The sequence below is a fragment of the Lolium rigidum genome, chromosome 6, assembly GCF_022539505.1.
Source record: "Lolium rigidum isolate FL_2022 chromosome 6, APGP_CSIRO_Lrig_0.1, whole genome shotgun sequence".
In the NCBI taxonomy this organism is placed as follows: Eukaryota; Viridiplantae; Streptophyta; class Magnoliopsida; order Poales; family Poaceae; genus Lolium; species Lolium rigidum.
In genome coordinates, this window is record NC_061513.1 from 73345240 (window position 1) to 73416298 (window position 71059).

Consider the following 71059-nt stretch of genomic DNA (forward strand, 5'->3'; position numbering starts at 1 on the left):
TACCATAGAGACTTTACTTGGCACAACAAAACATAAAACTAAGATAAGGAGAGGTTGCTACAGTAGTAAACAACTTCCAAGACACAAATATAAAACAAAGTACTGTAGCAAAATAACACATGGGTTATCTCCCAAGAAGTTCTTTCTTTATAGCCATTAAGATGGGCTCAGCAGCTTTAATGATGCACTCGCAAGAAATAGTAGTTGAAGCAAAAGAGAGCATCAAGAGGCAAATTCAAAACACATTTAAGTCTAACATGCTTCCTATGCATAGGAATCTTGTAAATAAACAAGTTCATGAAGAGCAAAGTAACAAGCATAGGAAGATAAAACAAGTATAGCTTCAAAAATTTCAGCACATAGAGAGGTGTTTTAGTAACATGAAAATTTCTACAACCATATTTTCCTCTCTCATAATAACTTTCAGTAGCAACATGAGCAAACTCAACAATATAACTATCACATAAAGCATTCTTATCATGAGTCTCATGCATAAAATTATTACTCTCCACATAGGCATAATCAATTTTATTAGTAATAGTGGGAGCAAATTCAACAAAGTAGCTATCATTATTATTCTCATCAAGTGTAGGAGGCATAGTATAATCACAATAAAATTTACTCTCCATAGTAGGTTGTACCAAAAGACCACTATCATTATAATCATCACATATGGGAGGCAAAGTATCATCAAAGAAAATTTTCTCCTTAATGCTTGGGGGACTAAAAAGATCATGAAAACCAGCTTCCCCAAGCTTAGAACTTTCTACATTATTATCAACAATGGTGTTCAAAGCGTTCATACTAATATTACTACCAAGCATGCAAATAAGATTCCATAGGTTTTTTAATTTTCGCATCAAACAATCCATGTTTTAAATCAGGAAATAGAATAAGAAGCTCATTGTTGTCCATTATGCCAAACTAGTGTAAACAAGAAACAAAAAGATGCAATTGCAGGATCTAAAGGAAATAGCTTCGAGCACAAACACAATGGCGCTGTAAAAGCATCGTTACTCGGAACCGGAGTATGAGTGCCTTTTTACCTTTCCTCCCCGACAACGGCGCCGTAAAAGTGCTTGATGTCTACGGGAGCTTCTATTCTTGTAGACAGGTGTTGGGCCTCCAAGAGCAGAGGTTTGTAGAACGAGCAGCAAGTTTCCCTTAAGTGGATCACCCAAGGTTTATCGAACTCAAGGAGGAAGAGGTCAAAGATATCCCTCTCATGCAACCCCGCAACCACAAAGCAAGAAGTCTCTTGTGTCCCCAACACACCTAGTAGGTGCACTAGTTCGGCGAAGAGATAGTGAAATACAGTGTGGTATGAATAAGTAGTAGCAACGGCACCGGAAAAGTGCTTTGCCCAGGACAAGAAACAAGCAGTAGTAACGCAGCAAGTAGTAACGCAAAGAAAACAAGTAAACAAGCAGCGATAGCAGTATTTAGGAACAAGGCCTAGGGATTAGACTTTCACTAGTGGACACTCTCAACATTGATCACATAACAGTAATAGATAAATGCATACTCTACACTTTTGTTGGATGATGAACACATTGCGTAGGATTACACGAACCCTCAATGCCGGAGTTAACAAGCTCCACAATAATGCTCATATTTTAGTAACCTTTAGTGTAAGATAGATCAAAAGACTAAACCAAGTACTAGCATAGCATGCACACTCGTCACCTTCATGCATATGTAGGAGGAATAGATCACATCAATATTATCATAGCAATAGTTAACTTCACAATCTACAAGAGATCATGATCATAGCATAAACCAAGTACTAACACGGTGCACACACTCGTCACCTTTGCACACGTGCGGGAGGAATAAAACTACTTTAATAACATTGCTAGAGTAGCACATAGATAAATTGTGATACAAACACATTGCAATCATAAAGAGATATAAATAAGCACCTCACTATGCCATTCAACAAGTGAATAAGTATTCTCGTGAAATATAGCCTAAGAGACCCACACGGTGCACACACCGTCACCTTTACACACGTGGGACAAGGAGTCTCCTGGAGATCACATAGGTAAAACTCACTTGACTAGCATAATGACATCTAGATTACAAGCATCATCATATGAATCTCAATCATGTAAGGCAGCTCATGAGATTATTGTATTGAAGTACATGGGAGAGAGATGAACCACATAGCTACCGGTACAGCCCCGAGCCTCGATGGAGAACTACTCCCTCCTCATGGGAGCAAGCAGCGGTGATGAAGATGGCGGTGGAGATGGCAGCGGTGTCGATGGAGAAGCCTTCCGGGGCACTTCCCCGCTCCGGCAGGGTGCCGGAACGGAGACTCCTGTCCCCCGGATCTTGGCTTCGCGATGGCGGCGGCTCCGGAAGGTTTTCCGTATCGTGGTTTTTTGTATCGTGGTTTTCGCGACGGAGGCTTTAAATAGGCGAAGAGGCGGCGCAGAGGGCCGAAGGGGTGGCCACACCATAGGCCGGCGCGGCCAGTGGCCCGTGCCGCGCCACCCTATCATCTCGGGCCCACAGGGCCCCCTCCGGCGGCTCTCGGGTGTTCTGGATGCTTCCGGTGAAAATAGGAACTCCGGGTCTTCGTTTCGTCCAATTCCGAGAATATTTCTTTACTAGGATTTCGAAACCAAAAACAGCAGTAAAACGTGAACCGGCACTTCGGCATCTTGTTAATAGGTTAGTTCTAGAAAATGCACGAATATGACATAAAGTGTGCATAAAACATGTAGGTATCATCAATAATATGGCATAGAACATAAGAAATTATCGATACGTCGGAGACGTATCAAAGGGTTCTCACCCGAAGGCGTTCTTGATGAAGTAAACCTGTCTACCCCTTCAGAGGAACGCACCAGAGCTCTGCGACAGGAAGTTAATTACATGGTGGCTCATTCTCTACACCGTCATTCGGAGAGCTTGGTGAATGCTTTCGAGCGCGTTGCGGTTCGCGTGGTGCAGGAAATCATGAAGCATCAGTACTCTCCGTCAGGACCTACCCTAGGGACTCACCAGGGAGAAATACCGTTCTGCACCGGACCGCCGCCGCCGTTCGCGCTTGCAGCTCCGCAGCTACGTGGTTCACCGGCGTACGTCGTCTACAAGGTTGGAGGCGATCCTGGCGATTGCCAATTCCTGTATGAGCCGCCTAAAGAGATCCCACATGGATACGTGTGCACATACGTGTCGGACTGCAATACCTTGGCGCGCACGAACCAGATTGCACCAGCAGGGATTTCTGGAGCAGACGCCGATAAACAGAGCATGGCTAGCTAAATATGCCACCGGAACGAGTCATGAAAGCTCGGTCCCCGCAGCTCATACCATGGAACAAATCAGCACCATCTTGAGAGACCAGTTCGGCATCCTGCCGAAGAGGAAAACAATCGGCTATTCCAAGCCGTACCCCGACGAGTATGATTTGATCCCACTGCCACCCAAATATCGGCTCCCTGAATTCTCAAAATTCAATGGATCAGAAGGGTCTAGCTCAATAGAGCATGTGAGCCGATATTTGGCACAGTTGGGCATGATTTCAACGATCGGACCCGTTACGTGTAAGGTTTTTTGCACAATCTCTCACGGATCAGCCTTTGGGGTTACACCTCGTTGCCACCAAACTCAGTCCGGACGTGGAAGCAACCGGAAGAGCAGTTTCATGTTCAATATCACTCGGGAGCTACCGAGGCCGGCATTGCCGATCTAACGCAAGTGCGGCGAAGCGGGAGAAACGGTGTCGGAATACATTCAACGTTTCAGATCGTCGAGAACCGATGCTATTCGGTTCGTTTAACGGAGAAAGAAGCAGTCGATCGAGCAGCATTGGGCCTCGCAACGCCGATCAAGGATCTGGCTTTCCAAGTAGAGTACAGTTCACTGTCGCACATGGTCCAGAAACTAACATCGTATGAGCAGCGCCACCCCGAACCGTACCGGGACAAGTTTAAGCGTCCGGTAGGCCTGGTCGAGACGGAAGAAGCCGAGGATTCTGCGAAGACCCGGAAGTAGCCGTGGCTGAATGGGCTCGGGGGGCAGCTCCCGTGTCCTGCAAATGGGTGAAACAACAAGGGCCTGCAAAAGGGTTTGACTTCGACGTGAGCAAAGCTGAGCAGATATTCGATTTATTGCTCAAGGAAAAACAGCTGAATTTACCCGAAGGCCATAAAATCCCTACGGCGCAAGAGATGAACGGGAGACCGTACTGCAAGTGGCATCACTCGTTCACCCATACCACCAATGACTGCAAAGAGTTTCGTCGGCAGATCCAAACGACGATAGAACAAGGCCGATTGATCTTTGGGCAGTTTGCCATGAAAGTGGACACACATCCGTTTCCTGGCGTCAACATGGTGGAACTCAATCATTCCGCGAGGCGTCGGCTAGATTTCTCGTTCGATGTTAACATGGCAGTGCCTGTATACCACCATGGCAAGGATAAAGAAGAAAGCAGTCACTCCCGCGGCAAGGAAAAGGAGGAGGCCGGCCCACGCGACCGGCCCCGATATGATGACAGACGGTACCTCACCGAGGAACAAGTGAGAAGCGTGCGATATCAACGACCACTCTCCACGCATCTCCTTAACAAATATGAGCGTCAGTATGACCGACGTCGGCGGTATGACAGAGATGACGAAAGATATCATCGGTCTGACGTAGACAATGGAAGAGATCGTCGGTATGATAGAGACGACGAAGGATATGAGCACCGCGCTAAGGGGAAGTCAAGAGAGCAGGAAGACATGGACAGACACTCGGGACCGTCCTTTCTTTAAGCATTGCTCGGGATTCAGGAATGAGCCGATTGCCCACAATCGACAACCGCCCGGAGTGTAGACAGCAGTAAGAAGGACGCAGGAGAAGTTTCAGTTTTCAAGCGTCTAGGGCCTCTCCCACCTCAGAACAGACGAGCTGAGTCATCTCAAGAGGAAGACTTTGAGGAGTCAGAAGATGAAGAAGAAGATAGATACCACCGGCCAAGGTGGTGCCCTGATGGACTCAGCCACTCCCAAAAGCGTAGGGTTCAGCGGCTACGTAGCTTGGAGCAAGCCGAGGCGCAATACCTGCACACGTTGAGGAAAGCGCGGCCCGATCTGGCCGTGAAAATTCAGCAAACTTTGGACGAGGAGAGTCGTCCACAGAAGAAAGAATGGCGCCCCAAGCAAGTAAAAGCCGATGCGAGTACATCGGCTGGCACAAATATGGTGTTCATACTTCCGTCGGAGTTTCGTGCTCCGAGAACCGAAGAAGTGCCGATAGCACGGCTTGATCGTGGTCCGCGACCAGCTATCTTTGAGAAGCCGCGAGAGAAGGGCTACAAACATATGAAGGCCCCGTACCTAAAAGGTTATATCAATGGGCAGCCTGTCGGCAAGATGTTGGTTGACACGGGAGCGGCGATCAATATAATGCCATATTCCATGCTACGGCATTTGGGACGCTCTAGCGCAGATCTGATCAAAACCAACGTCACACTAAACGACTTCAACGGCCAAGCATCGGAGACGCAAGGCGTTCCGAACGTGGAGCTAACCGTAGGCCAAAAACCATCCCTACATCATTCTTCATCGTCGACGGCAAAAGCACCTACGTTGTCCTCGCTAGGGAGGGATTGGATTCACGCCAATCGCCGCATTCCATCTACAATGCACCAGTGCTCGATACAATGGGATGGAGATGAAGTGGAAGTCGTGCATGCGGATGACTCGATCGAGGTCTCAATAGCCGGCATGAATATTTGGGATTCGGAAGACCAAGAGCCGCTCTCGGAGTCGGTTTGGACGGCTGTGATCGCATCGAAGTGACAAAAACGGGGTGAGGCTGGTCTTATCCACCGGCCCGACAGAGTAGCAAGAGCAACATCGATCGACGTACGTGGCAAGGCCGATCCCTGCGATCGGCCCCAAAAAATAGAAAGCGATGATCTCACCTCAAGCATGTCACGTGGTCGTAGTAGGGAGACTCCCTCCTGTAGGGGAGCACAAATAAGTTGTAAACCTTCATTGAGCAATACAATCAAAAAGGAGGCCGATTCCAGCAATCGGCCAAAATTATCCTCACCATACGTTCTGCCTGTGTTCAACATTGATCTAGCAGGCGACGGAAAGCTAGGATATGGGTTTACATCGGCTGATGAGCTAGAAGAGATTGACATTGGTCCTGGGGATAAGCCACGACCAACATTTATCAGCGAAAAGTTAGATCCGCATCTGAGGAGCCTGATGATAGCTTTGTTAAAAGAATACCCAGATTGTTTTGCCTGGGATTACACAGAGATGCCCGGGTTAGACAGGAGCATCATTGAGCATCGGCTCCCTCTTAAGAAAGGATTTCGGCCGTTCCAGCAGCGAGCACGACAGATGAAGGCCGAAATTTTAGAAGAAGTCAAGAAAGAGATCGAGAAAATGTTGAGCGCCGGGTTCATCAAGCCATGCAGGTATGCTGAGTGGATTTCTAGTATCGTACCTGTAGAGAAAAAGGACGGCCGATGGACAACAAGAAAGGCAGCTTGGGGGCGATCATTCAAAATCATCTCGGAGATACTATTCTGTCCACATGGGGAGTTATACAAAATTTCCAAAGTGATGGAATGGAATAAGCTATTGCGTGCCTGGAAGGTTTAAAACTGGGTGCTGCTAATAGCACTTTAAACCTCGTTATAGACTGATTGTGCTGTTGTTATCGAGGCTTTCGAGGATGACAACAGGGTCAGGTTTGAGCTATGTGATACGTCTCCGACGTATCGATAATTTCTTATGTTCTATGCCATATTATTGATGATACCTACATGTTTTATGCACACTTTATGTCATATTCGTGCATTTTCTCGGAACTAACCTATTAACAAGATGCCGAAGTGCCGCTTGATGTTTTCTCGCTGTTTTTGGTTTCGGAAATCCTAGTAAGGAAATATTCTCGGAATTGGACGAAATCAAAGCCCGGGGGCCTATTTTCTCACGAAGCTTCCGGAAGTCCGAAGGAGAGACGAAGAGGGGCCACGGAGGGGCCACACTATAGGGCGGCGCGGCCCCGTGGTGTGGGGCCCCCGTGCCGCCTCTTGACCTGCCCTTCCGCCTATAAAAAGTCTCCGTGACGAAACCCCCGAGATCGAGAGCCACGATACGGAAAACCTTACCGAGACGCCGCCGCCGCCGATCCCATCTCGGGGATCCAGGAGATCGCCTCCGGCACCCCGCCGGAGAGGGGATTCATCTCCCGGAGGACTCTACACCGCCATGGTCGCCTCCGGAGTGATGAGTGAGTAGTTCACCCCTGGACTATGGGTCCATAGCAGTAGCTAGATGGTTGTCTTCTCCTCATTGTGCTTCATTGTTGGATCTTGTGAGCTGCCTAACATGATCAAGATCATCTATCTCGTAATTCTATATGTTGTGTTTGTCGGGATCCGATGGATAAAGAATACCATGTCATGTTAATTATCAAGTTATTACATATGTGTTGTTTATGATCTTGCATGCTCTCCGTTTCTAGTAGAGGCTCGGCCAAGTTTTTACTTTTAACTCCAAGAGGGAGTATTTATGCTCGATAGTGGGTTCATGCCTCGCATTGACACCTGGGACAGTGATCAGAAAGTTCTAAGGTTGTGTTGTGCTGTTGCCACTAGGGATAAAACATTGGCGCTATGTCCGAGGATGTAGTTGTTGATTACATTACGCACCATACTTAATGCAATTGTCTGTTGCTAGCAACTTAATACTGGAGGGGGTTCGGATGATAACCTGAAGGTGGACTTTTTAGGCATAGATGCGGTTGGATGGCGGTCTATGTACTTTGTCGTAATGCCCAATTAAATCTCACTATACTTATCATGTCATGTATGTGCATTGTTATGCCCTCTCTATTTGTCAATTGCCCGACTGTAATTTGTTCACCCAACATGATTTTATCTTATGGGAGAGACACCTCTAGTGAACTGTGGACCCCGGTCCATTCTTTAATACTGAAATACAAATCTGCTGCAATACTTGTTTTTACTATTTTCTCTGCAAACAATCATCTTCCACACAATACGGTTAATCCTTTGTTACAGCAAGCCGGTGAGATTGACAACCTCACTCGTTTCGTTGGGGCAAAGTACTTTGGTTGTGTTGTGCAGGTTCCACGTTGGCGCCGGAATCTCCGGTGTTGCGCCGCACTACATCCTGCCGCCATCAACCTTCAACGTGCTTCTTGGCTCCTCCTGGTTCGATAAACCTTGGTTTCTTTCCGAGGGAAAACTTGTCTGCTGTGCGCATCATACCTTCCTCTTGGGGTTGCCCAACGAACGTGTGAAATACACGCCATCAAGCTCTTTTTCCGGCGCCGTTGCCGGGGAGATCAAGACACGCTGCAAGGGGAGTCTCCACTTCTCAATCTCTTTACTTTGTTTTTGTCTTGCTTTATTTTATTTACTACTTTGTTTGCTGCATTATATCAAAACACAAAAAAAAATTAGTTGCTAGTTTTACTTTATTTGCTATCTTGTTTGCTATATCAAAAACACAAAAAATTAGTTACTTGTTTTACTTTACTTAATATCATGCATGTTTTTATTTCACTAGTTAAGCATAATGGAAAACAACAAAAATATGAGAGACCTTTATGAACTTTATCTTGAATTAGGACATGATGTGTTTGAAGAGAGAATTAAAAAACCCATGGAACTTTATATGCATGCTAATGGGAATGTTATTACTATGGATGCTTTGAACACCATTGTTGCTAATACTATGGAAAATTCTAAGCTTGGGGAAGCTGGCTCGATGAGCATGATCTTTTTAGTCCCCCAAGGATTGAGGAGAAAATTTTCTTTTATGATTACAATATGCCTCCTATATATGATGATAGCCACTTTGTTGAATTTGCTCCCACTACAACTAATAAAATTGATTATGCTTACGTGGAGAGTAATAATTTTATGCATGAGACTCATGATAAGAATGCTTTATGTGATAGTTACATTGTTGAGTTTGCTCATGATGCTACTGAAAATTATTTCGAGAGAGGAAAATATGGTTGTAGAAATTTTCATGTTACTAAAATGCCTCTCTATGTGCTGAAATTTTTGAAGCTACACTTGTTTTATCTTCCTATGCTTGTTACTTTGCTCTTCATGAACTTATTTATTTACAAGATTCCTATGCATAGGAAGCATGTTAGGCTTAAATGTGTTTTGAATTTGCTTCTTGATGCTCTCTTTTGCTTCAAATACTATTTCTTGCGAGTGCATCATTAAAACTGCTGAGCCCATCTTAATGGCTATAAAGAAAGAACTTCTTGGGAGATAACCCATGTGTTATTTCGCTACAGTAATTTATTTTATATTTGAGTCTTGGAAGTTGTTTACTACTGTAGCAACCTCTCCTTATCTTATTTTTGAGTTTTGTTGTGCCAAGTAAAGTCTTTGATAGTAAAGTAAGTACTAGATTTGGATTACTGCGCAGTTCCAGATTTCTTTGCTGTCACGAATCTGGGTCTACCTCCCTGTAGGAAGCTCAGAAAATTAAGCCAATTTACGTGCATGATCCTCAGATATGTACGCAACTTTCATTCAATTTGAGAATTTTCATTTGAGCAAGTCTGGTGGCCTAATAAAATCCATCTTTACGGACTGTTCTGTTTTGACAGATTCTGTCTTTTATTTCGCATTGCCTCTTTTGCTATGTTGGATGAATTTCTTTGATCCATTAATGTCCAGTAGCTTTATGCAATGTCCAGAAGTGTTAAGAATGATTGTGTCACCTCTGAACATGTGAATTTTTATTATGCACTAACCCTCTAATGAGTTGTTTCGATTTTGGTGTGGAGGAAGTTTTCAAGGATCAAGAGAGGAGTATGATGCAATATGATTAAGGAGAGTGAAAGCTCTAAGCTTGGGGATGCCCCGGTGGTTCACCCCTGCATATATTAAGAAGACTCAAGCGTCTAAGCTTGGGGATGCCCAAGGCATCCCCTTCTTCATCGACAACATTATCAGGTTCCTCCCCGAAACTATATTTTTATTCGGCCACATCTTATGCACTTTGCTTGGAGCGTCGGTTTGTTTTTGTTTTTTGTTTTGTTTGAATAAAATGGATCCTAGCATTCACTTTATGGGAGAGAGACACGCTCCGCTGTTGCATATGGACAAATATGTCCTTAGGCTCTACTCATAGTATTCATGGCGAAGTTTCTCCTTCGTTAAATTGTTATATGGTTGGAATTGGAAAATGCTACATGTAGTAACTCTAAAATGTCTTGGATAATTTGATACTTGGCAATTGTTGTGCTCATGTTTAAGCTCTTGCATCATATACCTTGCACCCATTAATGAAGAAATACTTAGAGCTTGCTAATTTGGTTTGCATATTTGGTTTCTCTAGAGTCTAGATAACATCTAGTATTGAGTTTTGAACAACAAGGAAGACGGTATGGAGTCTTATAATGTTTACCATATGTCTTTTATGTGAGTTTTGCTGTACCTGTTCATCCTTGTGTTTGTTTCAAATAACCTTGCTAGCCTAAACCTTGTATCGAGAGGGAATACTTCTCATGCATCCAAAATCCTTGAGCCAACCACTATGCCATTTGTGTCCACCATACCTACCTACTACATGGTATTTACCCGCCATTCCAAAGTAAATTGCTTGAGTGCTACCTTTAAAATTCCATCATTCACCTTTGCAATATATAGCTCATGGGACAAATAGCTTAAAAACTATTGTGGTATTGAATATGTACTTATGCACTTTATCTCTTATTAAGTTGCTTGTTGAGCGATAACCATGTTTACGGGGACGCCATCAACTATTCTTTGTTGGATATCATGTGAGTTGCTATGCATGTCCGTCTTGTCCGAAGCAAGAGAGATCTACCACCTTCATGGTTGGAGCATGCATATTGTTAGAGAAGAACTTTGGGCCGCTAACTAAAGCCATGATTCATGGTGGAAGTTTCAGTTTGGACATATATCCTCAATCTCATATGAGAATAATAATTGTTGCCACATGCTTATGCATAAAAGAGGAGTCCATTATCTCGTTGTCCATGTTGTCCCGGTATGGATGTCTAAGTTGAGAATAATCAAAAGCGAGAAATCCAAAATGCGAGCTTTCTCCTTAGACCTTTGTACAGGCGGCATGGAGGTACCCCATTGTGACACTTGGTTAAAACATGTGCATTGCAAAGATCCGGTAGTCCAAGCTAATTAGGACAAGGTGCGGGCACTATTAGTATACTATGCATGAGACTTGCAACTTGTAAGATATAACTTTCATAACTCATATGCTTTATTACTACCGTTGACAAAATTGTTTCATGTTTTCAAAATAAAAGCTCTAGCACAAATATAGCAATCGATGCTTTCCTCTTTGAAGGACCATTCTCTTTACTTTTATGTTGAGTCGGTTCACCTATTTCTCTCCACCTCAAGAAGCAAACACTTGTGTGAACCGTGCATTGATTCCTACATACTTGCATATTGTACTTGTTATATTACTCTATGTTGACTATTATCCATGAGATATACATGTTACAAGTTGAAAGCAACCGCTGAAACTTAATCTTCCTTTGTGTTGCTTCAATACCTTTACTTTGATTTATTGCTTTATGAGTTAACTCTTATGCAAGACTTATTAATACCACCATGGCAAGGATAAAGAAGAAAGCAGTCACTCCCGCGGCAAGGAAAAGGAGGAGGCCGGCCCACGCGACCGGCCCCGATATGATGACAGACGGTACCTCACCGAGGAACAAGTGAGAAGCGTGCGATATCAACGACCACTCTCCACGCATCTCCTTAACAAATATGAGCGTCGGTATGACCGACGTCGGCGGTATGACGAGAGATGACGAAAGATATCATCGGTCTGACGTAGACAATGGAAGAGATCGTCGGTATGATAGAGACGACGAAGGATATGAGCACCGCGCTAAGGGGAAGTCAAGAGAGCAGGAAGACATGGACAGACACTGGGACTGTCCTTTCTTTAAGCATTGCTGGGATTCAGGAATGAGCCGATTGCCCACAATCGACAACTGCCCGGAGTGTAGACAGCAGAAGAAGGACGCAGGAGAAGTTTCAGTTTTCAAGCGTCTAGGGCCTCTCCCACCTCAGAACAGACGAGCTGAGTCATCTCAAGAGGAAGACTTTGAGGAGTCAGAAGATGAAGAAGAAGATAGATACCACCGGCCAAGGTGGTGCCCTGATGGACTCAGCCACTCCCAAAAGCGTAGGGTTCAGCGGCTACGTAGCTTGGAGCAAGCCGAGGCGCAATACCTGCACACGTTGAGGAAAGCGCGGCCCGATCTGGCCGTGAAAATTCAGCAAACTTTGGACGAGGAGAGTCGTCCACAGAAGAAAGAATGGCGCCCCAAGCAAGTAAAAGCCGATGCGAGTACATCGGCTGGCACAAATATGGGGTTCATACTTCCGTCGGAGTTTCGTGCTCCAGGAACCGAAGAAGTGCCGATAGCACAGTTTGACTGTGGTCCGCGACCAGTTATCTTTGAGAAGCCGCGAGAGAAGGGCTACAAACATATGAAGGCCCTGTACCTAAAAGGTTATATCAATGGGCAGCCTGTCGGCAAGATGTTGGTTGACACGGGAGCGGCAGTCAATATAATGCCATATTCCATGCTACGGCGTTTGGGACGCTCTAGCGCAGATCTGATCAAAACCAACGTCACACTAAACGACTTCAACGGCCAAGCATCAGAGACGCAAGGCGTTCTGAACGTGGAGCTAACCGTAGGCCGAAAAACCATCCCTACATCATTCTTCATCGTCGACAGCAAAAGCACCTACGTTGTCCTGCTAGGGAGGGATTGGATTCACGCCAACTGCTGCATTCCATCTACAATGCACCAGTGCCTGATACAATGGGATGGAGATGAAGTGGAAGTCGTGCATGCAGATGACTCGATCGAGGTCTCAATAGCCGGCATGAATATTTGGGATTCGGAAGACCAAGAGCCGCTCTCTGGAGTCAGTTTGGACGGCTGTGATCGCATCGAAGTGACAAAAAACGGGGTGAGGCTGGTCTTATCCACCGGCCTGACAGAGTAGCAAGAGCAACATCGATCGACGTACGTGGCAAGGCCGATCCCTGCGATCGGCCCCAAAAAATAGAAAGCGATGATCTCACCTCAAGCATGTCACGTGGTCGTAGTAGGGAGACTCCCTCCTGTAGGGGAGCACAAATAAGTTGTAAACCTTCATTGAGCAATACAATCAAAAAGGAGGCCGATTCCAGCAATCGGCCAAAATTATCCTCACCATACGTTCGCTCTGTGTTCAACATTGATCTAGCAGGGCGACGGAAAGCTAGGATATGGGTTTACATCGGGCGATGAGCTAGAAGAGATTGACATTGGTCCTGGGGATAAGCCACGACCAACATTTATCGGCGAAAAGTTAGATCCGCATCCGAGGAGCCCGATGATAGCTTTGTTAAAAGAATACCCAGATTGTTTTGCTCGGGATTACACGAGAGATGCCCGGGTTAGACAGGAGCATCATTGAGCATCGGCTCCCTCTTAAGAAAGGATTTCGGCCGTTCCAGCAGCGAGCACGACAGATGAAGGCCGAAATTTTAGAAGAAATCAAGAAAGAGATCGAGAAAATGTTGAGCGCCGGGTTCATCAAGCCATGCAGGTATGCTGAGTGGATTTCTAGTATCGTACCTGTAGAGAAAAAGGACGGCCGATGGACAACAAGAAAGGCAGCTTGGGGGCGATCATTCAAAATCATCTCGGAGATACTATTCCGTCCACATGGGGAGTTATACAAAATTTCCAAAGTGATGGAATGGAATAAGCTATTGCGTGCTGGAAGGTTTAAAGCTGGGTGCTTGCTAATAGCACTTTAAACCTCGTTATAGGCCGATTGTGCTTGTTGTTATCGAGGCTTTCGAGGATGACAACAGGGTCAGGTTTGAGCTATGTGATACGTCTCCGACGTATCGATAATTTCTTATGTTCTATGCCATATTATTGATGATACCTACATGTTTTATGCACACTTTATGTCATATTCGTGCATTTTCTGGAACTAACCTATTAACAAGATGCCGAAGTGCCAATTCTTTGTTTTACGCTGTTTTTGGTTTCAGAAATCCTAGTAAGGAAATATTCTCGGAATTGGACGAAATCAAAGCCCGGGGGCCTATTTTCTCACGAAGCTTCCGGAAGTCCGAAGGAGAGACGAAGAGGGGCCACGGAGGGGCCACACTATAGGGCGGCGCGGCCACGTGGTGTGGGGCCCCCGTGCCGCCTCTTGACCTGCCCTTCCGCCTATAAAAAGTCTCCGTGACGAAACCCCCGGTATCGAGAGCCACGATACGGAAAACCTTGCTGAGACGCCGCCGCCGCCGATCCCATCTCGGGGGATCCGGGAGATCGCCTCCGGCACCTCTGCCGGAGAGGGGATTCATCTCCCGGAGGACTCTACACCGCCATGGTCGCCTCCGGAGTGATGAGTGAGTAGTTCACCCCTGGACTATGGGTCCATAGCAGTAGCTAGATGGTTGTCTTCTCCTCATTGTGCTTCATTGTTGGATCTTGTGAGCTGCCTAACATGATCAAGATCATCTATCTGTAATTCTATATGTTGTGTTTGTCGGGATCCGATGGATAAAGAATACCATGTCATGTTAATTATCAAGTTATTACATATGTGTTGTTTATGATCTTGCACGCTCTCCGTTTCTAGTAGAGGCTCTGGCCAAGTTTTTACTTTTAACTCCAAGAGGGAGTATTTATGCTCGATAGTGGGTTCATGCACGCATTGACACCAGGACGGTGACGAGAAAGTTCTAAGGTTGTGTTGTCTTGTTGCCACTAGGGATAAAATATTGGCGCTATGTCCGAGGATGTAGTTGTTGATTACATTACGCACCATACTTAATGCAATTGTACTGTTGCTAGCAACTTAATGCTGGAGGGGTTCGGATGATAACCTGAAGGTGGACTTTTTAGGCATAGATGCGGTTGGATGGCGGTCTATGTACTTTGTCGTAATGCCCAATTAAATCTCACTATACTTATCATGTCATGTATGTGCATTGTTATGCCCTCTCTATTTGTCAATTGCCCGACTGTAATTTGTTCACCCAACATGCTTTTATCTTATGGGAGAGACACCTCTAGTGAACTGTGGACCCCGGTCCATTCTTTAATACTGAAATACAAATCTGCTGCAATACTTGTTTTTACTATTTTCTCTGCAAACAATCATCTTCCACACAATACGGTTAATCCTTTGTTACAGCAAGCCGGTGAGATTGACAACCTCACTTTGTTTCGTTGGGGCAAAGTACTTTGGTTGTGTTGTGCAGGTTCCACGTTGGCGCCGGAATCTCTGGTGTTGCGCCGCACTACATCCTGCCGCCATCAACCTTCAACGTGCTTCTTGGCTCCTCCTGGTTCGATAAACCTTGGTTTCTTTCTGAGGGAAAACTTGCTGCTGTGCGCATCATACCTTCCTCTTGGGGTTGCCCAACGAACGTGTGAAATACACGCCATCACTATGTTTCATTGCAAAGGACTTCAACAGGATGAAACCTATAGATCGACAAGTTATCCTATCCAAAGTTAGCAGATCTTGTAATACTGTAGCTCATGGTTTATGTCAATTTAGCCATAGTGTGTTGTGTGATGGGGTTTTACAAGGTGCGGTGCCGACCTACGTGTTGAAAGCGACCTTGAACGTTTGTAACCAAAACTTTGTTATCTGATTAATACACACCACATTTAAAAAAAATCCATGTGTTTTCCTATTCTTATATTTTAAAGTGATGTGAATCAAATAAGCCCTGAGGTTTTTACATAAAATTATAAGACAAATATGCATTTTCTGAATTTGAGCGAACCACAATGCCCCCACTTAGTCGACTAACAAATAAAGATGAAGATATCATATTGTAATCTTGATATGTATATTATCAGAGGCATGATCTATATTTAGTTCTTTACCTCACAAACTATATTATCACAAGGCATGAGCTATAATCATGTCCATTTATCTATCTATTAATCCAAATGATAAGGTATTGAAGCTTGTTTTAGAGGAGCCTAAAACACACTAGGATCATACAATCTTTTTTGTTTATTTATATATAATTATATATGCTTCAAGCCTTCAATTCATGTGTCTATTCATATTATGTTTTTGAGTAATTAGACTGAGTATGTGCATCTAATAGGCTGTGGTGGAAGCTACATATGCAAATACATCTACAATTCACATAGTATTTTGCCTAGTTTAATAGTCCGGACTAATCATTTAAGATTTCCACTCCAAGGACATGTTTACGTGGGTGCATTAGTGCTATCCACACAAAAAATATATACATACCAATCTATTACCGATTCAGTAGACTTTATTATCTTGATGTGCATCAACAAACCCTATTATATGGAAGCCTGCCAAACCTAGGTGATTTCTTTGAGTTTGGTAGTGGAAGCTCGTGGTCAAATAATTAAATAAACATATGCAATGTTTTTACTTGAAAATTTATTATGGAATAATATGTTATGACAAAAAGAAAACATATTTTGCCTTTCCATAACATTCTGAAGACCAAATAGGCTTGATGTATGATACGATAAATGTCAAAATTGTAAGTAGATGAAACTGATCATCAATTTATTTGTACATGTTTTTTTATGACTTACAAGAAACATGTTAAAAGGAATTCACAAAAATCTGGTAAGACCACTATTTGTTTCCAGTATGTTATAGATCACACACCTTGCATGTGCATGCTCGAGGTTAGATTAAAAGTAAAAAAAACTTGAACAAAATCAACATACATCTCAAATCTTAAGTGTGTAGAATCTCTTATATATGTTCCCTCGTGCTTGGTTGCATGTATAAGCTCCGGCCCATGAGTTATATGAAGAAGCCAAAAAATAGCATTGGGAAACACTCAAATTAGTTTTTTCTAGAGCGAGGCCTCAATCAACACAAAGAAGCAAGATTTCGGTCTTACATGTGTCATTTGACGCATCTCCATCTCCGCACTAATGCACACAACGTCCATACCTAATTATATATCTCCTAGGACTCAGTTCATTATTTTTTTCTCATGCAAGCAATTAAGAAGTAGGACCTTTATGAAGATCGCATATCTCGATAGTAGCACGCTCGCTTGGGGCTGGTTGCCGAACTGATGCATACAACCAATCACGTCCTAAAGGTACTTCTTATGCATATTTATCACTTTTGTCGTTGTCTATGCATCGAATGCAAGTGTTATTTACTTCAACATGCCTCTTACCAACCCAATGGAATCCAAAGAAGACCCACCTTAGCCTCTGCTACACATAGAGCCCCAAAAGTCTTCCCCTCACACTGCAATCGATACCAATTTTTATTGACGATGCGTGTTTGTCCTTTGACTGCGGGCAATATATATTGGAAAACCATTTATTGTCAATTACTATAAGACATCGATATTGGCATTCAACATATCAATGAAATTTTCGAGCTTTGGGTCATGCTTTAAGAGGTTCAACTTGATGACGACAAGCCAGATGGCATCCGAGGAACACTCACCTTGCTTACTTCAAAAGTTTGTTCCCACGGTCATGAAGCCGAGGGTTTGTAGCAATTGGGCCCCTCCAAAGTGCAAGTTCTTTGCATGACCTATTTTCCAGGACAATGTCTAGACAGTGGATAGACCGCAACGGATAAGTTGGCAAAGTTGTGGTCTTTGTCAACTTTTCAAAAGGGTTGGAAACTATGGCATACATTATGTCCAAGTGTCGATATTATTTGAGAGTTTGGAACAACATTGTGGCTTGGCCCTCCCATAGATCTGCTTGAACAAACTCCCGCAAAGCCCAAAAAAAAAAAACAGTGGTTCTCTATCGTAACGCCTTTGGTGTGCGGAGGAAAGACACGTCATCGCTCCTCATGCTTATCTCTTGGGAACTTTGGAACGAGCGAAACACAAAGGCCTCTCGAAACATCCACTCCATTGCGTCCCGCATAATTAGCAAGAATAAATCAACTAGGGCTTGGCCGACGCTAAACACTTGCCGTGAGAGTAAAACCTTACGTGTTTTATGTTTATCCTCTTTGGCTTCCTTGTCGTGAACTCTTCTTAATTCATGAGATAAGGCAAAACTTTTATCTCGATTCCAGGAAAAAAAAATGGGCATGATAACCAACTATTGAGTTTTCGCTATTCCTTCTGTACCAAGCAACTTTAAAATTTCTTCCTATGTGAGCGTTTTTTTTTTTGCCGAATCATGCCTATGTGATTGTTTTCCTAAATTAAATCCCTCCATTGCATTTCATATGAACCATCCATTTGCCCAAAACCTCTAGAAAGATCCGTTCGTTCTTCATGGGATGCAACATGGAGTGTTCAAAAGACGGATCCATCCAAAACCATGAAAGCCGACCTGTTCATTTGTTTGAAGTTGAACTAGACTAGATGTTGGTCCTTGTAGTGGAGGGTGGACAACGTGACGGCCGACGGGGATCCGTCGTGTAGCCGTGCATCAGCATCACATCCTTCCCTATCACGTCTCGTCGCCGTTCTCCCACACCAACCCATCGTCGCTAGCCGACGTCAACAGTTCCGCCTGGACGGCGAGTCGGCGACGGCGCGACGCGTTCACTGCGAGGGCATCAACCATTTTCCACATAAGCCCCCGAAGATCTACCAAATAGCCGCGCCAGTCCCCTACCCGACGCCTTTAAATGCGGGCGCGCATGGAGGGCCGGAGCAGAGCGCCACGAGTCGAGTAGTTGAGCAGTAGCCTGCGCTTCCCTAGACTCCCCGTCTCTCCTCTCCTCCGCCGCCTGCAACCGCTTCACGTGCCCTAGCCCGCAGCAGCTCCGCGCACAAAAATGGAGCCCAAGAAGTCCTCCGCGCAGAGCCTCCCCCAGCCCCGCGCCGCCACCAAGAAGTCGCCTCCCCGCGCCGCCGCCGATGCCGCCGCCGCCGGAGTCGAGTCGCCGTTGAGCAGCCTGTTCCAGCCGACGTCCCACGGGGTACCCGTTTTCCTCACGCCTTTTCCCTGTTCGTCGTTATGCCTATGCAGTTCGACGTGATCCTTTTGCTTAGCGTTGGGGCAATTTCGAGGGCGTATTGATTTGGCGACGATGCAGATGGTTTCCTCGTGCGCGGGGCGTTGCTAGATCGAAAATCATCAGATTCTCCCTTTTATCGGTCCCTGTTCACGCGATAATTTAGTTCCTTTTTTTATAATTTAGTTCCTTATTATGCGCCTTCCTTTTTAAGTGAATATGCGAGAATTTGCTACTAGATTTTTAGTCTACATACGCTTTCCTTTTCCAGAATTTCAAGTAGATATCGATTATCTTAGGGGATTCTTATTGTCACGTTGGTATATCTATTAATAATTCGAATTAATTTATTCGTGTTCCGTTTTTGTTTGTCTATCAAGGTAAACGGCAAAGAGCAGGACCTGTACGCCATCCTTTTCAAGGGCCAGAACGGGAGTGCTCAGGCTAGCATCACAGGTAGTTGTGCAACTTCCACGTCTCGTCTTTCCTTTATGCCGCTCTGACGCTATACCGTGAAACTGAAAGGGAATACTACGTCACGCCTCTTTATGGGCGAAATATTTCTTTGACGAAACAATATGCTAGTATTATTGCCGAGGAGGATCTAAAAAAATATCCAGTAACAGCTACCAACATAGAAACATTTAATCAGCTTTAATTAATAAGCAGATTACCTACCTTTTTTACTTTTCAGAAATAAAAGAGAAATAATTATGATTTTAGATATTTTTTTCATAGTATGGAGCCTTCATCTTTGGCTGCCATTTGCATGTATCTACACACTAAAACACGTATACATACATACGAATCTAGACAAACTTGCGACACTTATTTCCAAACGGAGGGAGTATCATACTGATGATTATCTTACTTGGCTTGGATTCCTCAGATTGATTTTTTTACCACCAACATAGAAACATTTAATAAGCTTTAATTAATCAGCAGATTACCTGCCTTTTTTTACTTTTCAGAAATAAAAGAGAAATAATTAAGATTTTAGGTATTTTTTTCATAGTATGGAGCCTTCATCTTTGGCTGCCATTTGCATAGACTGGCCATCTTCATCCAACCTGAAATTTCTATTTCCACTAATCATTGGTCGCTTTTTCATTAAGTATTACTCCCTCCGTTCAGAAATAAATGTCACAGATTTGTCTATATTCGCTTGTATCTACACACTAAAACACGTACATACGAATCTAGACAAACTTGCGACACTTATTTCCAAACGGAGGGAGTATCATATTGATGATTATATATCTTACTTCGCTTGGATCACTTGGGAATGCCACAAGAGCAAAATAACTAACAGATTGATTTTTGTACCACCAACATAGAAATATTTAATCAGCTTTAATTAATCAGCAGATTACCTACCTTTTTTACTTTTCAGAAATAAAAGAGAAATAATTCCAGTTCTAGAAAAAAAAATTGAAATTTTGGAGCCTTCCTATTTGGCTGCCATTTGCATAGACTGGTTATCTTCATCCAACCTGAAACTTCTGTTTCCACTAATAATTCATTGCTTTTTTCAATTTAGTAATATCATATGTTGATTATCTTACTTGGCTTGGATCACTTCGAGAGAAAAACAACTGACAGATTGATTTGAATACCAGATGGTAAACCCCAGTGGAGTCCTGCTAAAAGTCGAACGCCATACACCAAGGAAAACAAACACTCGCACACATATGACTCGGTTGGTACGTCATCTTGCTTTGGTTCTTCTGTGCACTATGGTGGCCGAGACTATTATGGCAGCTTTGCACCTAAGCAATCCTCGGAATACAATGATGTAAGAAATTGCTAAACCAAAAGCATAATTCATAACTACTTTAAATTTCCTTTTTTAATTGACACTTACTGCTATGTGCTACCAGTATTTTGAACACTTCTTTATTCATTTCAGTACAAGTCAGCTAACAAGGATCCAGTCACAGATTCTCACGGCGACTGGTGGCAAGGTACTATAGTGATATCCTATATTTCGATATATGTCATGACCTAAATTTTATGGTTAAATGATATCTATTTATTTTTGTTTCAGGATCATTTAACTACTAAGCAAGCTTGGTGTCCTCTCCCTTCTCGAACAAGGTAAACGGGAGGATCTTACTATTGGTTACAGTCCTGTTATTTACTTACATGTAATATATTACATTTTGTTGCCTTTGATTTGCTTTCTGGACTCCCAAATAAATATAAACAACTGATAGTTCATAGATACCCACTTGTTCTCACTTGGCCTCTGTAGGCTACCAGTTATCTTGTTCACTTAGCGGACATATTCTCCCATCATTTTTTGTTTCACTAGTCAGAATAGTTCTAGTAAATCACAAATTACTCTAAATATGGGTTGAGAAGTAGTTACTACTAATATCTGAAATTATGAGCCTAACTAACCTTTTCCTATAAAAGTCTATTTCCTATCTCTTCCTTTTCTACTTACAATATAATTTTACTGAAAACTAAGTCTAATTATTCATCGCTGTGTCAGTGTCAACTGTCAAGGCTTTGACGTTGATGCCTAATTTGGTTTCTAAGTAACTAGCTGTGAGATTGATGTACGAGGATGTAATTGTGGTGGACATAACAAAAATCAGTGGGCGAAAACTTTAGTTAACTCCCAACTTTTTACGTCCCCATCCCTATGTTAAGGATGAACAGTAAGTTACTCGTTTTAAATGCACTCCGACGGCCTAGAATCTTACCCAGTGAATTCACTTTAGATGAGAAAGTAACAGAAAAAGTGTGCTCACCTGTTGTGTAGATGTCCCATTAAGTTGAATCACTTGCTATGCCATTGCTTTGTCTTTGAGAAACATAATTACTCCAGAAGAGGATAAGGCTCAGGCTTCACTTATGCTGCTGCGTTAGTGTCAATTAAATTATTCTATAAAATTGTTTTATTGTAAAGGGAGTTACGTATCGAATTTCTATTTTCAATAAAGAAGCCTGTCAGTCCTAACTTTTAACTACTTCCTAAGAGTACCAATCATGATAACGTATCTGGAACCAAGTTATCAGATGTTGCGATTTTTTTTTTGTCTAGAAAGTTATCAGATGTATCATATGTAACTAATCTGCCATATGTCTCGAGCTCCTGGTAATTATTTAGCTGTGATTTTCTCACCGTACTTAATTATTTTGTTGGTTTACTGTTGGCAGGAAATCGAAGGGGAGATGTTGAAGCTGGTTTCCTTGATAGTATCGCTTACCTTACATAGTGGCGTCACATTCGCTCAACCTGTGGTGGCAGTATTTGGATGCATCATCACTCCTGGGCAGATGCAGTGTGTGCCTTTACCTTTTTCTTCCATAGTATGTTGTGCTTTTAGCTTTGGAAAAAATGTAATGAACTTACAAGTACCTCAAGAGTTAGGTCTCAGCCTGCATAAAGAGTCCCTACTCCATTCTGCCAAATATAGGCAGTCTGGTCTCTGGCTCTACATATGAAGCATGTTTGTCTTGTACTCTAGGATCCTCTCTCCAGACCAGAAGTGCTGGAGAAGCAGAGATCATTTACATTGTACCCGAACTGTACTCCTGGAATTTCATAGAAGTTTGGAAAGTGTTCTTCTCATTATGCATGATGAAATTCAGAAAGCTGCTTTATTTCAACAGAGGAAGTAGTAGTACAAAACATATTGTTATTCAGAAAAGATTCAAGAAAAGGTTCCACGTGACAAAGATCACAGCAGCTTCATATATGTCGGAAAGTTCCAAGAGTTTGACAGCCCTTCCAGTTCCAGAACATCTGCTCCTCATGGCAGGGTGTATGCTGCACAGGAAAAACAGAGGAAATGTTGATATGTTGGACAGTTCTAACTTCTAAGTACAAACATTGGACACTGAAGAGTGAGAGACACTTACGGCCGCATTTGTATCCCTTGGGGCGGTTGGCGATGGCGCAGCGCTTGGGGATGGTCATGGCGATGGCGGGCTTGACGCCGGCCTGGCGCGCGGTGTTGGACAGCATGACGGCGCAGAGACACTTGGGGTTGCGGCCAATGGCGCGTATCTGGGTGCAGCAGCTGGGCGGCACCGCGGCGCGCGGGTTCTGCGTGGCTGCTGCGCACGGGGCGAGCTTGAGCGCCATCTTGTCCACCGCCACGCGGCCGCACTCCCCGGCGCCGCTCGCCGTCCCCAGCCCGGCCACCAGAAGCATCGCGAGGAAGAAGAGGCACCTCACCGCCTTGGGTTCCATTTCGTTGCTGGTAGCTTCTCTCTGCTACGCACAGCACCACACACTCTAGCTTCTGTCTGCAATGCACCTCACTCTGATGATGATCGTCTCGACGTCTCGTAAGGGGTTTATATACAGCTCTCCGGCGTGGAGCGTGGATGGAGGCAATTGATGGCAGCTTGAAAGATTTCGCCCGGTACATGGTGTGGAAGGACGCGAGTGGAGGATGCACTGCCGTTCCGTTCCCTTCTCTTTCGGCCGCGCGCATGGCGCACACTGAGCTCTCCGTAATTCCATTTAGAGCATTACCTACTGCACTCCACTAAGCTGATGATATGCTTCTTGCAGTGTCTTGAGATGAGCCACGTATGGCATTGCGATGGAAAGATCCGGCTCCTTTGTCGGCTCACAATCATTACCGGTATGTCGGTGGTAGAAAGTAGAAACCCTCTGCCTGGCCGCAGTTCTTGAAAACGCGAGAACAGAGCCACACTGCCTTTTCTGATATTCAGGTACTTGAAACATTTCGATATGAAAAAGGTATATTCGAAACAGCAGTAGAAAGTGCAGGTTTTTTTTTAACTTTTAACAGGAAACCGTACGGATCCAACTGATGCAACTAACTCCTGATTTAGCAAGCTAACTGAACTCTCAGCTGTGATTTATTTGATCACCAGGTCTGCAAAGTGCAAACAGCAACACACATACTTCTTTTTTTCTCACTTTTCTCGCAAGAAGAAGAAGCGGTACATAGCTTAGCACTAATAATTCAAAATACAGTAAGAACGTGAGCACACATACACGACATAGCTATTCACAGAGACTGGTACAGTAGTCATGGGCAATTTTACGGGCAGCCTACAAACCTAGCTTTACAGATCAGTAGTAGTTGAGACATCGATCATCGTACTACGGTTCACGATTATCATCCCCTTGACCTCTGGGCCAAGATGATCTGTCAAGGCTTTCTTTGCTGCAGCAGCCCTGTTGCTGCCGTGAGATCGTCTGCCGGCAGCAAGCGAGGTCCTGTCCTTCTTAGACGGGCTCGATAGTTGCCCTGGCGAGAAGCTAGGAGTGGCGTACGCTGTCACGAATGGTGTGCCCGAGGCAGGCACTTGTTGGTAGGGTGGAACCACGGCCTTGCTGCAAGCAATCTTGAGATCTGCATCACCTGTTGACAAATGCTCCGAGTGTCTGTTCAGCTCATCGATGTTAAGTAGATCGTCAATGCGCGCAACAATGTTGGAAGCCAGACTCTCCAGAACCCTTGAGTAGCTCTCCAGGATTGATTTGCCCACATCCTGAAAATTGTTCAGCAAGCAATAAAGTCGAGTTTCAGTTAAAAACCTGTAAATGTGTAGAGAGTAAAGGGCGGGTTGCACAAACCTTGTTGTACTGAATTTTGCTCATATCCAGGCTTGTCTGCGTCAGAGCAGGAAACCTCTGCTTCAGGCATATCAACAGGCCCTCTGCTCGCTCGGCGAGCAGCTCCCTTTTCTCCGTGTCTATCATCATGTCCTTCACCATGCCCCAAGATGATCTCGCGCTGACGGTACGGCCTAAGCCATTCACCGGTTTTGCGGTAACCCTCCGGCGCCACACGTAGACTGATGCCTCGACACGGCTGGCAATTTCCAGTGCTTGGTACTCCGTCGAAAGGTCCAGGCTGTCGAGAAGGCACTCCGGCGAGAAGTGATCGGACGTTATGTAGCGGTAGATGACGTCGCCCAAAGTTGCTCTTCCATTCTACCATCCAAAATTATAGAAGCAAGCTGAGATCAAGAGACATTGCTGAATGTTACACACTGAGGCTAGATTGTGGTATACCTTTGGCAGGGTATCGAGGTACGATTCAGGGACATCCATCTCGGCTAAAGCATTGCTGTTGATCGCCATGGCAGCCTTCAGGATTTGACTTGCGCAGTCGCGCTTGTGCTGCAATTGCGTCCTCGTCTTGACACGGAGGCCCCCGGGTGGCACACGAGGCACCGGTAGCCACCATTTGTCATCACGGCGGTGGAAAGCTGCTCGAAACGAGGCGGAGCCATCGCAGTCCGGCGCGCAAATCCCTTGGTCGACATACCAGAATTCAGGGTCTCTGAAGCTGTCCAGGATTTCCTGTCAAACTTACTGTTATGAGAAGTTGCTGATTTTTTTAGACTACCTGTGCAGTGAATTTAGAGTTGCGAAAACTCACAAGGAGCATATGGTCTAGCTTCCGAAGAGCTGGCAAATTGATGTACAGATCGGACCGTGGCCTGCTTGTCATGATCTGAAATGTAGCATCCAGAAACTTGCAAGTCAGTTACTGAGAGGTGAAGACTGGACTTTCTCAGTGAGTCGAACAAATTATGCCAGTTGTTAATACGTAGTATGTTTCATGATAATTGAGTAAAGCACGGCTCGACTTCGATGTAATGTGCATCAAGCCAGCAGGCCATTACTGTTTCATGGGTCTTCCTAATACACTGATCCACTCTGTCAAAGAGCAAATGCATAGGTACTACTCCTAGTAGGATATCGGGCTAGTTTTTTCAATCAGCTCATTACATGGGCTCACGTACTGTACTAACTAGAACGATGCAATCATTCAGCAGACACACAATATGTACCGGCTAGCGATTTGGTTTGGTTTCAGTAACTAGTACTAGCATCATTCATCAGGATTTATTTCTTCAAAATATTCACACATGTTAATAGTATGTGATTATCTGTTGTTTACTACTTGCAAGGATTTGGGTTTCGATGAGAAAAAGATCTTGAAGGGGGGCCGGGATTACCTATTTACCAGTCAAATACCAAACAAAATTTTGAATTTCAAACTCAATAATATCTATTTTAATAGTATAATACTTGAAGGAGGAATCAAAAGTTTTGACAAATGAGTTGGGGCATGGGTTACATCGGAGGGACAAGGCATATGATTTAGGTTGGACCAACCAAACAGTCGAAATCCAAACAAATTTAAATAGGATGGGATATCTTGGACCATAAACTCATTTCCTGGAGCGGCTGGGAACTCCGGTTACTGGCCTGTAACCACGGTATTTCACTCTGTAAGCAAATCCGTGAGTACTTGTACTCCTCCCGCATACCTCGTATTGCACATTACTGCATTTCGACACATTTTTATGGACGGATGGAGCAATTAAAAGCGATAATTCTCTATTTTTATGGACGGATGGAGCAATTAAAAGCGATAATTCTCTATTTTTGCTAAGCTTGACAGAAATTTCATACTCTGCAAATACAAGAGAAATTCAGTAATGTGCAATACGAGGTATGCGGGAGGAGTACAAGTACTCACGGACTGCCCATAAAAAAAGTATAGATACATCTGAATTAAGACAAATCTTCGACTTTTTTATGGGCAGAGCCAGTATATCGCGAGCATCTGTTGTCTTGGAGTAATTAAGACAGCACGTGCATCTGTTTTGAACAAATTTCGCAAACCAGAAAATCATCAACCACCTAACATTTCTCTCCTTTTATATACTAGGTCTCATGGTTGCTAAATGCGTGCCTAAATAGCGATTTCTAGTGGCCCATGTGCAACTGAAGTCCACGTTATAAACTGTTCCGGTGCTGTGGGCGGTGTTCAATAATCAGATGTACATCCGCCGGACAGGCGAAGACATTTGATCCACCGTTTGAACTTTGGGCCCGTGAACCGAGCGCTACGGTTGAAAATGTAGGTAGGTTTGGTGGTACCTCGAGCCTGGCTCCGTCGGGGAACGACTGCCAGGAGGGGACGAGCTCGACGATGTGGTCGCTGACGCAGAGCAGCCACTCCATCTCCCGCCGCCACATGGCCTTCTTCTCCGGCGCGAGCGGCTCCAGCCTCCACAGCTGGCCGAAGATCGTAGCTGCGCAGCGGCCGACAGGAGAAGAGCATGTCACTAACAGCGAAACTTGTTTCAAAGTCATGACCAGTTAAGGGAGAAGGGAATTCTGACCGCAGAGGTTTGTGATGGCGTTGGAGACGGCGAGCGCCGTGCAGACGCCCTTGCCGCTCCCGGACATGTCCTCGCCGAGCAGCAGCTTCGCGAACCGGTCCTTCATCATCTCCATCTCTGCACCACGGATGCGCATTTACCGTTACACACGCTTCGCCAGTCGCCACTGACAAGTGATGAGAAGATGGCAGAAACTAGCTCGTCGTTGGTTACCTGGGGCAGCTCTGCGCCTCTGCTCGCGCTGCTTGGTGGCCAGCTCGGCGTCGGCGACGCAGCAGGCCGGCGTCTTCTTGGGCGCGAGCGCGACGGCGGGGGCGGGCCAGTAGTCGTCGGTGGAGGCGGCGTCGGAGCTGGAGCTGCTCCCGTCGGCCGAGTCCGTGAAGGCCTCGCTCCCGGCGGCCCCTCTCTCCTCCTCTGCTCTCCCCATCCGGCCGCGCGTACGTGCGTGTCAGATCTAACGAGCGCGCCCTTGTACCTCGTCGATGTTGCCGCACCCTTCCTCGGCCGGCGGCCGGGTTCAGCTCCGCACCCGACGATCGAGACGGGAAATGGCGCGCGCGCGCGTGGTGATTTGAGCGTTGCTGTGCGGGTCCTTTTTGGCGTTTTGGGAAGAAGAAGTGGCAATGGAAGGTTTAGGAAAGTGTGGCTGGTTGGTTGGTCGATGGGGAAGAGTGACCGTTGTTGGGTTTTGAGCTGGAGGAGGAGGGGTTTTACTTTGTAGACAGGGCAGAGTCGTTGGGATATGGAATGGAAGGGGCGGGAGCAGCAACGGTGGGTTGAGAGGGAAAGCGTGGGAACAATGAAGAGGCCGGATCCGCGTGATGGGTGCACGCTCCTCGTCCTGCCCCGCGCGCTCTTCACACTTTTGCTGTTGCGTGCACTAGATGTGTAGTCGAGTACTCAGCTTGAACTTTATACACAGAAATTATACAGAGGACAACTAGATTGGAGTAAGGATTATCATGTAGAAATGCATGACAAAAAAAAGAGTAGGAATGCTTGACATGAAACTTTTTTTTTTCATATTGGGGAAGCCCTAGCCTCTTGCATCAATCGATGCGTACATCCTTTATTTAGATTTTATTCAACATAGTTATGACAAGAGCATACATCACTATATTCGAAGCCACTACACAACACATAAAAATTCAACAATGGGTGAAGAATCATGCCGTCAGGGTCTTATACCTTAAAAGCATAAACAACGCCCCACCAGCTAAATACCGGGGGTCACCATATGGTCATGCACTCGCTTCAAAAGCCGTCGCCGCCATTAGTCGATGATCTATCTTCAAGGAAGAGATCCGCATAGCCCTTGCCAAGCATGTCGTCAACGCCGTCATGGCGCCATACAATGCCCCCAGCATGCGCGTGTCCATCACACCGCCTTCTTCACCGAGGCCTCACTGCGCCACACGGCCGAGACTCGCCGCCATCGATGTGGTAGATGCACACACACACATCCCACCACAAGCTGCTGCCATCTAGTTGCTTCTCCAAAAAGATGCCCCAGGAGGTGGAACGACGCAAAAGGTGTTGTCGTTGACTCCCACATGTGGGACACCTACCACCGCTAGCACATAGTACTCGACAAGCGGCGGAAAGACTAGGATCCTTGGCAACAAGGACTACAACTTCAGCCCGCCACCACAACCGCGGCAGGAGTTGTCGCGGCGGCCGCATACGTGTCCACCTCCATCGCCTCCGCCATGGGACGACTTCGTTACCAGTGTCTTCCACATGACCCAGATGGCGCAACAGGAGGGCAGGCAAACCGAGCTGCCGGAGGATCTGACCGAGGACGAGGCAACGAGGCTAGGCATCCTTATATCGGAGATGTTGATGCCTCGGTACACCATCGAGCCCATGCCAACAGCCTGTCAGAGGAAGATGCCTTCAACCTTGCGTTGCAGGACTAGGTGCCGCCTCGTCCGCCACATCTTCCCTCATGGGCACTAGCGGCCACTCTACCTCCACGTCCTCCACCGTCCGCACCGGCATTTGCTTCGCCGGTTCCCAACTGGCCATGAGCGATCCCGGACCTCGTCGACCTAACCCAAGTGCCTAACGGCGAGGCGTAGGATAGTGTTAGGGTTTTAGCGGGCCATGGACTTTTTATATTTTCATGTTTTTTTATTTTTAACGCTATGTAAATTGTTTTATAAATGAAAAAATTATGGAAACAGTAAAATGTGTCGTGCCACCAGGGACATCCCTAGACACAAACAGTCAATCACGCTCCGAAGGCCAATGTCGCGTCCATGATCCGACGCAAACGGACACGTGGACTTTTGTTGACTGAAATGCGTCGGACCCGCTAGAGATGGCCTACGGGAGGAGGCAACCTACTAGTAGTATTCTTCCCGTTGGGTGCATTTTTTCTACCTTTCATGTGTTTAGAAAAAGGACTCTCCATAGCACTGACCTACAAGTGTTTAGTTGCTAACTTGTGATGATGAGAGATTAATATCAGACACCGATCGTGAGCTTGTGATGATGAGTACTCCTTTCACGATCCATAACCTTTTCTTCTCCCCCACTCGTGACAACGAGACCCACGTACACCTTGCAGCTTTAGCTGAAATCTGGCGTTCTGTCCGTGCAAATAAAATCTTCCGGAGCAGCAAGTCAACAATCCGATTCTACAAATTTTGGTTTTACTACTAGCAACGGTCACGGATTTACAGTCCGTGACTCCTGTGCTGCCAGCTTCACTCGTCATCCACCGACTTCACTGCCACACCGCGACACAGTGTCAGTTGTTCTCAGATTAAACAAGCAGCTTTAGAAAAATCGAATTAAACACTATGAGTGTCAGCTTGTTGCTCCAACGTTCGGGACCCAATGTCAATGGGGGCGGCACCATCCCCACCTCAGTTCATAAACAAAACGGAGAAGGTTCTCAGGTATATATAGGATGGTCATGGTCCCGTGATTGCAGAAGCTCTTGTCGCGGCGTACTTTGTTCCCACGTCTGGCCTGTCAAGCAGCGCGCCACGGGCTTGGGCTCGAGCGCCCATGATTTCTTCCTCGGTGGCGCGCGTTCCGCCCGCCGCCCGGCGCGTGGCGCAGATTTCTCATTTCTTGGAGCAGCGACGCGCGCTTTGGGACGAATTGTTTTTGGCTGGTTCAGTGTTCCATTCGCATGCGTGTCGTCCCAACATTTGCAAGATCGGCTACAGATTCGGGCTTCACTTGGAAGTACTGGAGATGTCATGGCGTGCATGTTTTGTTACTCCTGTAATCCGGTCACCGATTAGCAGGTGCTTATTATGACTAAGGACATCTCCAACTAGACCAGTGCTAGGCCGTCCGAAACGGTCCGCGCGGACTAATAGACTAGCTGCGCACATTCCAGCGATGTTACCCATACGAATCGACTCATGCTGATCGATCCATCCGTTCACCACGGTCTCTCCCGCTAGTGATGCACAATTCTCTCAAAAAACCCTGCCATAGAAATTCGGCCGACGAAAAAGCCAGCGGAAGCGATAGATCTTGCCGCCACGCTCGCCCCGCCGGGTACCGTCCGCAAGAAGCCGGTGAAGCCGAAGAAGCTCGCCGAGGATTTCACGCTGGACGAGCGTCAGATCAAGACGGAGAAGCGCATACATGAAACAAAAAGAAGCAGTTCGAGTAATATCGATAAATATTACCGAAAACATTTCAAAATACTTAAAGAAGAAGAAGAACAATAAGGAGCTTCATGGCCAGCAATAGTTTGCCTCTTGCCTACGAACCGCGGCACAAGAGGCGTATCTCCCTGTAATCCACCACACTTGTTCATCCACCATAAGCAATACAATTAGACACCATAAGCAATACAATTAGACATGCATGACATAGGACTTTAGCTCCCGTGCAACCTAAACTTAGGTAAACCAAAATCTTTGGATCGATCTTTGAGTTCTTGTGTTCTAGCGAAGAAACCTTGAGCACGCTTCCACCCACTTCCGAACAAATAAAGGAGGGTGTGAACTATTCCTGATGTCCGTGTTTCCACACATGACAACTTATTCTCTCCGTCATGGATTTGGCGATTGCTTTTGTGTATAAGTACATTTGCTTCTGGGTACACCAAGATATTTTTAGAAATATATGAGCATGTTCAAATACATAAACTATTATCTTAAACTGAATAAACATTTCCTATTTTCCATATATCTGTCTTTAATATTTAAACCTTATTTACAGTTTACAATTTAATTAAATCAAAATTACTTTCAAAATTTTAAAAATATAAAAAGTGGCCGGCCCAGTTAAATGCTTCAGACGGCCCCATAGGCCATAGGCCTACAACAACGTTGATGGACTGAGCTCCTGTGCCAGTACATCACTCGTGCTAATTCCGGAAAAGCCCAGGAACATCGACCGTATTTCTGTGCGCGATTGCTCATAGCTCAAACCTACTCCCCTATCCAAAAGCCACGTTTCCTTGCCCAAAAGTATTGATTGGATGCTAATATGCTATCATGTCGTCCCCCTCAATCAATCAGTCCACTGATTCCCTCGCCACCATGGAAAATTGTGCTCGGTACCCGATGCCCTGCTTTTCATCGTCTTCCTTATCTTCTGGGGCCTGTCATATTTTTCGTCTCACCCTCTTCCTCTGTCCCCGACGACGCCACTCGAGCTGCCTCCTCTATCGATATCGTGCCGGTTGAGCGGCGTAGCACAGTAGCAGTATGAACGACTGGGCGCCGGCGATCATAGCCTCGGCTCTGTTCGCTTTCCTGTGCCCAGGAGTGATCCTGCAGATGCCCGGCCGGCAGCGGCCGATCGAATTCATGAACATGAAGACCAGCTTCCTGTCCATCGTCGTCCACACCGTCATCTACGGGCTGCTCCTCATGCTGTTCGTCGTCATCTTGCAGGCTCATCTCTATATCTAACCTTGTTGTATTTCCTTCATGATGCTTTTATCCTCTGTTTTCTTTTCTGCTCTGGTATGTGTGCTTGGTCTAGAACTAGGATGCTCGCAGGATGCATGATTCTGTTTCTTGCGAACTGCTTAGCTTCAATGTCTTGGACGGAACCGATCGTGTTTGTATCTGCCCCCATTGGGAAACCGTGTGCCTGTCTTCGTATCTCTATTCTCCTACCTGTCCGTCAGAGAATACAACAATATCATGTTCAGAAAGATAGAAACCAACGACATGTAATTACAACTCGCATCCAATTCAGAGATGATAACATATCTGAACTGAGAACAGGGATAGTCAGTATTTAGTCCATCGACAACAAATTAAAAAAAAATGCGATTCTGTAAGGACAAGTAAGGCAGAGGAAATGCATGACAGAAATATTTTGTTTTATTTGGATAATTCTTTCACGAAAACACGTAAGACTATTTTGCCTCTGCGACACTCACTGGCCAAGATGCATAGGACAACATGGAGTTCAAACTTCCCAGTTAATCCTGAAGAAAAATTGTAACCGCCAAGATAAGAAATGAATCAAGCAGAATATAACCGTCCGTGATAGGAGCCTGTTATAGTGGTGATCAATATTTAATAAGAATGCTAACGACGGAGCGAAGCGAGGCCTATCGGAGGAGGCTTAGGCAGAAGCGAAGCGAATAAGTACTCGTGATAATTTGGTTGATATTATGATAAAGTTAGTTTCTGTTGCCAATTAAAGCTTTGTTCGATCTTGGTTGGTATAACTGTTTAGTCTAAGTGGTTGTTGGTGCAAGAAAGTGTTTTTTTATTCAGAAAATTGTTGATGTTCATGTTACAAGATGAAGTTTGTTATAGTTGTGATCCAAATTCAATAAGATGACTAACTATGGAGCGAAGCGAGACCTATCGTCAGGAGGCTTGGGTCGAAGCGGAGGCGTTAACCCATAACATGCCCAATAGGGATGCATCATCATCGCCCCTTGTTATACCTTTTATAAGACACCGGTTAGAGTTGATTGCTTCAATAATACCAACGACATTCGTAAACAGTTTCATATAGTAAAGTTTGGTCGGTTGGCTCGTGTGGACTTTACCTCTCTTTGCTCTCGTTGTTGGAGAGGGTTTTCCACGTTAAAATATCTTGTGTGTCCTACCTAGTTTGGTTTGTTCGTTCTTCGTTGCTTGTCGTGTTTATAACATTCTCATATTCTAACTAAGCAAAATGCTCGCGCACGATTTTAGTTTTCTGCTTACGGGGCATCCATGTATGATCTCATGTTGAAGTTTTATCACGTCAACACCCGTAGCAAGACATGGTTTTCTAATAAATGGCAATTTGACTACAAACGAAAAGAACAAATGACCAAACTAAAAGTTTGATAACAGTGCAGGATAATAGGAGAAAATATCAGATGCATATCAAAATTATGCAAAGAAAAATAAGTTTATTTAAAAAATGGTTGTACCCTCATCCTCTACGTCACAATCATGCACACATCTCTATTTATTATATTATACGATAATATTTATATTTTTAAATGAATATGGAAGAGGAAGCCCTGTAATATTTTTTTTAATAATAAGAACCCAAACGATGTCCTTGGGGATTTGAATCTGAATGGTTGGGGTTGTACATCCACTTCCCCTTAACCTTTTACATCAATCAATCTAAAACCATTTTCTTGGCAACAAGTGTCTCTACACCTACAAGCTTAATGATGGGTGGCTATGATGAACCCTGTTTTTTTAGATAAAAGGCCTAGCAGCCCGACTTTAAATTAATAAAGCCCCAACAGATTTGACAAAGTTATTACAACCGCTGCGGCATACAGCTTAGCCCGACAAAGTGCACAAATCATAGAGGTCCTAGACGAAAGTACGAGGACAGACACCAGGGATACATCGCACCCTAGCCTTGACGCGAAGAACAGAACACAACAATAACAAAGTAAAAGGCCCCCGCCTCCCTTAAAACAGCATCGCTCCAGGAACATGACCCCTTCATGTTAGGGAGATGCCGCCAGTTTTGCCGCCGGCTTCCGTTGTTTGCTCTCGAGGCAGAGTAGAGCTCCCGCAGCTCATTGATCATCCAGCACAGACCCTCCTGATCCCTCCTCTTGGAGTTTATACTCCACAACTGCAAGAAAAGCATGGTTTTAAAAATAATGTCAGATGGATGATTAGGGATTTTCTTTTCGTTAGACATTTTGTTGCGAGTAAGCCACAGCGCCCACGATTGCTCGAGAAACAGCAGCCATAACAGTCTACGAGGAAGGCCTGCCAAACTCGGCAAGATGTGATGGAACTGTGCAAAACTAGCTGGTCTCCAAGCGCACCCAAGCAACTGGCGAAGTACACTCCAGGCAAACAGAGCCAAGGAGCAAGTAAAAAAGATATGGGCCGCATCTTCCGGGGCTCCGCACAGCGCACACATTCCATCAGATGGTCCCTGTCTCGTGGCTATTTGGCGGTTAGACGGTAATTTATCCAGGGCTGATTGCCAGGCAAAGATCTTTATTTTGAGAGGCACCGCCGCTTTCCACACATCCGTAGCATGAGCCACCGTCGCCCCATGCGATAGTTTTTCATACATGGAGCTCACCGAGAACCTCCCTGTCGAATCCAACGCCCAACTGACATTGTCCCTGTCTTGTGAGAGCTTAAACGCTCCCACCTCTGCACACAGCTGTAGCCACTGCGCCCTACCAACCGGATCTAACGAGCGTCGCAGTCTAATATGTATCACTGTCCCCGAGAGAACCTGAGCCACCGTTGCTTCCGAACAATCGCAGATGGCGAAGATGAGTGGGAACCTCTCCTTGAGAGTTGCCTCCCCACACCACCAATCCAACCAGAATCTGGTCCGACACCCGTCACCAACCGAAAATCTAGCACCCATGCTAAAGAACACTTTTGCTCTCATCTCACACCTACCATATAAAACCAGAACACTTATCCAAGACCATCAGCGCCCGCAAGCGCATGCTTCAGAAATTGCCATCACCGTTTTCCACGAACCAATCTTGAGGACAGAGGCCAATGCATTGACCTTACAAAGGAAATAAATAAGTATAATATACTCATCAAGGACATGTGAGCGGACCACTCGTGGACACCTAATACACACTAGATATTCTACCATACGAAGCTCTATCAAATATTAGTTAGATTTGTTCATACAAAAGCCATGTACAATGATATTTAAAGATACTAAAATTGGTGAAACAAGTATGTAATAGTACACCATCCATGCTAGTTTATTAGGCTAATACATATTTTGAGGAAAAATTTAACCATTAATTTTATCAACAAAATATGAGGTATATATATATCGCAAAAAATATATCATTGAAAACTTCTTTTGAACATGAATCCAATGGTATAAATTTTGTGGCATGTCTCTCATATTTTATTGATTAAATTGATGATCAAAAAATTCCTCAAAATGTGAGCCTAATAAACCGGACGGGAGTGAGTATAATACATATTAATTCACTTTATTATGTGGATGACTATGGCTTTCCTTTTAGTTTTCCTATCCTTACACCAAAACGGAATTTCAATTCAACAAAATATTTGTATTAATGTTCCCACCAAAATTTGAAAATTTAACATAGAACATAGTTTTGAAACGTGTAACAAAGAACATCATATTTTAATATTTGCTAACACATATATGTGGTAAATGCTACTACATACCCCCTATGTTCCATAATTATTATCATGATTTGGATGTATCTAGATACATTTTGCGCATAAATACATTCTACTTTGGGACAAGAATTATGGATGGAGAAAGTATAATACTATAAAACTTGCTAAAACTGTATGACGAAAAATGCATCAAAGAAAAGACAAGTTATAATTAAATGATAGAACTAGCTACAAATAAGTAAGAGAAAAATACTTGGTATAAATTGTCTAGGGTTGTTTGTTCTTTTCTTCGATAGATAGTATATATTAATATTACGGAGATACCAATTACACCCAACCTCTGCACCAACATAGTACCTACCTGCAATACGAATGCACACAGCCAAAAAAGAAGAATTACATAAAAGAAAAAGAAATCCCGCTACAATGATCAAAACCTAAAGCATAAGCACAAACACCACCAAGACAACACCAGAAGTCCAACCCCTCCAATAACGACGCCTCCAAGAAGGAAAACAGTGCACACATAGTGTCGTCGCCTGATCAAAGATCATATGTTTTCACCTTGGAGAAAGTCTATGCTCACAAAACAATGCTTTCAACAAGGTTATTGCCAGACACAACAAATTAAGGCTAGACCTTGGATTTTCATCCTACAAGGTAAAACTTTGAACTTCTCGAATGTTGCCTCCCCACTAGCCAAAGCCGTTGCTACGAGACTAGAACACCAAACAAGTTTCTCAACAGTGTAGAGACTCAAACCTCCATTACTAATCTCTCAATCTGTCCTTCATGTATCTAGGGTTGCTTGTTCTTATCCTCTCTCGAATACCATAGGCTTCATCTATATGAAACACAAATTGTAATTTACCGATACCATATCTCTAACGAATGTGTATCTAGAATCAGAGATACAATGTCAGGCCAAGGTCAGTTGACACCGAAGACTTTGGACCGATCTCCTATACTTATAGCCCCGGAAATTCATTTGACATCCATACACGGGTGCAATCTCCATCCCACTACTTTATCCAGACCAAACAAATGCGGCAACTGTAGGATAACGTTGCATAGAAAACAAAAAATTTCCTACCGCGAACACGCAATCCAAGCCAAGATGCAATCTAGAAGACGGTAGCAACGAGGGGGTATCGAGTCTCACCCTTGAAGAGATTCCAAAGCCTACAAGATGAGGCTCTTGTTGCTGCGGTAGACGTTCACTTGCCGCTTGCAAAAGCGCGTAGAAGATCTTGATCACGATCGGTTCCGGCGCCACGAACGGGCAGCACCTCCGTACTCGGTCACACGTTCGGTTGTTGATGAAGACGACGTCCACCTCCCCGTTCCAGCGGGCAGCGGAAGTAGTAGCTCCTCTTGAATCCGACAGCACGACGGCGTGGTGTCGGTGGTGGTGGAGAAGTCCGGCGGAGCTTCGCTAAGCGCGCGGGAGATGTGGAGGAGCGGGGCGGCTAGGGTTTGGGAGAGGGGTGGCCGGCCACTCAAGGGGGTCGGCCAGGCTGTCGTCTTGGGGTGGCCGGCCCCCTCCCTTGGCCCCTCATTATATAGGTGGATCCCAAGTGTTGGTGTCCAAGTCTTCGAATAAGACCCGAAACCAAAACCTTCCATAAGAGGGGAAACCTAGCCCAGCTAGGACTCCCACCCAAAGGGTGGGATTTCCACCTCCCATGTGGGGGTGGCCGGCCCCCTATGGTGGAGTCCACTTGGGACTCCTACCCCATCTAGGGCTGGCCGGCCATGGTGGTGGAGTCCCATGTGGACTCCACCTTCCTTGGTGGTTTCTTCCGGACTTTTCTAGAACCTTCTAGAACCTTCCATAGAACCTTCCGCGACATTTTATTCACATAAAATGACATCCTATATATGAATCTTATTCTCCGGACCATTCCGGAACTCCTCGTGATGTCCGGGATCATCATCCGGGACTTCGAACAAATATTTCGAACTCCATTCCATATTCAAGAACTACCATTTCAACATCCAACTTTAAGTGTGTCACCCTACGGTTCGAGAACTATGCGGACATGGTTGAGTACTCACTCCGACCAATAACCAATAGCGGGATCCGGAGATCCATAATGGCTCCCACATATTCAACGATGACTTTAGTGATCGAATGAACCATTCACATACATTACCAATTCCCTTTGTCTCGCGATATTTTACTTGTCCGAGGTTTGATCTTCGGTATCACTCTATACCTTGTTCAACCTCGTCTCCTGACAAGTACTCTTTACTCGTACCGTGGTATGTGGTCTCTTATGAACTCATTCATATGCTTGCAAGACATTAGACGACATTCCACCGAGAGGGCCCAGAGTATATCTATCCGTCATCGGGATGGACAAATCCCACTGTTGATCCATATGCCTCAACTCATACTTTCCGGATACTTAATCCCACCTTTATAGCCACCCATTTACGCAGGGGTGTTTGGTGTAATCAAAGTACCTTTCCGGTATAAGTGATTTACATGATCTCATGGTCATAAGGACTAGGTAACTATGTATCGAAAGCTTATAGCAAATAACTTAATGACGAGATCTTATGCTACGCTTAATTGGGTGTGTCCATTACATCATTCATACAATGATATAACCTTGTTATTAATAACATCCAATGTTCATGATTATGAAACTAATCATCCATTAATCAACAAGCTAGTTTAAGAGGCATACTAGGGACTCTCTTGTTGTCTACATATCACACATGTATCAAATGTTTCCGGTTAATACAATTATAGCATGATATATAAACATTTATCATAAACATAGAGATATAAATAATAACCACTTTTATTATTGCCTCTAGGGCATATCTCCTTCAGCTCTCCCACTTGCACTAGAGTCAATAATCTAGATTACATTGTAATGATACCTAACACCCATGGCATTCCGGTGTTGGTCATGCTTTGCCCTAGGGAGAGCTTTAGTCAACGGATCCGCTACATTCAGATCAGTGTGTACTTTGCAAATCTTTACTTCTCCATCTTCGATGTACTCGCGAATCGAGTGGTAACGCAGCTTGATATGCTTCAGCCTCTTGTGTGACCTTGGCTCTTGTGCATTGGCGATGGCACCCATGTTATCACAGTATATGACTAGTGGGTCCAATGCACTAGGAACCACACCGAGCTCTACAATGAACCTCTTCATCCATACCGCTTCCGATGAAGCCTCCGAAGCCGCTATGTACTCCGATTCTCGTTGAAGACTTCGCCACCGTGCACCGCTTCGAGCTTGCCCAGACTTATCGCAAGCACCATTCAATATAAACACGTACCCGCATTGTGACTTAGAGTCATCGGATCGTTGTTCCAACTTGCATCGATGTAACTTGTTACAACGAGCTCTTGGTCACCTCCATAACAAAGAAACATATCCTTAGTTCTTTTCAAGTACTTCGAGATATTCTTGACCGCTGTCCAGATGTTCCATTCCCGGATCACTTTGATATCCGCTAGTCAAACTAACAAGCATGTGCTATATCCGGTCTTGTACATAGCATGGCATACATAATAGAGCCTACTCGCCGAAGCATAGGGGATCCGATTCATCCTTTCTCTTTCTTCTGCCGTAGCCGGTCCTTGAGTCTTACTCAAGACCTTGCCCGGTAACATAGGTAAAAACCCTTTCTTACTTTCGTCCATTCTAAACTTCTTTAGAATCTTGTCCAGTATGTACTCGTGATAGCCCTATTAGGCGTCTTGATCTATCTCTATAAATCTTGATGCCTAATATATACGATGCTTCACCAAGGTCTTTCATTGAAAAACTCGTTATTCAAATAACCTTTTACACCGCTTAATAGTTCTATATCATTCCCGATCAATAATATGTCATCTACATACAATATCGGGAATGCTACGGAGCTCCCACTCACTTTCTTGTAAATACGAGCCTCTCCATGACATCGTATAAACCCGAAGTCTTTGATCACCTTATCAAAGCGTCGGTTCCAACTTCTCGATGCTTGCTTCAGTCCATAGATTGAACGCTGAAGTTTGCATACTTTGTCAGCATTTTTAGGATCGACAAAACCTTTGGGTTGTACCATATACAACTCTTCCTCAATGTCTCCATTAAGGAACGCCGTTTTGACATCCATCTCGCCAAATCTCATAATCGAAAAATGCAGCTATTGCTAACAAAATCCTCCCAGATTTTAGCTTCGCTACGGGTGAGAAAGTCTCATCGTAGTCAACTCCTTGAATTTGTCTGAAACCCTTTGCGACAAGTCGAGCTTTATAGACAGTAATATTACCATCAGCATCTGTTTTTCTCTTGAAGATCCATTTATTCTCGACAGCCTTTCGGCTATCGGTAAGTCTACCAAAGTCCATACTTTGTTATCATACATGGATCCCATTTCGGATTTCATGGCTTCTTGCCATTTGTTGGAATCTCGGGCTCATCATCGCTTCTTCATACGTCGCAGGGTCCTCATCATTGTTATCCACAATCATGACATTTAGACAAGGATCATACCAATCAGGAGTGGCACGTTCCCTTGTCGATCCGCGAGGTTCAGTAGTTTCCTCGTTCGAAGTTTCATGATCATTATCATTAGCTTCCTCTCGTTGCCGGTGTAGGCGGTACATGTACATCTTCCGCATCGCGCTACTCGATCAACGAGTATAGATTCATTAATCTCATCGAGTTCTACTTTTCTTCCAAGTCACTTCTTTAGTGAGAAATTCTTTCTCAAGAAAGGTTCCGTTCTTAGCAACAAAGATTTTGCCTTCGGATCCGTGATAGAAAGTGTACCCTATAGTTTCCTTAGGGTATCCTATGAAGACGCATTTCTCCGCTTTGGGTTCTAGCTTGTCCGGTTGTAACTTTTTACATAGGCTTCGCAACCCCAAACTTTAAGGAACGACAGCTTAGGTTTCTTATTAAACCATAATTCATACGGTGTCGTTTCTACGGATTTTGATGGTGCTCTATTTAAAGTGAATGCGGCTGTCTCTAATGCATAACTCCAAAATGATAACGGCAAATCAGTAAGAGACATCATAGAACGAACCATATCTAAGAGAGTTCGATTACGATGTTCGGACACACCGTTTCGTTGTGGTGTTCCCGGCGGTGTCAATTGTGAAAGTATTCCGCATTTCTTTAAATGCATGCCAAACTCATAACTCAGATATTCACCTCCACGATCAGATCGTAGAAATTTGATCTTCTTGTTACGTTGATTTTCTACTTCACTTTGGAATTCCTTAAACTTCTCAAAAGTTTCGGATTTATGTTTCATGAAATAGATATACCCATATCTACTCGGATCATCTCGTGAAGGTTAGAACATAACGATAACCACCTCGCGATGCTACACTCATTGGTCCGCACACATCGGTATGTATGATTTCCAATAAGTCGGTAGCTCGCTCCATCATACCGAAAATGGAGTCTTAGTCATTTTTCCCATTAGACATGCTTCGCATCTATCAAGTGATTCAAAGTCAAGTGATTCTAGTAATCCATCAGCATGGAGTTTCTTCATGCGTTTCACTCCAATATGACCAAGACGACGAGTGCCACATATAAGTAGAATTATCATTCAATTTAATTCGCTTAGCATCAATGTTATGTATATGCGTATCACTACTATCGAGATCTAATAGAAATAAGCCATTCTTTTGTGGTGCTCGACCATAAAAGATATTATTCATAAAAATAGAACAACCATTATTCTACGACTTGAATGAATAACCGTCTTGCATTAAACAAGATCCAGATATAATGTTCATGCTCAACGCAGGTACATAATAACAATTATTTAGGCTTAAAACTAATCCCGAAGGTAGATGTAGAGGAAGTGTGCCGACTGCGATCACATTGACCTTGGATCCGTTTCCAATGCGCATCGTCACTTCATCTTTCGGCAGTCTGTCGTTTATTCTTTAGTTCCTGTTTCGAGTTACAAATATGAGCAACCGAACCAAGTATCAAATACCCGAGTACTAGAACGAGAACTAGTGAGATAAACATCTATAACATGTATATCGTATATACCTTCTTTCTTCTTCTTGACAAGGCCGCTCTTCGGATCCGCCAAATACTTGGAGCAATTACGCTTCCAGTTGTCCCTTCTCCTTGCAGTAATAGCACTCAAGCATCGGGCTTAGGGCCGTTCTTAGGTTTCATAGGAGGCGTGGCAGCTTTCTTGCCACCCTTCTTGAATTTTCCCTTAGACTTGCCCTCGTTTCTTGAAACCGGTGGTCTTGTTGACCATCAACACTTGGTGCTCTTTCTTGATCTCAATCTCAGCAGCTTTTAGCATGCCAAAGAGTTCAGGTAACTCCTTGTTCATGTTCTCGCATATTGTAGTTCATCACAAAGTTCTTATAACTTGGTGGCAGTGATTGAAGGACACGATTAATCCCCGATCCGTTAGGAATCACTATTCCCAAGTCACCGAGTTTCTTCGCATGCCCGGTCATGGCGAGCATGTGCTCACTAATGGAGCTGCCTTCTTCCATCATACGAATCGAAGAAATGTTTCGATGCTTCATAGCATTCCACGGCCGCATGAGTCTCAAAAATAGCTTTCAGCTCATTCATCAACTCATGAGGATCGTGGTGCTCAAAACGTTTTTGAAGATCGGATTCCGGATCGCACAGGATGGCACACCGAACTTGAGAGTACCGAGTTTTCCGAGTCTCGTAAACAGCTTTTACTTCATCGGTTTCGGTTTCGCAGGAGGGTCACCTAGCGGTGCATCAAGCACATATTGCAGATTTCCGCCGGAGAGGAAGATCCTCACATGACGGAACCAGTCGGTGAAGTTGCTACCGTTGCTCTTAAGCTTTTCTTTCTCTAGGAACTCGGTTAAAATTGATTGAGGACGCCATCTCTACAACATATATTTGCAATAGTTTAGACTAAGTTTATGACAAATTGAGTTCAAATTTTAATTCAACATAATTAAAAATCTAGGTGAACTCCCACTCAAAACAATATCCCTCGCATTGTCTTAGTGATCACACGAACCAAATCCATTGCACCTTAAATCGATCATCACGAGAAAAGGTGTAATTTCAATGGCGAACACTCAAAGTGTTCATCATATCAATCATATGATTCATGCTCTACCTTTCGGTATCATGTGTTCCGAGACCATGTCTGTACATGCTAGGCTCGTCAAGGCCACCTTAGTATCCGCATGTGCAAAACTGTCTTGCACCCGTTGTATGTACTTATCGAATCTATCACACCCGATCATCACGAGATGCTTCGAAACGATAAGACTTGATAACGGTGCTACTAAGGATGAACACTTTATTATCTTGAGATTTTAGTGAGGGATCATCTTATAATGCTACCATCGCGATCAAAGCAAAATAAGATGCATAAAAGGATTAACATCACATGCAGTTCATATGTGATATGATATGGCCCTTTTGTCTTTGCGCCTTTGATCTTCATCTCCAAAGCACGGACATGATCTCCATCATCTTCGGGCATGATCTCCATCATCGTCGGCGAAGCACCAAGGTCAATGGCGCCGTCTTCATGATTGTCCTCCATGTGCTCACTAACGGAGCTGCCTTCTTCCATCATGCAGCTGAAGAAGTGCTTCGATGCTTCATAGCATTCCACGGCCGCATGAGTTTCAAAGATAGCTTTCATCTCATTGACCAACTCATGAGGATCGTGGTGCTCAAAACGTTTTTGAAGATCGGCTTCCAGACTGCACAGGATGGCACACTCAACTTGAGAGTACCGCGTTTTCCGAGTCTCGTAAACATTCTTTACTTCACCGGTTTCAGTTTCTGCAGGAGGGTCACCTAGCGGTGCATCAAGCACATATTGCAGGCTTCCACCATTGAGGAAAATCCTCACATGACGGAACCAGTCGGTGAAGTTGCTACCGTTGCTCTTAAGCTTTTCTTTCTCTAGGAACTGGTTAAAATTGATTGAGGACGCCATGATACGTCTCCAACGTATCCATAATTTCTGTCGTTCCATGCTTGTTTTATGACAATACTTACATGTTTTGCTTGCACTTTATAATGTTTTTATGCGTTTTCCGGAACTAACCTATTAACAAGATGCCACAGTGCCGGTTCTCGTTTTCTGCTGTTTTTGGTTCCGGAAAGGCTGTTCGGGCAATATTCTCGGAATTGGACGAAATCAACGCCAAACCTCCTATTTTCTCCGGAAGGCTCCGAACACCGAAGAAGAGTCGGAGAGGGGCCAGGGGGCCACCACACCACATGGCGGCGCGGGCCAGGCCTAGGCCGCGCCGGCCTAGGGTGTGGCGCCCCGAGTGCCCCCTGCGCCGCCTCTTCGCCTATAAAAGCCCTTTCGACCTAAAAACGCAGTACCAATTGACGAAACTCCGGAAAGACTCCGGGGCGCCGCCACCGTCGCGAAACTCCAATTCGGGGGACAGAACTCGTTCCGGCACCCTGCCGGGACGGGGAAGTGCCCCGGAAGCCATCTCCATCAACGCCATCGCCTCCATCATGCTCCGTGAGTAGTTCCCCCATGGACTACGGGTTCTAGCTGTAGCTATGTTGGTATACTCTCCCCCATGTACTTCAATACAATGGTCTCATGAGCTGCCTTACATGATTGAGATTCATCTGATGTAATCGGTGTTGTGTTTGTTGGGATCCGATGGATGATACATTATGATTAGTCTATCTATAAAGTTTGTGAAGTTATTGTTGCTGCAATCTTGTTATTCTTAATGCTTGTCACTAGGGCCCGAGTGGCATGATCTTAGATTTAAGCTCTATACTTATTGCTTAGATTGTATCTACAAGTTGTATGCACATGTCACTGTCCGAAACCAATGGCCCCGAAGTGACAGAAATCGGGACAACCGGAGGGGATGGTAGTGATGTGAGGATCACATGTTTTCACGGTGTGTTAATGCTTTACTCCGGTGCTCTATTAAAAGGAGTACCTTAATATCCAGTAGTTTCCCTTGAGGCCCGGCTGCCACCGGCTGGTAGGACAAAAGATGTTGTGCAAGTTTCTCATTGCGAGCACGTACGACTATATACGGAAAACATGCCTACATGATTAATGAATTGATGTTCTTTCTTAATGCTTTATCAATCCTATCAATGGCCCAACTGTAATTTGTTCACCCAACACTTGTTACTTGTTATTGGAGAGTTGCCACTAGTGTAGATAGCTTGGAACCCCGGTCCATCTTTCATCATCATATACTTGTTCTACATGTCAACTGTTTTCTGGTGCTATTGCTCTCATATCACTATTACTGCTGCTGTGTTACTATTACTATTGCTCTCATACCACTGGCTACTTTCACATCATCCCTGTTGCTAGTGCTTTTCCAGTGCAGCTGAATTGACAACTCGGTTGTTAAGGCTTATAAGTATTCTTTACCTCCCCTTGTGTCGAATCAATAAATTTGGGTTTTACTTCCCTCGAAGACTGTTGCGATCCCCTATACTTGTGGGTCATCAAGACTATTTTCTGGCGCCGTTGCCGGGGAGGCATAGCTCTACTCATAAGTTCACCTGGGGAGTACACTCTACCTCTCTCTACTTTTATTTTATTTTATTTTGTTTTGCTTAGTTTACTTTTGTCTAGTTTACTTGTGCTTAGTTTATTTCTGTCTACTATTAGTTTGCTTAGTTTACTTTTGCTTAGTTTATTTTTGTCTTGTTTTATTTGTCTCATATATCCAAAAATCCATAAAAATTTGAAAAACCAAAAAATTAAAAACTGCTATTATGGGAGAACCTACAACCTACTTGGAGCTTATAGAATGTTATAATTGTTATAGAGAATCAAGAACTGGTAAAATAATGAGTGCTATGATAGAAAAATTGAATACAATTGCTAAAATCTTGCTTGAACGCCATAATATAAACTGTTGCTCTCAACAGGATACTAAACATCTTAAATTTCAATGTGGCTTTAGTGAGGAATTTTTAATTAAGAACTATAATCGGAATTGCTATATTCATTATGGGTTCGAGGAGGTAGAACAATTTGTCTTATTTATGGGAGCCTCCGAGATAGAATCCTTCATGGTTGAGAATTATGAAACTTGTGTTGTTTGTAAGGGCCTTAAAGATTATGTCTCTACTATCCTTAATTCTTGCATAGAATGCTACAGTAGGAATCCTTATATCCTTGATTATAAAGAGAGACACATTAATGCACAAGAATGCACTCACAATTTGCAGGAACTCGATGGAAGAAGGAATTGATGAACCCGAAAGCTCATTGGATGAAAAAGAGGAGGAAATTGATGAACTTGAAAGCTCATTGGATGAAAAAGAAGAGGAGAGCGACGAACAAAAGGAGGAAGAATGGATTAGCTACCCATGCCAACCTTCTAATGAGAGTAACTCTTTATCTCTTACATTATTTGATTGTCCTCCATGCTTACCGGAAGAGGTTGAATGTTATGTTCCTGTGGATTCTCTTGAAATAGTACCTATGAGTAATACTTGTGAGAATGATTATGCTACTGTTATATATGATAATCCATGCTACTTTGATAAATCTTATGATAATGCTTTGTTTGTGCCCGATGTCGAAATGCATGGTACTAAAGAATTTTGCTTGGCAAATGTTTATGATAAAGCTTTAGATGATGGTCCTATGTTACTTGATAATATTAATTGTACTACTAATGAAAATGGGATTGGAGAGTTCTTGACTTATTCTATGAGTCCCATATCTATTGAGATTGATCAACTACCTTGTTATATTATTAATAAAAGTAAGTTTGAAAGTTTTAATTCCACTATTCTTGAACTTGATAAAAATTATGTGTTTGGAAATCATGAAAAGTATGCTGCATGTGATAGTTATATTGTTGAGTTTGTTCATGAAGCTACTGAAAATTATTATGAGAGAGGAAAATATGGTGGTGGAAATTTTCATGGTACTAAACACCTCTCTATATGCTGAAATTTTTGAAGTTATCCTTGTTTTATCCTCTTATGCTTGTCACTTTGTTCTTCATGAATTTATTTGTGTACAAGATTCCTTTGCATAGGAAGCATGTTAGACTTAAATGTGTTTTGGATTTGCCTCTTGATGCTCTCTTTTGCTTCCAATACTATTTCTTGCGAGTGCATCATCGAAACTGCTGAGCCCATCTTAATGGCTATAAAGAAAAGAACTTCTTGGGAGATAACCCATGTGTTATTTTGCTACAGTACTTTGTTTTATATTTGTGTCTTGGAAGTTGTTTACTACTGTAGCAACCTCTCCTTATCTTAGTTTTGTGTTTTGTTGTGCCAAGTGAAGCCTCTAATCGAAGGTTGATACTAGATTTGGATTACTGCGCAGAAACAGATTTCTTTGCTGTCACGAATCTGGGCAAAATTCTCTGTAGGTAACTCAGAAAATTATGCCAATTTACGTGAGTGATCCTCAGATATGTACGCAACTTTCATTAGTTTTGAGTTTTCTGATTTGAGCAACGGAAGTATTTTATTAAAATTCGTCTTTACTGGCTGTTCTGTTTTGGCAGATTCTGTCTCTGTTTTTGCATTGTCTCTTGTGGACTTTAAGCGAGGTTTTCTAGACGTAGAGGGCTGTAGCTAATGTTTTATTGAGTTCTTGCAATGTGCCAATACAGGACCAAGGTGGATTCAAATTTTTTTTGAGTACTAACCCCTCTAATGAAGTTTATGAGAAGTTTGTTGTGAAGGAAGTTTTCAAGGGTCAAGAGAGGAGGATGATATATGATCAAGAAGAGTGAAAAGTCTAAGCTTGGGGATGCCCCCGTGGTTCATCCCTGCATATTTCAAGAAGACTCAAGCGTCTAAGCTTGGGGATGCCCAAGGCATCCCCTTCTTCATCAACTTATCGAGTTCCTCCCCGAAACTATATTTTTATTCGGTCACATCATATGTGCTTTACTTGGAGCGTCTGTGTGTTTATTTTCGTTTTGTTTTGTTTGAATAAGATCGGATCCTAGCTATCCTTGTTTGGGAGAGAGACACGCTCCGCTTTTTCATATGAACACATGTGTTCTTCGTTTTACTTTTAATGTTCAATGATAAAAGTTGGAAGCTACAATACTTATTGGTTATTTGGTTGGGAAAAGAAAATGCCTCATATGTTGTGGATAATTTGACACTTGGCAATTGTTTTGAGCTCTCAAATAGATCATTATTAAGTTTTTTCATGTAGTCTAAGCCTATTAGTGGAGAACTACTGTAGAGCTTGTTGAAATTGGTTTGCATAATTGATCTCTCTTAAGGTCTAGATATTTTCCGGTAAAAGTGTTTGAGCAACAAGGAAGACGAGTGTAGAGTATTATAATGCTTGCGATATGTTCTTATGTAAGTTTTGTTGTATCGGTTCATACTTGTGTTTGCTTCAAACAACCTTGCTAGCCTAAGCCTTGTATCGAGAGGGATTACTTCTCATGCATCCAAAACACTTGAGCCAACCACTATGCCATTTGTGTCCACCATACCTACCTACTATGTGGTATTTCCTGCCATTCCAAAGTAAATTGCTTGAGTGCTACCTTTAAACAATTCAAAATTTATCACCTCTGATTTGTGTCAATGTTTTATAGCTCATGAGGAAGTATGTGGTGTTTATCTTTCATTCTTGTTGGGCAACTTTCACCAATGGACTAGTGGCTTCATCCGCTTATCCAATAATTTTGCAAAAAGAGCTGGCAATGGGATTCCCAGTCCCAAATTAATTAACCTAAATAGACACTCCTCCATGGTATGTGATTGTTGGACGGCACCCGTAGGATTCGGTTAGCCATGGCTTGTGTAAGCAAAGGTTGGGAGGAGTGTCATCATAATGAAACTAAAATAAAAGGGCACTCCTTCATGGTATGAGATTGTTGGCAGGCACCCGAGGATTCGGTTAGCCATGGTTTGTGAAAGAAAGGTTGGAAGGAGTGCCACCCAAAAATAAAAATAATTCATGGGAGCCGCTCTTTGAAGGTTTGTTTGGCAAGGGGGTTAGTGTACCCATTACCATTCGTTGACAACAACAAACACCTCTCAAAATTTTACTTTTTATGCTCTCTTTATGTTTTCAAAACCAAAGCTCTAGCACAAATATAGCAATCGATGCTTTCCTCTTTGAAGGACCATTCTTTTACTTTTATGTTGAGTCAGTTACCTACTTCCTCCCACCTTAGAAGCAAACACTTGTGTTAACTGTGCATTGATTCTTACATACTTGCATATTTGCATTCATCATATTACTTTGTGTTGACAATATCCATGAGATATGCATGTTGAAAGTTGAAAGCATCCGCTGAAACTTATATCTTCCTTTGTGTTGCTTCGATGCCTTTACTTTGAATCTATTGCTTTATGAGTTAACTCTTATGCAAGAATTTTGATGCTTGTCTTGAAAGTACTCTTCATGAAAAGTTTTGCTATATGTTATCTACTTTTTAGCAACTATAGATCATTGCCTTGAGTCACTTCATTCATTTCATATGCTTTGTAATAGTATGATCAAGGTTATGTAAGTAGCATGTCACTACAGAAATTATTCTTTTTATCGTTTACCTGCTCGGGACGAGCGAGAACTAAGCTTGGGGATGCTTGATACGTCTCCAACGTATCCATAATTTCTGTCGTTCCATGCTTGTTTTATGACAATACTTACATGTTTTGCTTGCACTTTATAATGTTTTTATGCGTTTTCCGGAACTAACCTATTAACAAGATGCCACGGTGCAGTTCTCGTTTTCTGCTTGTTTTTGGTTCCGGAAAGGCTGTTCGGGCAATATTCTCGGAATTGGACGAAATCAACGCCAAACCTCCTATTTTCTCCGGAAGGCTCCGAACACCGAAGAAGAGTCGGAGAGGGGCCGAGGGGCCACCACACCACATGGCGGCGCGGGCCGGGCCTAGGCCGCGCCGGCCTAGGGTGTGGCGCCCCTGAGTGCCCCCTGCGCCGCCTCTTCGCCTATAAAAGCCCTTTCGACCTAAAAACGCAGTACCAATTGACGAAACTCCGAGAAAGACTCCGGGGCGCCGCCACCGTCGCGAAACTCCAATTCGGGGGACAGAACTCGTTCCGGCACCTGCCGGGACGGGGAAGTGCCCCCGGAAGCCATCTCCATCAACGTCATCGCCTCCATCATGCTCCGTGAGTAGTTCCCCCATGGACTACGGGTTCTAGCTGTAGCTAGTTGGTATACTCTCCCCCATGTACTTCAATACAATGGTCTCATGAGCTGCCTTACATGATTGAGATTCATCTGATGTAATCGGTGTTGTGTTTGTTGGGATCCGATGGATGATACATTATGATTAGTCTATCTATAAAGTTTGTGAAGTTATTGTTGCTTGCAATCTTGTTATTCTTAATGCTTGTCACTAGGGCCCGAGTGGCATGATCTTAGATTTAAGCTCTATACTTATTGCTTAGATTGTATCTACAAGTTGTATGCACATGTCATCGTCCGAAACCAATGGCCCCGAAGTGACGAAATCGGGACAACCGGAGGGGATGGTAGTGATGTGAGGATCACATGTTTTCACGGTGTGTTAATGCTTTGCTCCGGTGCTCTATTAAAAGGAGTACCTTAATATCCAAGTAGTTTCCCTTGAGGCCCGGCTGCCACCGGCTGGTAGGACAAAAGATGTTGTGCAAGTTTCTCATTGCGAGCACGTACGACTATATACGGAAAACATGCCTACATGATTAATGAATTGATGTTCTTTCTTAATGCTTTATCAATCCTATCAATTGCCCAACTGTAATTTGTTCACCCAACACTTGTTACTTGTTATTGGAGAGTTGCCACTAGTGTAGATAGCTTGGAACCCCGGTCCATCTTTCATCATCATATACTTGTTCTACATGTCAAGCTGTTTTACTGGTGCTATTGCTCTCATATCACTATTACTGCTGCTGTGTTACTATTACTATTGCTCTCATACCACTGCTACTTTCACATCACCCCTGTTGCTAGTGCTTTTCCAGGTGCAGCTGAATTGACAACTCAGTTGTTAAGGCTTATAAGTATTCTTTACCTCCCCTTGTGTCGAATCAATAAATTTGGGTTTTACTTCCCTCGAAGACTGTTGCGATCCCCTATACTTGTGGGTCATCACGCCATATCTACAACATATATTTGCAATAGTTTAGACTAATGTTTATGACAAATTGAGTTCAAATTTTAATTCAACAAAATTAAAAATCTAGGTGAACTCCCACTCAAAACAATATCCCTCGCATTGTCTTAGTGATCACACGAACCAAATCCACTACATCAAGTCCGATCATCACGAGACAAGATGTAATTTCAATGGCGAACACTCAAAGTGTTCATCATATCAATCATATGATTCATGCTCTACCTTTCGGTATCACGTGTTCCGAGACCATGTCTGTACATGCTAGGCTCGTCAAGGCCACCTTAGTATCCGCATGTGCAAAGCGGCTTGCACCCGTTGTATGCACTTGTTGATTCTATCACACCCGATCATCACGAGATGCTTCGAAACGACAAGTCTTGGCAACGGTGCTACTAAGGATGAACACTTTATTATCTTGATATTTTAGTGAGAGGGATCATCTTATAATGCTACCGTCGCGATCTAAGCAAAATAAGATGCATAAAAGGATTAACATCACATGCGGTTCATATGTGATATGATATGGCCCCTTTGTCTTTGCGCCTTTGATCTTCATCTCCAAAGCACGGACATGATCTCCATCATCAACGGGCATGATCTCCATCATCGTCGGCGTAGAGTCAAGGTCAATGGCGCCGTCTTCATGATTGTTCTCCCATGTAGCAACTATTACAACTTCTTTGAAATACTACTCAACATGAAATTTAAAGACAACCATAAGGCTCCTGCCGGTTGCCACAATACAATAATGATCATCTCATACATATTCATCATCACATTATGGCCATATCACATCACCAAACCCTGCAAAAACAAGTTAGACGCTCTCTAATTTGGTTTGCATATTTTACGTGGTTTAGGGTTTTCGATATAGATCTAATCTACCTACGAACATGAACCACAACGTTGATACTAATGTTGTCAATAGAAGAGTAAATTGAATCTTTACTATAGTAGGAGAGACGAGACACCCGCAAAGCCTCTTATGCAATACAAGTTGCATGTCGAACGAGGAACAAGTCTCATGAACGCGGTCATGTAAAGTTAGTCCGAGCCGCTTCATCCCACTATGCCATAAAGATGCAAAGTACTCAACTAAAGATAACAAGAGCATCAACGCCCACAAACCATTGTGTTCTACTCGTGCAACCATCTATGCATAGACACGGCTCCGATACCACTCGTAGGATAACGTTGCATAGAAAACAAAAATTTTCCTACCGCGAACACGCAATCCAAGCCAAGATGCAATCTAGAAGACGGTAGCAACGAGGGGTATCGAGTCTCACCCTTGAAGAGATTCCAAAGCCTACAAGATGAGGCTCTTGTTGCTGCGGTAGACGTTCACTTGCCGCTTGCAAAAGCGCGTAGAAGATCTTGATCACGATCGGTTCCGGCGCCACGAACGGGCAGCACCTCCGTACTCGGTCACACGTTCGGTTGTTGATGAAGACGACGTCCACCTCCCCGTTCCAGCGGGCAGAGGAAGTAGTAGCTCCTCTTGAATCCGATAGCATGACGGCGTGGTGTCGGTGGTGGTGGAGAAGTCCGGTGGAGCTTCGCTAAGCGTGCGGGGAGTGGAGGAGCGGGGCGGCTAGGGTTTGGGGAGAGGGGGTGGCCGGCCACTCAAGGGGGTCGGCCAGGCTGTCGTCTTGGGGTGGCCGGCCCCCTCCCTTGGCCCCTCATTATATAGGTGGATCCCAAGTGTTGGTGTCCAAGTCTTCGAATAAGACCCGAAACCAAAACCTTCCATAAGAGGGGAAACCTAGCCCAACTAGGACTCCCACCCAAAGGGTGGGATTTCCACCTCCCATGTGGGGGTGGCCGGCCCCTATGGTGGAGTCCACTTGGGACTCCACCCCATCTAGGGCTGGCCGGCCATGGTGGTGGAGTCCCATGTGGACTCCACCTTCCTTGGTGGTTTCTTCCGGACTTTTCTAGAACCTTCTAGAACCTTCCATAGAACCTTCCGCGACATTTTATTCACATAAAATGACATCCTATATACGAATCTTATTCTCCGGACCATTCCGGAACTCCTCGTGATGTCCGGGATCATATCCGGGACTTCGAACAAATATTTCAACTCCATTCCATATTCAAGAACTACCATTTCAACATCCAACTTTAAGTGTGTCACCCTACGGTTCGAGAACTATGCGGACATGGTTGAGTACTCACTCCGACCAATAACCAATAGCGGGATCTGGAGATCCATAATGGCTCCCACATATTCAACGAAGACTTTAGTGATCGAATGAACCATTCACATACATTACCAATTCCCTTTGTCTCGCGATATTTTACTTGTCCGAGGTTTGATCTTCGGTATCTCTCTATACCTTGTTCAACCTCGTCTCCTGACACGTACTCTTTACTCGTACCGTGGTATGTGGTCTCTTATGAACTCATTCATATGCTTGCAAGACATTAGACGACATTCCACCGAGAGGGCCCAGAGTATATCTATCCGTCATCGGGATGGACAAATCCCACTGTTGATCCATATGCCTCAACTCATACTTTCCGGATACTTAATCCCACCTTTATAGCCACCCATTTACGCAGTGGTGTTTGGTGTAATCAAAGTACCTTTCGGGTATAAGTGATTTACATGATCTCATGGTTATAAGGACTAGGTAACTATGTATCGAAAGCTTATAGCAAATAACTTAATGACGAGATCTTATGCTACGCTTAATTGGGTGTGTCCATTACATCATTCATATAATGATATAACCTTGTTATTAATAACATCCAATGTTCATGATTATGAAACTAATCATCCATTAATCAACAAGCTAGTTTAAGAGGCATACTAGGGACTTCTTGTTGTCTACATATCACACATGTACAAATGTTTCGGTTAATACAATTATAGCATGACATATAAACATTTATCATAAACATAGAGATATAAATAATAACCACTTTTATTATTGCCTCTAGGGCATATCTCCTTCAACAACTTGTAGCGCTTGCCTCTCCATTATTTAGATCGATCAATTGCTATAGAAAAGGATTTCTCGGTAGCATTGAAAAATCTCTTCCCATCTTGCTAAGACTAGTCATGGTGGGGAGTAACATATAGTAGTGTCATGCATATGACACTACTCTATGTTACTACCTTCATAATGCATAGTAACTTAGATGCAGTATCATGTATAAGTGTATTAATTAGCTTGTAGACTCATTGTATCTTGAAAAATGTGATATTATGGTAAGATCAACTCCAATAGTATAGCCGGTTGTTGGCTATAAACAAGGTGTCATGTCATCTATAGCTAACACATAGCCAACAAGTACAACAGTTGGCTATAAAGTTGCATAAGAGCAAGTACAATAGAGTCCAGTCAGCTGACCATAAGAATTTAAATAATATATTTTAGATGAGTTGGAGGAGAGAGAAGAGGTGAGAGAATGGAGGTGAGCTATTATGCAATAGCCAGCTCTTGCACATGCTCCTAGGCACTTTGTGAGTGAAATATGGGTCATATGTTAGTAAAGTACTTCATTTTTGTAGGCAGCTATTGTACATGTTAGCTATATGCTGACTATAAATGACATTAAATTTTCTTATAGCCAGCCCGTTGGCTATACTATTGGAATTGCTCTAAGAGTCCACTTACATTCTCTCTCCTCTTCTCTCTCCTCCAACTAGACACAAATATAATATTTTAATCCTTATAGCCAGCTGATTAGGACTTACTCCCTCCGTCCCGAGGCTTAGGGCGTAAAAATATCAGCGCAGTTATTTAGGCAGCCATCGGTGGAGAGAAAAGTCGGCATGTTTCCCTTCTTGCCCCTGCTTACGGCAGCGCCCAAGCTGCAGTCCACGCGCGGGCTGCGCCACTGCATCTTCGCTGCGGACGGCAGGGCAGGGGCATACAGAACACCAAGTTGCCTCCACCGCTCGCTGGAACAGCAGCATCCACCGTCGCCTCGCCCCTAGTCCCCAACACCTCCCACGTTTATCCGCTGGCCCTCAAGCAGAAAGCAGGCCGGCGTTGGGCGCATGTGCGTCCGCAAGGGGGAAGCAGGCCGGCGTTGGGCGCATGTCCGTCTGCAATGGGGAGGCCGGAGCTCCTGGGCGGCGGACCGGAGGGGAGGGTGGCCGAAGCTCGCCGGGAGGCGACCATTCCAGGAGGCAGACTGGAGCTCGTCGGGCGGCGGGCCGGAAGGAGAGGGAGGCCGGAGCTCGCCGTTCGGCGGCCTTGCAGGAGGGAGGCCAGAGCTCGCTGGACTGCGAGCCGGTGGGGAGGTGGCTTGCACGCATCTGGGCAGAGCTAACAGAGGCCTAATGCGGAGGGGAAGAGGAATAGAGGGGAAATCGGAGAGGGATAATTTCGGTAGATTGGCGTTAAAAGGAACCCCGCGCCTTAAGCCTTGAGGAAAAATCCTAAAAAAAAATTACGCCTTATGCCATGGGACGGAGGGAGTATTGTACTTGCTCTAACATAGCTAGTTAGCACAACCATCTCTTGATTCATTTAATATAATGTCATGTCATCAATTTGCATAGTTGGCAATGCATGTAACTCTATGTTACTAAATAGCAGTTCATTTCATGTCTCACGTCTGAATCCTGACCCTTCTATTAAACAAATGATTTATTGGTTTAATAATACCAGCCAAGAATGTAATTAGCATAGACGCACTCATCAATCTGGAGGCACTAACGAATCTTGTAAACGGATACATCTCAGTAACTAAGAATCGCCTGTTACACTAACCAAAGAACCAACAGCTCTTGGGTCACGCTGTTTACTTGACAATAATACTATTGCATCTCAGATGGGGAGGTGGAAGAGGGGAGAGAGGTGAGAGCCTGAGAGGGGGAAAGCACTACCTTATCAGAGAAGGTCACTTTGGTGAGGGTCATGATCTCGGCACCGAATCGCACGGCCAGGACCGTGAGTACCGCGAAGATAGAGGGAGGCGGGAGGGACATCGAACGGCCAAGCATGACCCCGACGGATGATGGCCATGGCGATGATACGGGAGTACGTGAAGGTAGTGCGTCGATGTAGGTCGCGGAAGGGTACAGTGGGTCGAGGTAAGCAAAGCCGGATGGCCCTGGATCTCCCCCTTGAGATCTCCCTCCGACCGATGCCACAACTGTCTGGAAGAAAGTGGTGGTTCAGGTTTGATTCATGCCGCTCCTTCTCTTTTGCCGAAGGGCGAGGGAGGCGGAACGGCGGGAAGCAGCGACAACACACAGCGCTGTGCCCATGGACTGGTCGTGCTGACGTTGACGATGGGAGGAAGGGGCACTCTTTGGGTTGCCGATGTGATGGGAGGAGTGGGCAGGTATGCATAACGATCGAAGACACGATCTACTGGACCGGTTTGACCTAACACTTATTTTTTTCCTTTTGGTTTTGTTTTAACGAGGAGCGGTTCAACGGGAAAGCAATCGATTTTCTTTCTGTGTGGCGTGGGGCGGACGTACCAACCATCCCACCACCTCTAGCCATTTAATATAGTAGAAACTACCAACCGACACTCCTCCCGCGCACTATTCACTGGTCGTGGCCGCCGGCGACAAGGGGGAGGAGGTCGGCGAGGATATCGCTGTAGGTCAGTGGCGGAGCCACATGTAGACCTGTGTAGTCATATGACCACACAGATTTTTGTCAGATTTTTGTCAAATTCTTTGTCTGCTAGTAACAATCATGTCAAAAAATATAAAAAATACATGCATTTGACATCACAGATTTAGAATGACAACACAGGCTTTAAGTTCTGGCTCCGCCACTGCTGTAGGTGTGAGGAGAGGAATAAGACGCCACCAGACAAGACAAATAGTGATAGCTCACGTGCTATATCGGTATCTCACTTTTCTGTTACTCCCTGCTGTGTAACTTAATTTACAGCCTGGAGTATCTCTCAGCGAGTCAGCGTGCAATATATGTTTATGTTTTCTTCTTCTATGAAGAAGCATTCAGTTTGCACTGGATAGTATAAGCAGTACGGTCTCCCAGCTGGAGTGCTGGTATGGTATAGATATCACCTTGTGGGACATTGCCATCTAGCACTGGAGATTGACTTTATGTTTGTAACTTCAAACTTTATCATGACAATCTTGGCTGAAAGGTTCTTTTCTGGTTCGTAGTGGAAAACAAGTCAGTTCAATTTATTATGTGATGGCCTGCTGCTGCTCTCTCATCAAATTTTCTAAACATTACATTTTTATACGGGTGTGACTATCGGATTCTCAATCCACTGAGAACTAAGATGATGTCATCAAATATCAGATGCAACTCACGTTGCAACTGATGACTAGCATAAATCACGAAGCAAATCTAACGGTCCTAATAATTTTTCTTAGTTGCATTCCCACTTGCAACTAAAAAAAACACCTAGTTACAATTTCACTTGCAACTAAAAAAAACCCGGTTGAAACTTAACTTGCAACTCGTATGCACGTATCACGATGCAAATTAAACGGTGTAGAATTTAACTGAGCACGAAATACTTTTCAGCTAGCCGAGAACTAGCAAATTCCTTTTGTATTCAAGTCTACAAATAACAAAGAGTAGATATCACAAAACCACAACTATTGGGGCATAGTTTAAGAAAACCACAACTTCTAGTGCAAATGAAAGTACAATTGTACAATGCGATTTTGGATAAAACAAAGACACAAAAGATGCATCATATGTTTTCTCCTCGAAATGAATATTCGTACTCCTGCAAAAAAAAAAGAGCGCATTGCTGGAGCGCCGATGTCTATTTTGCCTTGACGACAGTCACGGGGCAAGATGCATTCGACAAGACGTAGTTCGTCACACTTCCCAGAAGAATCCTGCATACAAATAAGAAGCGCAATGTAAAAAAACGGAGCCAAGTAATGGTTGTAGCTTTGCACACCATTCCAATTCACAAACATGCATGCACGTCCTGATGTTTTGGTTCTATCAGGTTGACACAAGCAGGGAATGGTTTCTGATGAACGACACTTCTGATTCTGAATGGATAAATTTCAGAAAGCAGTTTAGCTCAGAGGTAATGACAAACCTCTGGATCTGGCCGAGACCGCGGCTGCCCATGACGAGCGATTCGAGGCTGAGCTCCCCCGCCGCCTCGCACACCTTCTCCCTCGGATCGCCCCAGTACAACTTGAGCACCACGGATAGCTGATCGATCGGGTGAGTAAGATGCACAACATCACATCAACCTGAGAAAAGGAAGGCAAGAAAATGACACAGGAGCGCACCTCCTTCTCCCGGGCCACCGTCTCGAGCATGTCGAACACCTCGGCGTCGGCGGGTATGTCGTAGCGCTGCCGTACCGCCGTGTCCTTGAGCTCCTCGAGCGGGATCAGCGCTGCAACCGATATGATCGGCAGGGCAGGGGACAAGACAGGTCAGTGGATGCAACAAGGTGCGCGCGCGATGATGAATAGGGGGATGGTGCGTGCAGTGTCTTGGATCTTACGGGATCCGGAGTGAGACCAGAGGACGTGCTTGGCCTCGTCGCGGCCGCGGTGCTGGATGTGGAGGAGGACGAGGGTATCGCCCTTGCGGAGGAGGTTGTCGGCCGCCCAACACAGCGCCTTCTTGCTGCTCGCCGAGAAGTCCATGGCCACGCCGATCTTGCGCTCGCCCATCGCGTCTCGCGTCCCGACGATCCGATCAAGCTAGCTAGCGGCGATCTTGTTTCGCTCTCGTTGGGTCTCTGTCCTTCCTGGCTCCCTCCCCGTACGACTGCGATCCCCTGATCGCGGCTTCGCCTTGTGGTGGTGTGAGCATGGCGTGAGCCGAGAGACGCGCCGGTGCGCGCGGGGTTTCGGCACGTTCATACTCCATTTGCGTCGGGTCACTTGGCATTTGGCACGAGAACTGCGCGCCGTGAGGCGGGCGCGATCGCGAATTTTGTAAGGAGCAAAACGCACCGCTAGAGGAGATGAGTTGTTGAGTCACATCTCCATTTTTATCTAAACCACAGTGTACCAAAACTGAAGTATTCTAGTGCATGGGCAATGAATATTGCAGTTTCTTGACACGGTAGTACTCCTTTTTGAGAATGTTCGGCACTTTATTGATCAACTAACATCAATACAAAGTTCATCCCTAATCAAGTCTGGGATAACATTTACATAAAAATTACTAGAATTTGCTTCACAACTCCGAGCTAAGACATGTGCCGGTACATTCAAACGTCGACCAAACGTCGACCAAAGTGACACGGTAGTACTCCTCAGTCTTGGCAAAAACTGCAGTGCGTTTGGGAAGTGGTTTTACCGCCCCTCAGATAACCGTCCCTTTGACCGGTTGTTACGTTGCATGCGATCCCTTTTGATCGATCTATGCCATCTACGGAGTAACAAATACAGATTTTGTTTATGTGGAAGAACAAGTTGCTATTTTTCTAAATGCCGTTTCATCATAGCAGTGAGACCATAAGCCGATATTTTCTTATTGTGTTGAATGCACTTATCATAAGCAGACATTGGAGAGCTAGCTCGCCAAGGAGGAAAGTCAAACATATCTTTACCAGGAGGTGAAAGCTAACTTGAAAATATAATGCAGGTGAACCAAACGGAATAGATTTGCACTGGATCTGGGCTGGATTCATGCATGCAACCATGCACCAGAAGTACGGAGAGGCTGCGGAGTGCCAAAAACCTGATTTTTTGGTGTCCGTTGAGAATCGAAGGGAATCCTCTGCAAGAATATGCTGCCTTACATGACATCAATGATGCAATCAAGTTGAAAATAATATCATGCCATAGATCTCAGCAAGAATAGAGCAGAACGGACATTCTTTTCTATGTGATGAGATTGCTTTCTGCATGACTGAAGAAGAAGACTTCTCCGTAGGCGCCATAGGAGAATATGATGAGAGGAAGCAATGTGTTCTGCTAGGGGCACGAACTGACGTTCTCCGTTCAGGGAAAAAGAGGTCGGGCTGAAGTTTCTAATACATAAAAAAAACGCAGTTTTGGTTACACTTTGGTTTCCAAAACCACCATATACCAAAACGCCTTAAAGCATTCTTTACTCTAGAATTTTTAGATACTGAAGTATTCTTAGAATACTTCAAAAAACAGGGCTTTCAAACGGTGCCTAAACTTTCAAAATGTTATAAACTGGTCACGAAACTCTGTTTCATGAGTGAACTAGTCAACCGTCACAAGTTACACTGACTTGCGTGGTGATTTTTTCATTGCAAGCACACAACACCTACCTTACGTGGGAGATTTCTTCAAACACAGAGCACGCCGGCCATTGGAACAATGGGGAGGCGCGGTGGGGGTGAGCTTGGGTGCAGGCTGGCGCGCGTGAGGGAGAGCTACGCGGCGGCCGCGTGAGGCGACAGGTTAGAGTTTCACGTGAGCAAGGGTGGGCTATACTGAGGTGGCAAATGACATTTTTCTTTCATTTAAAAACATCTTTAAGCCCGTCTAATAACATAACGGTGTAAAAAAACTGTTTTTAGAGCAGGGCAGACAAAAAAAGAGTGTTCAAGTAGATGCCTAATCATACGTTGTGCCCAAATTAAATTTGCATGCCAAAAATGCCCAATCACGTGCTACATATTTGCAGCACGTACTCCTGCGTGCTGCAAAATCCCACCGCTGAGCATCACCAACCGCCAAACATAAGCATCTTGCCTGCGACTACTGCCTCCGGCACCGCGACGAGTCTCTTCGTTGGAGCTTGCTAGTAGGTCCCATAGTTTCCGCGCCGAATCCCCAAGTCCACATGACTAATCGCGACCCGCCGCCACGATAAATTGAGTTACCTCCGTCGCCACTCTCCACTAGTTCCCCACCGTCGACGCAGCTCGTGAGTGTCGATTCAAGCGGCCTTGAGCATTGATTCGAGCGGCCATGACCCGCCGGCCTATGTGAGCATCGATTCGGTGGCCGGTATTTACCCGTGAACCACCGCCGGTTGGGAGCAAGTAGACCCTTGGATGGTGATTCTTTCCTTGCAAGCACACAACACCTAGGTGAGACATTTCTTCAAACACATAGCACGCCATCGATTGGAACGATGGAGATGCGGTAGGGGTGAGCTTGGGTGGTTGTCCGAGTAAGGCCTCGACCAGTGGCATACGAGCTCGTAACTTGGTCAGCGCACGCTGACGTGTGTGGGAGAGCTTTGGGGCAGCCGCGTGAGGCAACGAGTTAGAGTTGCCCGCGGGCGAGGGGTGGGCTATACTGAGGTGCCAATTGACTTTTTTATTCATTTAAAACATCTTCAATCGCGCATCCAATAATGAAACGGTCTAAAAAATACTGGTTTTGGGGCGTGGGAGAACCAAAAACGTGTTCAAGTAGATGCCCAATCATAGTTTGTGCGCAAAATTTGTTTGTACATGCAAAAAATGCCCAATGTCGTGCTACATATTTGCGGCACATACTGTCGCGTGCTGCAAATCCCACCGCAGAGCAGCATCAACCGTCCGGCATAAGCTTCTTCTCTGTACCCGTCGCGTCCCGCACCATTTTTCCGACTGTCTTCGACAACACAATCACGACGAGTCTCTTCGTCGGTGCTTTCCAGTAGGCCCCATAACTTCCCCGTCGAATCCCCAAGTCAACACACGCACACGCACACGCACACGCACACACAGCTCTGCTCCCCCACGCCGCGTGCCGACCAGCTCCTGATCTCTGCAGGCCTCGACCTTAGCCCACAACGACCTCCCGCAACCAATGAGAACCACCTGGTACTCAAGGTGTTTGACAAAGTTTGTGCAACGTATGCCGCGGCCCACACGCTAACTAATTCATCAACTTGTTGCTATGCAGATGAGTTCTTCTTACAACCCAATTCATTTGTGATGTAGTAAAAATCAAGTACTTCCTCCGTCCTAGTCCTGAAGTCACATTTTTTAAATATTATTGCCCAAGGCACAAGTTGATTAGATCTAGTTTCTCTCCACCTCTAATTAAATTCTCACGGAAAAATCATCCAGATTTAAAACCATTAATTGTCAGAATACCAAAAAAAGGAAATACTCCCCTTATTTTGCTCTGCATGCACCGGTTCATGCATGCAACAAAATTAATTGAACCTCTCTCTCCCTCACGCATGCGCCGGTTACTCTCCCTCTCTTCCAAGTGCTATTTGCTCCCACATTAAATAGAATTATGCCTAGGAGACGAGGGTTACGAGACAAATAGTTTTTGGGATTGTGCCTTGAGAATTAGAACGGAGAGAGTACTATTTTTTCGATATATTTGTGATGTGTTTGGTCTAGCTTGTTTCTTGCATATATATTGAAGAAGGCGAATATGTTTGTCAAGCCCTAATTTAGGGCATATGGAAAATTGTAGCCCCCTGCCAGTGTATTCAAAAATGTTGTGGCCAGTTTGCTCCCCAAAAGCTGCTATTTTGGTGCTTAAAAACCAAAAGGTGGTGCATATTATTGGGCATCTGTTGGAGATGCTCCAAGTTGGAGATGCTCCAAGGATAACACAAGCTTTCGCTGGCATATTCGTGCCCTAGGCACCGCCTCACCATGCAGTATGTTGCCAACTCCGGCGAGATTGAGAGATCTGACGGTCTCCTTGGGGTGCAGACATGCACGCCCTTGGCAAAGCTCACCGGAGCGTGTAGCCGTGTGCGACGTGCCCGACACCATGTTCAACCTACCCAAGGTGCATCACACTCGACCTCCTCATGCCCGAGCTCGCCGACGACACCCTCTCCCGCCAACATATGGTGTGGCATCCCCAATGTGTAACCTCAGGCGCCGCCCATAATTCCTGTCGCAACTCACCCGTTCACTCACAAAACAAAGTTGAGTGACCAGTTTATTACTTTTTAGGATTTAAGTGACTCAACTACTTACTGGGAGTGGTGTTTGGGCTCATGGAAGCATGTGCTCACTTTATTTTGAAATACATCTTAAACACATTTTGAAATGTCAAAAAAAAAAACGCACGTACATGTTCAAGTGCTAGGTGTCCACAAACTCATTTCATGAAAAATCCACTTGACATGTGGCGTGTGTGAAAAATAATTAGTGCTAAAACTAAGGTTTTTCACAAAATATTTTTTCTTTTTTTCTATATAGTACATAAAAACTATCGTTTTTTTCTTGAAACTTGACAAACGTACACATATTGTAGAGATGTGCATATAAAACTTTTTCTCAAAAAAATAGATACTTCAAAAAAAAAATTTGTAGAGGAAGGAGATACACTCAGGAGACGAATTGAATTTTCGGTAGTCACATCTCGTAAGAGAGTTCAGTGACTAAATGGTGCGTTTCCCTCTTTCATAGACTTGTTTTTCACGCTGTGCCGGTAATGTACCCGGAACTCACACCGTTATAATGGGCCTGCGGCTCATCTTGCCCACAAAACCCACCTGCGGCCCGTTACTGAGTTTGTTTCAGTTTCTAGTTTCTACTCCTACCTCTCAGTCAGTCTCTCAGGTGACCCAAGCCGCTCACGAGCTGCAGACTTTTGGGCAAGATCGACGAGGAGCGAACCGTCGCATTCGTCTCCGACTTTTGATGACGGACGGTGGCTCGGTGCAACCTGGACACCATCGTTTGGTTTCGATGACAGCCCGCCCATCTCCACTTCACCAGGAGTCAGGTCAAAACATCGCAGCATTCGGATTCGGCGAGCTGTTCCAACTGACGATAAAAATTTGATGTGCACCGCTAGTCTCCGGGCGGAGTCGTTGTCGGAAAAAAAGAGATAGCCTCCAATCATCCCAGTTCGTCTTCGCCGGCTAGTCACCGGTTAGGTTGCCGGATGGGTAAGGTCGCACCAACCGCGCTTGATCTTCTCTTGACGGTAAGCTCGTCGAGTACGCATCGCTCCGTGTGTCTTCTCGATCGATGACCGTGATGTATGCATAGAGAAGGCCAGAATCAAACGGCCCAATGATTTGATGTACGACGAGCGTTGGATTAGTTAGTATCGTGTCTTATCTCAAAAAAATAGTTAGTATCATGCACTATTCAAAAATTAGGCCGATTCAACGATTACTAGGCCGATTAATCGCTACTAGGGGTTTGACCGTGTCGATTAACATTAATCTCTTGTGTTACAGCCTGAAAGTCCGATTACTAGGTATTTTCCCGATTAACTACCACACTTGGTAAAAAAAGTTACAAGATTTTCAATGCATATCGCTAATACAGGTGCTACCCCTCCCAAATAAAGTAGATTTTGCGAAGCTCCCGCTTGATTACAGCCTCGAGTAGCTTCTTTTCCACTATTGCCAAATAGTTTCTTGCCCTCCTAGACCAGTTACTCATAGTTTCACAGATCTCAGATACAGGAGCTCGTCCAGGAATTGGAGGACGCCTTCAATAGGTTAGGTAGTTGAGGTGTAAGAGGGGTCGTACCCTAGGTAGGTGGTGGAAGAATATAAACTTCGGGGTGAGAGGAGAAGAAGTGGAAGGAAGGAACGCGACTTCGGCTAGTGGATCCTGATTCGCTCCTGACCTTAAAGATTAGGTCATGGAGGAGAAACGTACAAGTTTTTCTCGGATTTTAGGCTTTAGAGAAGTAGGGAGAGACATACAAAGGCTCATATACTATTATTTTATTATAAAAATTGTTTTAAGTGCTAATTTGTGTAGGTTGCACCGATTAATAGCCGACCGATTAAATCAGTTAATCGTCCGAATTCCGATTAATTTCTACTCCCAAGCCGGCCGAGCAGTTAACGATCACCGAATTCCTTAACATTGGTATCATGTCATGGTCTCGTCTTGTTCATTTTGGTGAGTTAGCGGCTGGTTGTGGGACAAGTTGGCGTTAGTGCGTGGACCGGACAAACATGCATGTTTCATCACCACTCACCAAAATTGTGGAAGAGTGTGATGTGCACGACGGACGAGCGGTCTCTGCAGGTGCAACAGCTCCGAAGGGTGCTGGTCTCCCGATGTTCCATGTTCCTACGAGTGGAGGTTTAGACTTAATTAAGACTAGTAGAAATGCCCGTGCGTTGCCACGGGTACTCAGATTTTATTTCTCAATGCACATATATTTCACAACTTACTATGAAAATTCAAACTAAATTAAGGATATCATAATGTGATAATATCGAACGCAATAACAAAACAACATGGTTGCGCATCTGCGTGGTTTCAAGTTTTAGGTCTTCTTGTTACTCTTCTGCGGTAAGCCTCACACCTACGTTCTGGCTGTCATAATTGTCAACTCAACAATCTCTTCTTTTATATGTGTTATTGTCTCACAAAACGTGGGTATTGCAAATGCAGGTATAACAAGAAATACTTCTTTTCTGATTAGTCGAAACAACACTCTAATATTCATAAATATCTGGAGGCAACCCTAAATTGTAGCCTTCTGTGTTAAACATACAAAAAGGCTTGACAAAGCTTGCGTAAAAAAACTCTATCAGCACGCCAGTGGTGCAGATGCTATTTTTAATTAGCATAGTGTGATACCCGTGCGTTGCCACAAGATTCTTAAAATTTCTTCCATCGTCACATAAAATTAAATTGTATAAAGAATATTCATGTGCATTACTACAAAACAAAGTAGTTTCAAAATTTCGGTTGCCACGGGCTCTCAGGTTGTTCCCCATTAAACATGTAAATATATAACATGAATATAAATATTATAATATCTCTTTTATCCTCATTTGTGCAAAAATATTTATGCATTGCCACAGAATACGCGTGGAATACTCGGTCATACAAAGGGAAATACATTTGTCGTCCTCTAGCAACCTTCCCCTATTGTAACCAATGTACACCTCTCTGTTGTCGGCCTTATAACAACAAAATATAAGCATAATGGATGATTTCTTGAAACATAATGCATAATTAACTTGTAAAGAAAATTCAAATATAATGCTAAAGTTAAGCTCTTTTAACAAATGTGCATACTGTCGACAATATTGTTGCAAATTGAGGTGATACTTTTTTCAGCTGTCCCCTATTTATTCCTATGTTTGTATACCCTCTCTCATGTATGTTTTTTCACACCGAATAAATTTAAAGTATCAACATGTTCATTTATTCTTCTCATTTCAACCAACCCTTGGCTCAGAATCCACCAGTACGTCGATGCTTCGTCGTCATCCCACTTTACTTCAGTGTAACTCTCCGTATCTCTCCATATAAAATTACCATGGAATCTCTTCATTAAATCTCGCAAACATGTTTTTAAAAGTAGACCATGACGACACACTGCAATTTCTCTAACCTGTAGACTCTCTGTCTGTGGTAAACTGGTAATGGCTCCCAGCTTAAGCTATTTAGCCATATATCCAATACGTTAGTAAGTTTTGTTTGAGTAGGAAATAAAGAATATCCATCCAACGGATCCTGCCTCATATTTTTTGAAGTAACCACGGATACCTTAGATTTAGGGAGAGAAACATCATTTAAACAATGTCTGGGGTACTACAGATTATTCTCACAGAAGCTTATTTTTTGAAACAACCACTGTAGTAATCATTGACCGTAAGCTATCTAAATCTACATGTCTTGGTGACAAGTACATACCTATTTAGTGATTGGATGCTGAACCAAGAAGGGCTTACCAATTCAAATGTCTATACCTCCTGAACAAGCCCCCAAGTTGCCAATGTTTGCCACTTCATGACTCCACCGGCAGGCTCAAATTTAAACACGGACCGATCGATCAATCAAAGTCAGAGCAAGTAGCAGCAGCACTGAGAAGATATTAAGGAGTGGAGCAGATTAACGTGAATCTCTCTTCTCTTCTAAGAATTTACTGGTACATATATCCAAACATTCATGATTGAAAGAGCAAGCTGGAGCTAAGTATTATATTATCCTATTTGGTAGTTGGTAGAATTATTTACCTTTACTTTATCTAGGTAGCGTGCTTGGATTTTACTTGATACTTCAAAGATAATTCAACAACTAACGCAGGTAAGACAGAGCAACAGATGAAATCGTGTGTGCAAATTCAAAGGAGTTGCAGAAACTTTGGTAAAGAAAAATACATGATGCATTGAGTCAGATTGATGTAGATGTGGTGCCTGCAGCCAGACATGCGGGAAAGGAGGTGCAGCGTTTCCGGCGGCATCGGCAACAGTTCTACACTCGGAGGTATCCGGCGGCAGCAGCAGCAGGTGTGGTTCCCGGATTCGACAGAGCTCCGCAGACGAACGAATCTCCACTAAAATCTTCTTATCTTAGCCCCTGCATTGAACATGATTCATTAGACAAATCCATGGTGAATGCGTAATGTACAAACATATCAGAACGTATTGGGCTTTCTCCCATGAATATACAATTTAATATCAGGTCAGGCACACACTACATAGCATTAGTAACGAGTTGACACAAAATCCTACATGGAGATCCTTTTCACTAACCTCTTTGTCCATCGAGGGTCTTCTGGGTTCAACACTTCAACTCGAGAGTGCACTCCTCTGAAGGAACGGCCTCATTGGCTCGTGGATGGTCTGCGAAAGCCGCAATCTCCTCCGGGGGAGCCTGTCCTCGAGTACCACACAGCCATGGCGCCTCAGCGCACGTCAACCGTCCGGGGCCGCCGTCCCGGCATCCACCACCCTCAACCACAAGGCAACCCTGCACAGCTTTATGATCGACAACCAAAATCAGAATAATTTAGGTGACACCAAACCACCTACTAAACCTCCTACAAGAGTGTCATTTTCCACAACAGCATATCTTTGGTAAGATAGTTCTTGTTCTGGCTCCTACATTGGTCAAAGGAAAAAAAGTACATAGACATATTTTAATTATAGATACATCTGTATCTAGAAAAAGTTTCCAATTTTTTTTGGAAGAGTATAATACCCTAACCTTCCATTATGTGTAAGAGGTGCTTATCTCATTCCAACATTACAATGATAAACATAGCCGTCCATCTCCTACTGATTTCAGTCAAAACATCGATAAGAACAGGCATAGCATATTGATCACCAAATAAGTAAAAATTAGATGGATGCTCCAGATTGACTACTCCATCGATAATGCCTCAAAAATCCTAATGATACACAACAGTATGGCGTTATGAAGGCCAACGTGTTGCTTAGACCGAGTGCAAGGTAGCATTTCCAGCAAGGATTTGGAAATGTTCAACAAGGAGAATATCTTGTGCCTCACTAATTAAATAAGAGGATGGGAATCTAAAGTAAATGGAAATGTTTAATGTGCAAGGTAGTTAGATGATGAGTTGTGCCCATTCACGAAACTATAAGCTACACACTGGAATACCATTGAAATGTAGTAAACAATGGTTTGCTACTTTCGAAACATAGAAATAGCAATAAACTTGCAACCAAATCATTGGCTTGCATCAAATTATTTTTGCAAAGAGAGGCTGGGAATTAGGTACCTGTATTATTCTTTGTAAAGCGTACTTCGTTGTTTGACAACCAGATAACATGTCAGCACATATCAACATGATTTCATCCCACTGCATGTCCTATAACAAAAAAAGGGATTAGTCCAGGTTAACAAATAATTAAATGACCAACAATACGCAACATGGATATAAGCCTGGAAGGTGTCAGCATGATTTCAACCTATGTTTCCTCGCAGACTTATCTTGGTGTCAGTACTGGAGCTAGCAAAAATGTAAGCGCTAGAAGGTCACCAACTTGGCCTATCCAAATATGTGTTGATGCCACTCTAGTGCTGGCAACATTTTCCTTATCCATCATTTCAGTTACTATTTCTAGTACCTAACTGAAATACATACCCGGCAATGTGCAATAGAACTGACCAAAATCTGCAAGCTGACATTATGTGTTGCTCCTGTTGCGGTGTTCATCTGTAGTTCCTCGTTTCCCGGTTGCCGGTGTATCTTGATTCTTGAACTACATTTGGAGGTTTCATATAAAATACATCAGCATGTACTGACCATGAGAAGTATTAAACCAAAGGGCCACAACACTAAACACACAAATCATTGGTTTCATGCTATTTTTTTTATTCCGGAGAGCAGAGCACAAATTCAAGGAAAGTAGCATGATAAATGGTATACTAATGAGTACTCACACACAGAGCAGGAAGTGCATTGTTGTGTGTCCGCTTGCACATGGTCAGTCAACAACTCGAGGAGCACAACTTGCGAGCCGATGAATTCACCCATCAATCAGCAGCTCTGAGCTAGCCACTGATGCCGTGGACACCACTGCTGATCTACATGCATGGTAGCCTCGTTGGAGCAAAGAGGATGCCGCACGGCAAAGTCCTCACGCACGGCAAAGCATCTGCCGCACGGCAGCCTAGCACACGCACGGCAAAGGCCTTTGCCGTGCGAATTGGCGATGCGCACGACAACGTTCACGTTGTCGTCGGAACCTTTGCTGGGCGGAGGTTGCCGTGCGTGCCTTGCGTCCACGCACTGCAAAGCCTTTGCCGGGCATAAGGGCGTCTTTGTCGTGCGAACTGTCGTACGGCAACGAAGAGTTTTCCCGTAGTGTTTAGACCTTAGCATAGGTTGATGCTTCGACACCTTGGAAACTTCTTGATTACAAAATCTTACTGTCAAGGTAATCATCATTCTTCAGAAGACGAATAAAAAACGTCACGGAATTTGAACAAAATTTAGCTCTGCATCCAGTCTTCCCAGAATATTGTATTGTAGTATTAAACATGATGGGTATCGTATATCTCTATTATTCTATGTGGCCTTGCACGAGTGGGATGCAGTACTATTCCGCTTGATAGTAGCTGATTTTTTTTAACCCAAGTAGTAGCTGAAATCTAGAGCAATGAATTGAACATATGTTGGTTAATACTACTTACTAAGCTTGATATTTTCTTGATTAGCAGTGACATCTTTTTCTACTTATATCTAATTCAGTTCTAGTCTCCATTCTTCAAGCAGCCATGCTAGTAGCATGTGACTACCAGATTCCCTACTTCTCAGTTCACAACACCAACCAGCCGTGGTACAACAACAGATTCACAAGTCCTAAATCCCAATCCCAGCACAAAGCAAAGAAATTCAGATCGGGCCATAGTAAGAAACAGGGACGGCTAGAATAGCAGGAACCCATGGAGGCATACCTGCTGAGGCGGCGCGACAATATATCTTGGAAGCAGCAGTGAGCGACGGGGCCAATGTATCCACCACCTGCATCCCCGACCAGGCTTCGGGAAGTGGCATCAGCAGTTCGGCGCGTGGTGGTCGGACAGCGGGCATGGAAGATCTGGGTCTCCTTCCTGGTTCCTTCATGTGGCGACCGGGTGCAGGGTCCAGTCAGCGACGGGGAAGATAGGGCGGCCAACGCCCGACGGGAGTACAAATCAGGAAGGGGTCTCGTCCACGCCGTACTTCCCGACGGTGCCGTCGCACGCCCGCGGCTGCAGCAACATGGAGCTCAGCTTACCTGCGGACACCGTCGGTTTCCTTCCGTTGACCTCTGCCGCTGTGAGATCCGCGGCCGCCGTTGCCGCTTAGACGTTTAGGGCGGTGAGAGGGAGGTGTGGGGCTTCGTCACGGTGCGTGCGAGAGGGCTTGGTGCCGGCCACAAGGAAGAGAAAGAGAGATCTACGGAGCTTGCTGGTGCTGCTCAGGGAGATGCGGCAGGGTGAGATGAGAGCGGGAGAGATGTACGAGGAAATCGGGAACGGCAATCACGGGTCGAGCCGAGGGGAACGGGAGGGCTGCGCGATGAGGCGGAACGGATCTTGCGCGAGTAACACATTCCTCCTTTTTAAGTAGTGTAGACTTGAATCGCACTTCACATAGTTGTGTTCGTTGATCGTGCATGCGTACTGAGAACCTAGGACCAATTTGGTGGATCTGTTGTATACTGTTGGAAAGTTAGACTCTTTGAGGATCAATCCCAAAATATAAAGCATGCCTAAGACAACTGCTACTACTACCATGTGTAATTCAGAATCTATTATATGCATTCGACAACATGATGAGCAGAAACATGACAGAGGAAAACATATCCAAACAGTAGATAGTACGACAATGGACGTAGTGATTGTTTGCAGATGGAGTAGTTGTGGATGTTAAGAATACTACGTTGTTGATGACAATGTTGGTGAAGATCGGTTGAAGAAGACGATGATGAAAATGGCGGTGCGCGGCGACTTAGCTGGTAGACAACCTGTGATGAAGACCCGAGTAGTCGCACAAAGAGATTTTGCAGTCACATGGAATGAATTTTGCAAGTATGGTCCCTATCCTCGTAAAATTAAGCTACACAGACAAAGCGATTTGTTTCGGGTTCCGAATGGTTTCATGGACAAAAACATACTATTATTTCGGTAGTAGGCTAACATGCTAGTTGAGACCTTATCCGGTGAAGTTTTAAGAAAAGGAC

The 71059-nt window shown here is 44.4% G+C and overlaps 6 protein-coding genes across 11 annotated transcripts; 2 read left to right on the forward strand and 4 right to left on the reverse strand.

Annotated features, from left to right (window-relative positions):
- Positions 1–18831: 18831 nt before the first annotated feature.
- Positions 18832–22601, forward strand: LOC124659605. Its single transcript, XM_047197439.1, has 6 exons — positions 18832–18982; positions 19399–19474; positions 20638–20813; positions 20928–20982; positions 21066–21115; positions 22187–22601. The coding sequence occupies exons 1-5, from the start codon at positions 18839–18841 to the stop codon at positions 21080–21082; spliced, it is 468 nt and encodes a 155-aa protein (XP_047053395.1). The 5' UTR covers positions 18832–18838; the 3' UTR covers positions 21083–21115; positions 22187–22601.
- Positions 22602–22608: 7 nt separating this feature from the next.
- LOC124659606 lies at positions 22609–23313 on the reverse strand. The gene is made up of 2 exons (XM_047197440.1): positions 22892–23313; positions 22609–22799 (listed from the first exon to the last, which is right to left on the reverse strand). Exons 1-2 carry the CDS (start codon positions 23223–23225, stop codon positions 22783–22785), a joined length of 351 nt encoding a protein of 116 aa, XP_047053396.1. The 5' UTR covers positions 23226–23313; the 3' UTR covers positions 22609–22782.
- Positions 23314–24001: 688 nt separating this feature from the next.
- LOC124659604 (rop guanine nucleotide exchange factor 7-like) lies at positions 24002–27587 on the reverse strand. The gene is made up of 7 exons (XM_047197438.1): positions 27374–27587; positions 27161–27277; positions 26916–27070; positions 25402–25476; positions 25032–25322; positions 24591–24950; positions 24002–24505 (listed from the first exon to the last, which is right to left on the reverse strand). Exons 1-7 carry the CDS (start codon positions 27585–27587, stop codon positions 24077–24079), a joined length of 1641 nt encoding a protein of 546 aa, XP_047053394.1. The 3' UTR covers positions 24002–24076.
- A 4127-nt stretch (positions 27588–31714) lies between these two features.
- On the forward strand, positions 31715–32247 carry LOC124665170. Its single transcript, XM_047202571.1, has one exon. It carries the CDS (start codon positions 31846–31848, stop codon positions 32050–32052), a length of 207 nt encoding a protein of 68 aa, XP_047058527.1. The 5' UTR covers positions 31715–31845; the 3' UTR covers positions 32053–32247.
- A 25298-nt stretch (positions 32248–57545) lies between these two features.
- Positions 57546–60806, reverse strand: LOC124662804 (universal stress protein PHOS32-like). Its single transcript, XM_047200597.1, has 5 exons — positions 60699–60806; positions 58254–58455; positions 58033–58142; positions 57834–57952; positions 57546–57621 (listed from the first exon to the last, which is right to left on the reverse strand). Exons 1-5 carry the CDS (start codon positions 60804–60806, stop codon positions 57546–57548), a joined length of 615 nt encoding a protein of 204 aa, XP_047056553.1.
- Positions 60807–67123: 6317 nt separating this feature from the next.
- On the reverse strand, positions 67124–70145 carry LOC124668300. 6 transcript variants are annotated; one of them, XR_006991640.1, is made up of 5 exons: positions 69789–70145; positions 68297–68590; positions 68107–68196; positions 67572–67639; positions 67124–67465 (listed from the first exon to the last, which is right to left on the reverse strand). XR_006991640.1 is itself a non-coding variant. In XM_047205464.1 (4 exons), exons 2-4 carry the CDS (start codon positions 68542–68544, stop codon positions 67146–67148), a joined length of 327 nt encoding a protein of 108 aa, XP_047061420.1. In that variant the 5' UTR covers positions 68545–68590; positions 69789–70145; the 3' UTR covers positions 67124–67145. The 6 variants fall into 6 exon arrangements, 4 of the variants coding, with proteins under 4 accessions (XP_047061420.1, XP_047061419.1, XP_047061422.1 ...); XR_006991639.1 differs by lacking the exon at positions 69789–70145 and adding an exon at positions 68772–68914; XM_047205464.1 differs by lacking the exon at positions 67572–67639 and having other exon boundaries at positions 67124–67334; positions 68497–68590.
- Between the last annotated feature and the right edge of the window lie 914 nt (positions 70146–71059).

Excerpts from the sequence above, each read along its gene's own strand:
- LOC124659605 (XM_047197439.1), top strand. The coding sequence starts at position 18,839 with ATGGAGCCCAAGAAGTCCTCCGCGCAGAGCCTCCCCCAGCCCCGCGCC. Across the intron at positions 18,983-19,398 it reads TCCAGCCGACGTCCCACGGG|GTAAACGGCAAAGAGCAGGA; the intron begins GTACCCGTTTTC and ends TTGTCTATCAAG. Across the intron at positions 19,475-20,637 it reads TGCTCAGGCTAGCATCACAG|ATGGTAAACCCCAGTGGAGT; the intron begins GTAGTTGTGCAA and ends TTTGAATACCAG.
- LOC124659606 (XM_047197440.1), bottom strand. The coding sequence starts at position 23,225 with ATGGAACCCAAGGCGGTGAGGTGCCTCTTCTTCCTCGCGATGCTTCTG.
- LOC124659604 (XM_047197438.1), bottom strand. The coding sequence starts at position 27,587 with ATGGGGAGAGCAGAGGAGGAGAGAGGGGCCGCCGGGAGCGAGGCCTTC. Across the intron at positions 24,951-25,031 it reads ACCTCGATACCCTGCCAAAG|AATGGAAGAGCAACTTTGGG; the intron begins GTATACCACAAT and ends TTTGGATGGTAG. Across the intron at positions 24,506-24,590 it reads GCAAAATTCAGTACAACAAG|GATGTGGGCAAATCAATCCT; the intron begins GTTTGTGCAACC and ends AACAATTTTCAG.
- LOC124665170 (XM_047202571.1), top strand. The coding sequence starts at position 31,846 with ATGAACGACTGGGCGCCGGCGATCATAGCCTCGGCTCTGTTCGCTTTC.
- LOC124662804 (XM_047200597.1), bottom strand. The coding sequence starts at position 60,806 with ATGGCGTGCTATGTGTTTGAAGAAATGTCTCACCTAGGTGTTGTGTGC. Across the intron at positions 57,953-58,032 it reads CGGTGGCCCGGGAGAAGGAG|CTATCCGTGGTGCTCAAGTT; the intron begins GTGCGCTCCTGT and ends CCGATCGATCAG. Across the intron at positions 57,622-57,833 it reads GGTCTCGGCCAGATCCAGAG|GATTCTTCTGGGAAGTGTGA; the intron begins GTTTGTCATTAC and ends ATTTGTATGCAG.
- LOC124668300 (XM_047205463.1), bottom strand. The coding sequence starts at position 68,791 with ATGCACTTCCTGCTCTGTGT. Across the intron at positions 68,591-68,771 it reads ATGCACTTCCTGCTCTGTGT|TTCAAGAATCAAGATACACC; the intron begins GTGAGTACTCAT and ends CTCCAAATGTAG. Across the intron at positions 68,197-68,496 it reads ATGTCAGCTTGCAGATTTTG|GACATGCAGTGGGATGAAAT; the intron begins GTCAGTTCTATT and ends TTTTTGTTATAG.